General features: G+C 43.6%; 2 protein-coding genes across 2 annotated transcripts; both read left to right on the top strand.

The window, feature by feature from the left end:
- The first annotated feature begins 29,381 nt into the window (after window positions 1-29,381).
- LOC148049946 (ceramide synthase 4-like) lies at window positions 29,382-42,701 on the top strand. Its single transcript, XM_087705689.1, has 9 exons — window positions 29,382-30,202; window positions 30,997-31,114; window positions 31,563-31,681; window positions 36,798-36,855; window positions 37,572-37,622; window positions 39,066-39,158; window positions 40,973-41,101; window positions 42,149-42,255; window positions 42,449-42,701. Exons 1-9 carry the CDS (start codon window positions 30,033-30,035, stop codon window positions 42,699-42,701), a joined length of 1,098 nt encoding a protein of 365 aa, XP_087561815.1. The 5' UTR covers window positions 29,382-30,032.
- A 20,640-nt stretch (window positions 42,702-63,341) lies between these two features.
- On the top strand, window positions 63,342-70,382 carry LOC148049945 (vomeronasal type-2 receptor 26-like). Its single transcript, XM_087705688.1, has 4 exons — window positions 63,342-63,553; window positions 64,291-64,582; window positions 65,556-65,754; window positions 69,478-70,382. The coding sequence occupies exons 1-4, from the start codon at window positions 63,342-63,344 to the stop codon at window positions 70,380-70,382; spliced, it is 1,608 nt and encodes a 535-aa protein (XP_087561814.1).
- Window positions 70,383-71,916: the final 1,534 nt, after the last annotated feature.

The raw sequence follows: 71,916 nt of genomic DNA, 5'->3' as shown, positions 1-71,916 counted from the left end.
TTATTTTTAAAATCTTAAACAATGTCTTTACCTGCTTCCGCATATAAATTCTATACCTCCCATCCTGCCTTTACCCGTGTCCGCAAAAAATTTTTATCCTCATCCATTGCTCCTCTCGTATTTACTCCACCCTCGTGTAGACTCTCCAGATAATCTTTCTTAACCTTGTATTCAAATAACAATTTATACAAAAATCAGCTTACATTCTGGATCAAGATAATCTAATTGAACTTTCACTACCCTTCCATCTACCCCACGCACCCGACTCCATTCATCCCAAACCACAATCCAAGAAAACTATGATCTCCGCTCTCCTCGCCCCAAAGAATAGATCATGCGCAGTTTAAATTAAGATTCAAACAAGTCTTATATAAGTCCCATACAATATATGTCCAAATTCAGCACCGCTTCTTTCAGTCTCAATATCTCTTCATCGGTATACAGCTTTGTCATTTTATACCAGACAGGAGTCCTGAAATTTTATTCAAATTAAAAATTTAAGAAGTATTTTAAAGGCATAGCTGGATCTTTATTCTTTACTCTTCTGCCCTTCCGGAAAGGGAAAGCAACACCCTCCGCCTTGTAGCCACGTGTCCCGCTGCTTATCTTCTCCTTCTCCTTGTCTTTCTCCAAGTCCGGGTGAATCAGGAAGTCCCGCCTTCAGAGTTTTGTAGTAAAAATCTCGGGCTTCGCAAACAGAATTGAGACGATATTTTTGGTTCTCAAATGTTACTGTGATACCAGATGGCACTTCCCATTTATATTGTATCTGAGAATCTCTGAGTTTTTCAGTTAAGAAAGTGTAGTCACTCCTTGCTCTTAATATTTGAGATGGTATTTCTTTAAAAACAATCAAGTCCTGTCCATCGATTTGCAGCCTGTTATTGTAGAACTTCTGTATTATCGCATTTCTGGATTCTCTTGTGGTGAAATATATAATTATGTCCCTCGGAAGCAGTCATTGTTTTGCTACACACGAGTTCTGGCGATAAATTTTTTGAATCTGCCAATCAAAGTTAAATCCCGGACTTCCCACCGAACGTCTGAAAGCTTCAAAAAAGGTCTGTTTCAAATTCTCCTGTTCCTTTTCACGCAATCCTCTGACTCTTATTGCAAACGCAGTCTTATTGTAATTTATCATAACGAGTTGTTTTTGAGCATTTTCAACTTCCTGTTGTAACGTTTGAATTTTAGATGTCAAATTAGAATTAGTTTTTTCCAAAAGTTCCAATTTGTCCTCCATTTCAGAAACATAGCCTGTCATAACAGTCATAACTCTGATCGTATCTTCCCTTGTTTGAGCAATCTTGGCGTCCAGTTTATCATATAAGTTCGATAAAAGTTGTTTAATTTCCTGTCTGAACTCTTTAAGGGTTTCAAAAAGAAATTCTTGCATTAAGAGATCTCCAGTAGAGGGCGTGGGAGGCAAGGGCAGCGATTTTGTAACAATTTCTTGAGATGTATTATTAAGGAAACGCTTAGACTGCTTCGATTTGGGAGCCATTATAAAAAAACGCACAAACAAACAAAGTCTCTGCTCCCCTCGGTTTTAAATGGGATACTATTTATAGACTTTTAACAGTTAATAAGGAGAAGTCTTCAGGAGAATAGAACTGATTGAGTGTGTCATATATCAAACGCAGAAGCTATAAAATCACCATCTTGTAACGCAGCTGGATAAGAAAGCCTTTTACAAAATTGAAGCTGGTATTTTGAATAGTAATAAGAAAAAAATTTACAACTTCAAGTTACTATTTGGTTTTGAAGCCATTTCAAAATTTATCTGCCTGCAGTTAATAAAACTCTATTGCCTGAATATGCAGCTTTAAGTAAAGAGGCTGAGTTCCCCTTTTATTTTGAAGTTAAGGCTTGGCAAAACTTTCAGTGAGTAAACGTTGTAACAAGACCGTTCAGCAGATTCATCACCATTTAACTTCCAAATAAGCAAAGTTAATGAAGGAGTAACATTCTTGTAGAAATAAAGCTAATTAAAAAGCTTCTGCTGGCCTATTGTGAAACCAAAACATATGATAAGCAATCTCTTTTGTTTTGAATTCTTGTGAATTCTTGTGAGGATTAACACAAAAAGTGTTCATTATTACCGGAGAAACCAGCCTGCTCGGCGCCATTTTAAAAGCCTCTAAGTAAATAATTTTTCAGAGGAGAAAAAGAAAAGAAGTTAAAATGTTGATAAACAATTATTGTGCACGGAAATGGATTCAGCTCGTGATAAGATTAAATCAAACAAAACTTTGAACTGAGTGGGGGAGACCTACTTTGTCCTGCACAAGGCAGTTTGAAGTTCCCAGCACGGACAGCCGTTCTGCCTTGGGCTAGCCCCCCTTTCCCTGCAAGCACAAAAGCTGCAAAAATCGAAAAGCATTTGCCAGCAAAACAGTTTCTTCTTTCCTTCTTGCCTGAAGGATAAGAAAACCTGATAAGACGTCAGATGGAAGATCCTCTAAACAGGTACGTAGCCAGGAATTCGGAGGCAGCTGATTTTTTTGCTGCCACCACCAGCAGGCTCCTCCCAGGAAGTCCAGGAAAGAAAAACTCTTGACTCTGTTTGTAGAGTTGGGAATATGTTTACTAAAAGTCAAGTGGTTACAGCATAAGCAAAGCCAGATCTGAATATTCCCACATAAACCATGTAATTTTCCCTATTCCTGGGCCGTCCCCCATAGGTCATCTTGTTAGTGTCCAATGAGATTAAAATTAGTTATTTTGGTAACAGTTCTAAAGTTTGGTGCCTGTTGGGTGGTCCTTTGCATTCGGTTCCCATGCCTGTGTCCTTGTATCATTCAATCGTTGTCTCTGATTGCCTCTTCTCTTTCCTGTCATTCCCCCTTCCCTATCTCCCCCCTCTCATCCCTTATGGCAGATGTGACATAGAGCCTTACTGTCTGCAACTCCCATGGCCCCTGTCCCTCTTCACTGAGAGTGATTCTCATGTGGGAGGAGATGAAAAAAATAGGGAATGGGCAGTAGAGGAGGATGAGGTTGTTGCAGAGGGAAAGACCTTCTGGGAATGGTTTTTTGGTGGAGGGAACAGTTGAGACGAGTAGGGCTAATTGTCCCATATTACAAATCTGCCAGGGTAACTTGTACTGCAGTCAATCGGTCAGAGTGAGAGAGTGATTTGGGGGGGGGGGTGTGGCTGGAGATCAGTGGTTAGGGAGAATGAGTTGGGGGGGGAATTAATAGAAACACTGATATTGAGCACAATCATTTAATGCACTACCTTAAAATAAACTAAATAAAATAAGGATCAATATAAGAAAATTTCCTCCTTGAAATAATAAACATATCTTTTTTTCCAGTTTCACATTTTTATTAGGTTATAAGATAAAATATAAAATACAAAAGTAAGTAAGAAGAAAATGAAGAGAGAAAAGTGATGAGAAATTGGGGAAAAGAAAAGAAGAAACATTGACTTTTGACTCCCTCTCTTGAAGTAAAAATAAAGCATTAACATCAAACTACAACTTTTTGTTTTTCCCTAATATTGTTAGCTAGCCATTTCTATAAAAACATATAAATCTAATCGGTAAAACCCAAAATCAAATTTTCATTTTTTTCCCCACCTCAAGCACAAAGTTCAGAAATGGTCTCCATGTGGAAACAAAGGTACTTATATTCTTTCCTTTAACCAAAACGATCAATTTTGCCACTTCTGCCAACTCCATCAGCTTCTGTAGCCATTCATCCATAGTGGGAATCCAAGTCTCCTTCCATTTGTGGGTCTATAATAGTCTTGCTGCTGTCAATAAGATCAAAAATTTTCTCCAAATTTTTTCCATTAAACCCAAAAGAAAACTTTCTGGTTTCATTTTTATTTTAATTTGAAGAATATTCTGTATTATAATATGAATCTTACTCCAAAATGTCTTTGCTTTATCACATGTCCACCACAAATGGTAAAAGTTCCTTCCTTCTTTTACACTTCCAACAACATTCATTTGAAATATCTTTATACATTCTGGTAACTTATCCAATGTTAAATCCCAGTGATACATCTTATAAAATTTTTATTTTATAATTTAGTGTAAATTTTAAACCTTTCATCCACATATTTTCCCATTGTTCAAGCATCACATAATGTCAAAAATTCCTTGTCCATTGAATCATACAATGTTTATTTATTATGCCATAAATAACCATGTCATCCAAACCTTAATTTGTGACCCTCTAATTCAGGCAGCCTTTTATTCTGGAGGTTCACCAGCTCATTTAACCAGGCCAGACAACATGCCTCAAAATACAATTTCAACTCAGATAAACACAGCCCCCATAATTCCTTAGCATCTTGCAGTAGTTTGAATCTAATTTTGGGTTTTTTCCCCTTTACCATATAAACCTGAAAATATTGGAAATAATAAACATATCTTTAATAACAGGTTTTCCATCTGTACAGGGCATTGGACCTCATTAAGGTGCTTTGAAAACATGAAAAACCAAGAAGTGACCACAGGAATATTCTAAGCAGTTGCAGAACTTGATAATAAATTCTTTTATGGAGAAATTCCTCCTTCACGTCATCATTTATTAGCAATAGCAGTAGACTTATATACCGTAGACTTATCACATTCTAAACATGCTACAAAGACAAATATAAATGAGGAAACTCCTTGCATTAGTTAGAAATTTTTGTTTCTTACTATATTTTCTCTACAGTTCAGATCAGGCCTCACCAGAATAATGTAGCATTTTGGGGAAAAGATACAAGCCAAGAGAGCAGCTCCAGAGGCCAGAATGGAGAAGATCTCCACAGCCACCATGGACTTCCCTTTGGTGCTCAGGTACGTGGGGAGGAAGGAGATCCAAACACTGCAAAAGACCAACATGCTAAAAGTAATGAACTTGGCTTCATTAAAGCTGTCAGGCAATTTCCTAGCTAGAAATGCCACTGTGAAACTGACAAGGGCCAAAAGTCCTAGGTAAGAGAGGACACCATAAAACATTACAGCTGAGCCTTGCTTACATTCCAAGATGGTCTCTCCAAACAAGGAGTGGAAGTCCAAGTTAAGAAATGGGGGAGAGGTTCCCAGCCATGTGGCACAAAGAAGGGCTTGGACCAGAGGGCAGGCTATGACAATGGAGTTGGTCAGTGGTTTTCCTAAGAGCTTTCTTGTCTTGTTCCCTGGCTTGGTGGCCATGAAGGCCAGAACCACCATGACAGTCTTTGCCAAAACAGAAGAAACTGCAAGGGAAAAGAGAATGGCAAAGGCAGATTGTTGGAAGAGACAGGTGATCTTCACTGGCTGACCAATGAAGAGGAAAGAGCAAAGGAAGCAGAGCAAGAGGGAGACCAGGAGGATGTAAGTGAGATTTCGGTTGTTGGCCTTCACAATTGGTGTGTCATGATGCTTATAGAAAATCACCAGGACTGCAGAAGTGATCCCAGAGAGAAAAAGAGCAAGAAAAACTAAAATGCATCCCAAGGTATTTTCATAGGAAAGGAAGTGGATCTTCTTGGCAATGCATTGGTCCTTGTCTTTGTTGGGAAATTGGTCTTCTGTGCAAGCTTCACAGTGAGCTGCATCTGGAATCAAAAGTCTTTGTCTAAGGATTACTTCAGCAACTATCATACACATTATTCTTCCTGCATAAATCACATGAGTGATGCCTTTCGGTTGTTGACCTGGGTTACATACTGTGAATGTATATAGTTTTCACCAAGGTCCATTGCTACCAGCGGGAACACATTTGAATCTGGTTGGCCAAAGGCCCTGCTGGAGCCCTATAAAAGGATTGCTGCCGGACAAGACCTTCACTGGATTGTAAATAGCAATCAAGAGCTGTTTGTTACTGACCCTGAGTGTGCCTCATCCGTTCACTCAACCTGCAAAGGGATCAATGACATAATCCCCTGTGCTATTTATGGGACATCAACAAGAGAAAATCCTCATTCCTTTAGGATGATCCTGATTATCCAGTGATGAGGATTCGTTCAGTTCCAGCTAGCCATCCTATGTGCACTTCCATGAGTAATGTGGCTTTCAGTTTTATGTTGCTGCCTGTTTTTTCTCCTATTTTATAATGGGACCCTCAGAAGATTGATAGATTATTGGATGCTGAATGTTCCTGTTTTGTTTTTGAGTACATTATCCCTGCCTTAACCTCTCTGCTTTGTATCTCAAATCTGGTCATTCAGACATTTTTTGCTCCCTCCGTCTCCATCAAAGAGACATAAATAGGTGGATCTCCTCTTTCTCTGGCAGGTCTATTTCTTCAGAGGTTGAACTGCTGGAAGAAGCACACCTTAAATGATCAAATAAAAACATGGACCACATGCCCCACTTCCTCAGGAAAAGGCTGGAAGTTGGTTTCCCAGTTGGAGGTGAAAGTAGAAGCAGAAATGGAAGTTGGGGACTCATAAATTGTGCCCTCAAACTATCCTTGCTGAGAGTTAGGAAAGGTGACCTCTCTGCCCAGGGCAGTTTACATCTTTAAACTGAAAAGTTCTTTTGAAACATATGAGTACATGTCAATTTAAAAAAATGACACAATAACAAAAATATATTGATTTAATGAATGGCTGATTCTTGATCCTGGAATATTTAAATTTAATGTCTGCTCTACCTGTCTGATTAGAAATGGTCCCTTCTGGACAAGCATCACACTGGTAGCAGCAAACAGGATTTCCCTCTGGAACTCTTCTCCACTCTCCTGCCTGGCACCTCTTCCTGCCACACCTGGCAAAGGGAATGGTCTGAAAGATAAGTATTTGAAATTACTTAAGGAATGAACCTGCTGCATCCATTCTTTTCCCCATTCCTACTTCTATGTTCAGATTCTCTTCTAAAGAGATACATTGCCACCGTCTATCAGAAATATGGAAGACCTCCTGAGGGATTCAGGCCACTGGCATTCCTGAGACATCCATAGATGCTGGAGATTGGAACTGGGGTTTCCTCCTGCAGAGGAAGGCTTGTGACTGAACCACAGCATTTCTAAAAGAAATAACTGAGTCATGATGGTCCATGGAAATCACTGTTGCTTGCTGTACTTGCATTCTGCATTTCAAGCAGAAGTTGTTCTCAAGCCTTAGCTCTCTCTGTGTGTGTGTGTGTGTGTGTGTGTGTGTGTATACACACAACAAATACAACAAAAATGTAACAAAAAGGCAACAGTAAAAATATTGGGTTTCTGCCTGGATGGACGAGCCGAAGGACAGAGAATGGAAGTAGTGATCTTCCTCCCATATTTGGGCATACCGGGGGTTGTAAAAAAATCATATATATATATATATATATATATATATATATATATATATATATATATATATATATATATATATATATATATATATATATATATATATATATATATATATATATATATATATATATATATATATATATATATATATATATATATATATACACACACACACACATACATACATACATACATACATACACATACATACACACACATACACATATACATATATACACATACATACATATATGTGTGTGTGTGTAATAATATGTGTATAAAGTACATATACTTTATATGTGTATGTGTGTGTGTGCCTATACACAAACACATGACTTGAATTGAAGCTTTTGTTCTAGCTTATCTTATCTTTCCCAGCTGTTTTTGTGTCTAATGGCCTTTGAACGACCATGTACTCATCTCCTTGCTTTTTAGCAAGTTTCGGTATTTCGGTATTTATTGTACATTTATAGGCCGCCCTTTTCCCTGAGGGGACTCAGGGCGGCTTACATTAAAAAGTTCCCCTTTTTAAAAGCAGTTGTTTGTTTTCTGGCATCCATAAATACGATCGAAAGGCAGTGATGGTGCCGTCTAAAGCCTCTGATATTGGGGGTCTAATTTCAAATCCAGCATAAAAGTCCCAAACAGTTGCCAATCGGGCATTAACCACACCCATTAGGGAAGGCTATTTCTAATTCACGTGGCTCTCCCATCCCTCTGCTATAGCTCCCTGTCGCCAGTCAACTCTACAATTGATAGGATATTCAGTTAGGACAGGTACAGGAAAAAGGATGCTGCCCTAGGAGGAGACTCTATGGTGGGGGAACCAGATGTCCGGTTGGCAGAGGAAAAAGGATGCCACACTAGGAGGAGACTCTATGGTGGAGGAACCAGACGTCCAGTCAGCTCCAGAAATGAACGGGGGGGGGGGGGCTTCCGGTTAAGACCTTTGTGGCACTTTGAGTGTTTAAGGTTGTCAACCCCTGACCTGGTCTAATGTGAAGTAGTCTTGGCTAGGAAAGATTTTTGTGCCAATACTGGCACAAAATAACAAACTCCCTTGGTTTGTTAATTGTATTTCCATTTTAAGTGTTTATTTTTCAATTAAATAATTGTATTTATGAAAATATTTGGCATTCTTTTATATATACAGTGTAACATCTTTTTTTAAAGACTGTCACTTTCAAATCCACTTTCAGCTCAGTCTCAGTCTTGTCTGGTGAAACTTGTTCCTCTTCCGTAATATTTTTCAAACATTAACTAACTATAGTGTCAGACACTCTTCAAAGTAACTGAATATTACTGCTCTCCACTCCTCCTCACTCGCTTTCTTCGCTTGCCAGCCTTCACCAGCCGCTCCCTTAATTTTTGGTAAATTGCTCTGTCCAGGGACTGTGTGACTCCCGCCCTCCCACCCCTGCTGTGACAGGGAGAGCAATCCACCCATGGAACAGAAGTTGCCTTCAGACGTTGTGGGAGCTTCTTCAATGGAGGCTTTCAAGAAGAGACTGGACTTCCATTGGTCAGAAATGGTGTAGGGTCTCCTGCTTGGACGGGGCAGGGGTTGCACTAGATGACCTACAAGGTCCCTTTGTTCATCTCTTAAAATAAGGAAAGGGGAGGAAACTGGAGCTTATACAGGCTGACCTGGTGTCAGGACAACTGGGCCTTTACCACCTCTAGGACCCCCCCCCCCCCCTTCGGACAGAGTCCACTTAACAGGTGGAAATTGGTCCAGGGAAGAAAATCTGCCTGGATTATTTTAAAATAGCTGAAATTCAGAAATTTTTTCTCTTCCCAGATAAAGTGATTTATAGCTGGTCCTCGCATTTAGGAGGAGTCCTCACACCTATGACTGGTCCTCACATTTATAACAATCACAGCATTCTTAACAACCATGCCACTCATTTCACATACCTCACCCAGCCAGTCACATGACCACCTAGCCACACCCGTCCAGTCACATGACCACCTAGCCATGTCCACCCAGTTATTTGACCACATAGCAATAGCAGTTAGACTTATATACCACTTCATAGGGCTTTCAGCCCTCTCTAAGCGGTTTACAGAGTCAGCATATTGCCCCCAACAACAATCCGGGTCCTCATTTCACCCACCTCGGAAGGATGGAAGGCTGAGTCAACCCTGAGCTGGTGAGATGCCCCAGACATGCCCCAAAGCACGCCCACAGAACCGGTTGTTAAAACATTGAATCCCACCATTGTCTCAAAAGTGTTACAGGCAAAGCAGATTTTTGACTGCCATAATTTCTGAGTCAGTTGGTTATTTTTCAAGTTAGGAAGATGTTCTGCATCTCAGGAAGAGAATGAATCTTTCCCTGAACTTACAACATTTCCTTGCAGCTCACCTTTGTGGCCCAGATGATTCCATCAGAGTTAATGGTGAAATCTTGGCCTGGGGGAGCCTCAGGATTTACTTGCCCAACCTTCATGGGGACAAAAGATTGATTTGGGAGGAGAACCCAGTTGAGAAGATCATAGCGAGCAGATCCCAGTCCATCTTCTGAGAAGGAGACTTCCTCTCCAGCACTGTTGTTGAACTGCACATTGCTCAAATAGGGAAGAATCTGAAAGAAAGGAGACCTTCAGAAATTGGTGTATATTTGCTAGAGCTACAAATGAGACATCGTGGCTTCCATCATCACATGATGGCTATCTTGAGAAGATGGGTTTTTATTTGAGAATCTAGTTCCATCTCTTGGTGGCGATCTGAGGAATCAGGTGTATTTAACTCTAAAACTAAAAGTTTCCCCTTTATTTCCATCTCCAATTTCACCAAAACACAAGAATTTTACTTCCAAAATCTAAATTTAATCTTAGAAATTTCCTCTTGTGATACTTTGCTACATGAACTTTCAAATTGGCATGGTTTTGTTAACTGATACATGAATGTTTGAAATGAACAAATCATTTCTATCAGAACCAAGGAAAATTCCACTGGTTTTCTCTGGTTCATTGTGAAAGGCAGCAGAATGCAGGAATCAGGTTTGATCCACTGGGCCATGTGGGAGGAAGCATCTGACCTGATTGCTCACTTCATTAATTCAGAGAGACCCAAAATTTTAACCTATGATGCAGGAAATTCTGATGAATCTCAGACCAGGAACCCATTAGGACCACTTTGAATCTTGTTCTGGGTGGTGGTTGTTAGAGAAACAGAATCACAGTATTGGAAGGAACCGTTTTAGACAAGTGGCTACCCTGTTTCTTCTTAAATGACTCCAGCAATGGGGCACCCACGAATTCTAATGGTGAACCGTTCGTTATGAAATTTCTCCTTAGTTCTAGGTTGCTTCTCTCCTTGATTGGTTTCATTCCTTATTAATCAGAAGCTGTTTTCACACAGCAAGCTGAGTAGCACAACAAACGCTAAACTAAAAAATAGGGCAGGGTCTCAGATAAATTGGCATGGCAGTATGCATACATTTAATCAAGAACTGAAGAAATTCATAAGGGGAGCTTCCGATCTAAGCCTCTGTGGACTGAGTCAAAAGTCCCAGGAATTACCTGCCATGACTGGACATCTGAGATCCTCTTTTCAAGTCTCATCATGGTCGGTCGAGCTCCAAATCCATACATTGCATGTAAAGCGTGTGCCAGAGCATAAATGGCATTGTAGATATTGTAACTTTCTCCTGTCATTCTCTTTTCCATAGTGTAATTGGGCAGATTCTGCAGATTCTCCTTTCCTGTACATTGCTTTACATTGCTGTACATTGGAGGGAATATTCCTGATTCCTGGATCTTGCAGCCAAAGACAAATGCCCACCATAGAGGGAGAAAGACATCTCCTTGGGGGTTCAAGAGGTCTAAAGACAGGATGAAATGGCTGAAGTCTGAGACATCCCCAGAGTGGTCCCTAAAATGCAAGACCCCATGGTAAGCCTTTATAACTTCCAATATTCCTTCAGATTTTCCAAGGCCAATTTTCCAATGGGAAGTGAAGATACAAACTTTCCTCAATGATGCTGTTCTGTCTATTATCCCTATTACGTACCAAGTAAAAGTTGGGTGTGCAAACAGAATAAGCACTTCTATTTTAGACAAGGTGAGGAAATTAAGAATTTTTTTTTCCAAGTGATTTGATCGTCCAATTTCAGCATTAGAGTGAAGGCCAGGCAAATCACCTTCTCCTGGAGCATTGGCATCAGAGTTGAGATGAAATGTTCTCCCCTGTCATCTTCAGGGGCCAAAAGCTCAACCCAGTTCCACTGGAAATACAGGAGCAGCTGGACTAAACCCACATACTGAGGAGATTCCTTGGGATTAATCCGGAAGAAGGAAGGATAAACTCTTCTCTCTCCCTGAGAGAACTCAAAGCCAACACCGAGCTGGAGAAAAAGAGATTCTTTTTCAAAGACAAAGTAAAAGTTGTATGCTGAATTTAATAGTGACCATTGTGTGGTCGATGGCCCTCTTAGTCAGGCTGACTCACTTTGACTGTCAACTTAAATCTTCTTCCCTTCTTAGCCATTTTCATTGGTTGTGATTTGTCAGAAGACAAGAACCAACAACCTGATACAGAGAATAAATGACACTAAAATTATGGCTACCCTTTAATGAAGAATAAATCAAGAGTCACAAGCTCATTATATTCCCTGCTTTAAAAATCTACTTTTACTTTCATCTTTTGATATTTGTCTATTCCACTCTGCATCCAAGAGAGCTCTCTAACCTGTGGGACCTTAAAGATGCTGAAGATGGAGGCCATCTGCCTTGAGAATTTGGCATTGAGATCACCAATGACGGACAGCAGAGAGTCCTTCCGGTGACATTTGTAACCTGGAACCACTTGGGCTCCTGAGGAGAGCATGGAGAGGCTGTTTAAGGAAATGTACATCTCCCTCTGGTAATGGCGATAGATGTGGAAGCCAAGGGTGATGTTGGGGAGGAGAAGAAAATCCTTATTGACCTCAGAGACAGCAAACATCAATGCTAGGAAGTGCTGGTAGTTACTGGTGATGATTCTGTTTGCGAGAAGAACATTGGAGAACATTACAGGAAAGCTTGTGCACGGCTGCAGAATTTGCTTCACTGTTTAGGGGAACTTTCTTGGGCAGAAACTCCCAAATTTTATTCAGTTGGTGTTTTTTCCCCAAAGGATTTCCCTTGGCTAAACTTGAATGACTTTGTGAGAAAGGAGAGAAGCCTTTGCATAGATACCATGAATTGTTTTATACTCTCTATGATCCCTGCCAACTGTTCCCCTTTCACCTTCATTATTTAAGGTCTCCTTTGGAGCAGCTTCTTCAGTGAGGTAAAGACTGCTGAGCACAAGACTACAGTGGGAATCACAGATTTACTGAAGGCTTTTATTCATCAGCAAAGCTGTTTCCAAAACTGAGAGGCATGTTTGTAACTCCTAAACACTTGAAGAGCATTGAGCTTTTTTAAAAAAAAATTCTACCAGAAGTTACTGTTCAGATTAATATTATAATTTGATTTCCTCACTAGACCAGCACAGCTTCACCCTTCATTCTTGTTGTTTATTGACTGAGAATCCCAGCCTATTTTAAGAATTTGCTTATTTATTGAGAAAAGAACAAAATGTGTGCACTGCACCAGGACAGTTCAATACACTAGATGAAGTTTTTTTTTCTGAAAAGGGTCCCAGAATTTAAAGCAAAGAAATGATTTATCTGCTGGTTTCTCCTTCAGCTGAAACTTACCCATTCTGTAGAGGAACTTCCAGTGTATTAAAGTCTCGGACATTAGAATCTAAAATGGCTCCAAAGGGCAAAATCCCACCAATAATGAGATCACCAGGTCTATAGTAGCTTTCATCTAAATGGATATAATCCCTAAACACACAAATTGTTTGCAGCCTCTTCGCTATAGTTGGAGCCAGGAGCCAGAAGAGCATCAGCATCAGAAGCAGCATGACTCCTGTCTTATCATCTTCTCTCCTAGAACAGAAATCAAAGTTTATGCAGAAACTGATTTGAAGGTTGCTCCTGAAATCTCACTGGACCTTTAGCAGATCAGACTCCACCTGTGCAAATCTGGAGGGCACCACGACAATTTTATATCAACCATGCTTCCTCTTACCTGTGTTTGGGCTGTGACCATGGAGAGAACAAAGGAATGTGACTCTCTTCCAACCCAGGAGTGAGCTCTTTGCAAGACAGCCAAAGGTGACACGTTCTGTCCCCCCAGCTGGTGAACTCAGAGATTTTTTTTTAAAGCAACTTTCATCTTGGAAGATCTTTGTGTCTAGAAATCCACAGGGGATCCATGAAGAATAACTGTTCCTCTGATAATTGCAAGGAAAAGCCATTGTCCCATCCCCTTGGCAACAGCCTCTCTTCATACAGCAGGATGGAAAACATGTTTGTGTCTCTTCTTGTAATTCACAGAGCAGATGGAGTCATGGGGAAGCTGTCTAGTTGACCTACATGAAAGTGATCCCTTCACACAAGATGGATTTTGGCTTGTGCCCTCGTTTGCTCAGATAATAGGAGTGCTACTTGGGAATAGAGGCACAAGGCAGAAATGAAATTTCAGGAAGAATCTCAGGTTATTAATTGCATTTTTAGCAAGAGTTGCAAATTTCTGTTGCTCTAGTCTAAGGGTAGCAATTGTCATCCGGGTGTCTCTTTTGGTCTTTTGCAGTGTTCCTCTCCAAATTGCCAGGTTTGAAATTATTTTTTTGAAGATTCATTGACAGGACAATTTGAGATCCTTACTACTATACCAACCTTCCTACTGCACAGCAACCTCCGTGTCTGAGACTATGGAGAGCATTTCACAGTTGACTGTGGGGTTCCCCCGACTTCTGGTCTTGAGAGAGGTCCATTTGCCATCCCCAGGGCTGGCCTTAGAAGAATTTCAAGATGGCCACCATCATTCTTGGCTCAACTCAAAACAGACCATTTCCAACATGATCTGAGGAGGAGCTATCCTTGTCCCCTTTGCCCTGACCAGATCATGGCCTGATGGCTTTGAGATTCTTTTATGCTGTCCCTCTCTGCAGGGAGGCTGGATCTATTTGACCAGTTCACTTTGGGGTTTCAAATGGAACTGAGGTTATACCTGAGGCTCTCCTGCATGGTCCTTCTGAGGCCTTGGCCACTATCTGGAATAGGAAAGCTTCTGAGGCCTTGGAGGGGATCACTCGCATGCAACCTCTCTTGGTCCAAAGTTCCCAACATGCCCCATGATTCAGTTGAGGGAGCTGAAAAGGATCAAGAGACATCCAGAGCTCTGCTGAAGGAACAAGAGGGAGGAATCTGACTCAACATCAGCTAGAGCAGGGGTGTCAAACTCCATTTCATTGAGGGCCAGATCAGGATTGTTGTTTCCCTTAGGGGAGCCGGGGGAGGGAGGCATGGCTGTGTGGTTGTAGGTGTCTGGGTGGTTGTGGCCTGCTTGATGTCCCTCATATCTTGGGATGGGACCAAACCTATCCACCAGAGGACCCTCACTGACCCTTTCAGGCCACACAGGGGGTCCACAGATGGCAGCATGAGCCACCTGGGGCCCTGGGAATCAGGCACCTGACCCTTGAGCTCCAAGGGCAGCAGGACTCCACAACCCAACCCCACTTCCCTGAGGGGATGCTAGGCCGTCTTGACTCTTGCTCCAGGCTGCTGCTGCTGTGGTCACTCTTTTTGCTCAGTCTGGGCTTCCTGGATCGTGCGGGGGGGATTGATGGACAGTGGGGCTCGGCGAAGGGGTCTGCTACTGCTGGTGCCATTGCTTGAAGGTGAGGCAGGGGGTAAGGAGGGGATGGCCTGCCTGCGAAGTCCAAATGTACACTGGTGTAGGGCATGTAGGTCAGCTCTGGGGATGAGCTCAGGAAAGGCTAAGGAGGGAGGGGAATCCCAGCTGCCTCTTGGGGATGGGTCTCCCATCCCTTCCCATAAACTGGGGCCACTGCGTGTGGTGTGGTGTGCAGGAGATTCATTCCACGTCTGATGGAGCTGGAGGAAGAGGTTTGGGTAGCACAGGCTGAGCCCCGTGGTGGCAGCAACAGCAGCAGGTGGAAGCAGATGCATGGAGGAAGGCGTGAGATTTGGTCTCCAAGGTGGCCACGCAGCCACTTGCCCTGTCCCAGCTGGGATGGCCATGGGCAAGCACAAACAAATGGTGGGACAGAGTGGCTGAATGAGTGGACAGCCACCCAGTGCATTCAGTAGGCCTGATCATGTGCCTCCCCCCCATACCTCTGCCTCTGCCTGCTGCCAGACAATGTTGGTCCCTTTCTGCTCACCCCTTCCTCTGTGTGCAATGGGGTGGAATGTGCCTTGTGTTTGACCTATCTGAGCTAGAGCTTCTATTAAGACCTACTTCAAGGCAGTACAAGCTGAAAAATGTCAACGTTTCTCCATTCTTATTGCACTTCTTATAGCACTGACACCCTATGGACTTTTTAAAGATTATCCGGAACCTTCTGGGTAAGGGTCACATGTAGGTTTTCTTTCAGGCCTCACAGAGGAATTATCTGTGCATCTGGTTGATAAAATTGCTTGGATCTGTTCCCTGTTGGTGGCCAAGCATGGGGTAGATCCTATGGAGATGGCTGGGGAAAGGACTTGCCCAGTTATCTAGGAATAATTTGATCCTGTTGAATCCAAGGAAGTCAACAGAGTCCTTGGGATGTAGATGGGACCCCCTGTGAACTAGATCCATGCCCCCCTTGGCTGGTCAAGGCCACCTGGAAGGTGACATGTGCGTTGGATCCCAATGATGGTTAATTCATCTTTGAGGAAGAGGGTCTTCCCAGAATCCTTTAAAGAGATGCTGTTATGGCTCAAGAAACCTTTGCTAGACCCCACCATGCTGATTATTTCATCCAGTCTCCCACCTCCTCTTTTAAGAGAAGGGGATTGAGAAAGTGGTAGGGCTGCACCTTGAGAGGATCCTGGATTAAGTGGATTATCTAGACTCCATCTGGTCAGGTTTCAGGCCTGAAATGGGACAGAAACACCATTAGTGATGCTTTTGTATGCTCTCTGGTGGAAGCAGGATGAACGTCATGAATCCATTCCTTTTATTGTGGTCTTTTCTGTCGCTTGATATGATTGACCATATATACTTTTGGGTTGGTTTCAGGATTTAAGGGAGTGGAATAGAATTTTGTGCTGGTTCATCTTCCTCCATGACCAGTCCAAATTGATGTCAAAAGGGAGTGAGAAGTCTACCATGAAGCCCCTGCTTTATGGGATGCCACAGAATGTGGTACTCTGTTCCTTTTTAACATGCTACCATTAAATGTGATATATCTATATGCAGGTGATACCCTGTGTCCCAGATGAACTAACAGGCACCATGGATGCTGTGGGAATGTGGATGGGAAACCACAGCCTTCAACTGAACTTTCATGGGACAGAGTGGTTGTGGTTGGGTGGGGAACTCCTCTATCTGAGTGTTTATCATCTTGATATTTTAAAGGGTTGTGGTGCCTCAGACTGAGATGGAGTATAATCTGAGGGCCTCCTTGTGTCACAACTCTTCCTTGAGGAACAGGTGACAATTGTGACTAGGCAGTACTTTGCATATCTTCTTGTAGTGTGCCAAACGAACTTTTTTTTCTGGATGATGAGTCCCCGTGCTCCATCACTCATGGTCATCTCATTTGAATTAATGCAACGTGCTCTACTGTCAAGGCTCCGACTAAGGATGAGCAAATGAGAACTCAGAGACTTGGCTCCTTCTCAAAGGTCTTCTTTAATGAGAACCTCTTCATAGATTCAATGGAAAACCAAATCTAAATCTTTCCCATGGTGTCAGTCGTGCCTCCTTCAAAATCCAAGAAAGGAAACCCCCAACTCCATGGTTTTAGAGAAAAGGTACTTTTACTGGATATGAACTGAAAGCAATGGATATAAAGCAAGATCTAAGGCTAAAGGTGCAAAATTGTACATATCTAAAGTTTACCCAAAATTCTCCCCCCAACCCAAGCTGAATGTCCAATCTCCAGACTCCAAGGGGCCGGGCATCCACCACATGAATGTGCGCAGCATGCACACACATACACACGTGCACAGCAGACACATGCGTACTTACCACCCGTGACGCTCTAGCTGCTTGGTGGAGCGTCCCACAGGAACCGTACGCTCCGTGCGCGTACGTGGAAGGAGAGCGGGCAGGCGGGTGGGCCCTCCGGAGCACCATACCGTAACGATACCTGGTGCTCCCAGCAGGCACCGGTATGCCCGTATATGGGCATATTGCCTGCAACCCACCACTGTCTCTCTATTGGTTTCTTCAACGTGATTGCTGGAATGTGACATCCGTCCTCATCCTGAGACATCTCCTCCAGCACGATTCCCCTCCCAAATACCAAAACTCCCTCCCCCTGTTACTATGGCAGCCGACAGCAAGCAAGCGATATAGAGGCCGATACATGGTTTCAGTATAATGAAACTAGGAAGTATCCCCATTCCCCCAATGACACAAGTCACGTTGGCCAATTGGGTTAATTAGCAGGCTCTTCAGGCACTCCTTCCCCAACTTTATCTGCTGCCAGTGTAGATGACCTTGGCTCTCAGGAGAAAGCTCTTTGTTGTGCCTAGTCATGCATTCCAACTTCCTTCCCACTTTCCCCATCTGTGTGGCAACTGAGGAACAGAAAGATTGCTGTGGCCTGGTTCAGTTCAAAGCTGACAGCTCCCTTTGGAAGCTACAGCTGGCACTGAATGGAGCAGGGTGGACAATGTTATCTACACATGTAAAAGTCTGTTATGCAACCCTCTCCCTTTAAATTGAAGAAGTCCTCCTTGCACAAGAACAAGCCATGGGGGCCCTCTAGAGATTGCTGGAGGATCAATGACCCTGATGGCACCTGCAATCCAGCAAGTGGGGAGGGGGGAAACTTTGGAAAAAGTGCAGAGAAGAGCAACTCAGATGATTCAGGGCCTGGAGACAAAAACACAGGAAGAACGGTGGCAGGAATGAGGGATGGCCAGTCTAGAGAAAAGAGGGACCAGGGGTGACATGATAGACGTCTCCCAATATTTGAGGGGCTGCTGCAAAGAAGGGGAGGACAACTCATTTCCCAAAGCACCAGAAGGCAGGATAGGAAATAATGGATGGAAACTAATCAAAGAGAGAAGCGACCTGGAATGAAGGAGAAACTTCCTAATGAAAGAATTAACCAGTGGAACAGTTTGTCTTTAGAGGTTGTGGGTGCTTCATCACTGGAGGTTTTTAGGAAGAGACTGGACTACCATTTGCCTGGAAAGGTTTAGGGCAAAGGTGTCAAACTCTAGTCCCACGGGGCCAGCCTGGAAATATCAAAGGACCAGTTTGCAGTACCTCTGCGCCTGAAAACCAAGCAGAGCCGAGGTGGCGCAGTGGTTAGGGTGCAATACTGCAGTACTACTTCAGCTGACTGTTATCTGCAGTTCAGCGGTTCTAATCTTACCGGCTTAAGGTTGACTCAGCCTTCCATCCTTCCGAGGTGGGTAAAATGAGGACCCAGACTGTGGGGGCGATATGCTGACTCTGTAAACTGCTTATAGAGGGATGAAAGCCCTATGAAGCGGTATATAAGTCTAACTGCTATTGCTATTGCTATAAATGAGCAAAAAATGGGCCAAGAAATGGGCTCCAAAATGGGTGAAAAACAGGCAGAAAAAAGGCAAAAGATGAGCCTAAAACAGGTTAAAAAACAGGTAAAAATGGGCCTGAAAACAGGCCATTTGCAGCCTCCACGTCCTCCAGCAAAACAGGCTGCACTGGGGCCTAGGGAGGCCCATTTTTGGCTGGTAGAGTGCTGCAGGAGCCCATGGAGGGTGGAAACGAGGTGCACTGCGGCTCCTATGCCCCATTTTGGCTAGTATAGTGTGGCAGGAGGCGTCCATCCTATCCTCCTCCACACTCCCCACCACACGCCCACGCGCTGGCCTGTGGAGGAGAAGTGTAAAGGTGATCTGGCCCTCGAACAAATCCTCTTTGACACCACTGATCAGGGCCGGATTTTCCTATAGGCTAACTAGGCTTCAGCCTAGGGCCTCAAGATCAAGAGGGGCCTACATTCAAATTGTTAGCAAAATTAAAATTACATTATTCTAAAAACAGTGAACACTAAAACACTGAACCGAAAATAAGGAGAAATTCTACGCATATGACTAGATTAGATTTTAGATTAGATTTTATTAACATTTGTAGGCCGCCCTTTTCCCTGAGGGGACTCAGGGCGGCTCACATAAAATCAGGGAGGGGGAACACAAACAATGACATAGACACATATAATAAAAGTAATAAGCAACATACATTCATCATTCGGGAGGGGCGGCTATCCTTGTCCCCAGGCCTGACGGGCTAGCCAGTTCTTAAGGGCTGTGCGGAAGGCCTGGACGGTGGAGAGGGTACGAATCTCCACGGGGAGCTCGTTCCAAAGGGTCGGGGCTACTACTGAGAAGGCCCTCCTCCTTGTAGTTGCCAGCCGGCACTGGCTGGCCGATGGAATACGGAGGAGGCCCAATCTATGAGATCGAATTGGTCGCAGGGAGGTAATTGGCAGAAGGCGGTCTCTCAAGTAATAAATAAATAAACAAACATAAAAATGTATTGGTTAAGATCGTTCCAGTGCCGCGGCAGTTGGGGAACCCACCCACGTCCCCGGCACCGGCAGTCGGACAAGAGGCGCGGCCACTCCCAGTAGCTGCCCCGTTGACGTGGAGCCCACCAGCGGTCAGGCAGGTGAGGATGAGGGGGCTGAGCCGGGCAGCTGAGCGCAGCAGGGGAGGCGGCTGGCCTCGCTGCCTTTGCCGCAGAGCAGAGCCACCCTCCGTCGGGAGGCCAGCTATATATATTGATATATATTGATACATATCACAGTAATGATGTATCTTATTGTCTCTCATGTAGTTTATAAACTTAAAATGGGAGGTGAAAGGGCCTCATAAGTGGAATAGCCTAGGGCCTCTTTTCATCTAAATCCAGCACTGCCCCTGATATAGAGTTTCCTGCCTTAGCAGGAGGCTGGACTAGAAGACTTCAGAGATCCCTTCTAGCTCTATTCAGATTGAAGTTCTGGACTTGCCATCCCAAAGAAAAAACATGCAAGATAGCCGGGGGCTTCGAGGGCGCCATTTTGCTTGCTGCATTTTCTAGAACAGCATTTCGAAGAGGTGTGGTGGTTCAGTGGTTAGAATGCAGTATTGCAGGGCTAACTCACGGCTCACTGCCAGGAGTTCGACCCTGACCGGCTGAAGGTTGACTCAGCCTTCCATCCTTCCGAGGTCGGTAAAATGAGGACTCAGATAGTCTGACTCTGTAAACCACTTAGAGAAGGCTGCAAAGCCCTGTGAAGTGGTCTATAAGCCTAAGAGCTATTGCTGTTTACAACCTTGGCAACACGAAGAGGCGTCACTGGGGAATTCTGGGAATTGAAGCCCTAAAATTGAGGAAACAAAACTAGCTGGTGTTGAAGACTAGTGTTCTTCCAGCTAAGTGCATTGTGCAAGGCTTGTGCAATGAATGAGTTTGTGGGCGAGTGTCTTGTGCAAATCTGGAACACAGGTTAATATTGTAGTCCATCCAACCTATTTCACACTGGGCCCTTTCTAACACAATGAAATTTAGTGTAGAAAAAAAAAAGCAAGGTTTTACACTTAGGCAAGTGTAAACTGGACAGGCACAGACTAGATGAATTTGGCTCAACAGCAGAAACTGTGCGGGGATCTTTGGAGTCTTAGTGAACAATCAAATAAATTGGAGCCAGCACTGTGGTGCAGCACCCAAAGGCCAATACAATCCTAGGCTGCATTGACAGAGGGATGGAATCAAGATCACCAAAGTGATGCTACCGCTTTATAATGCCTTAGTAAGACCCTACTTGGAATACTGCGTCCAATTTTGGCCACCCCAATGTAAAAAAAAAAAAAAAAAAAAAGATTGTAAGAGTGCAGAGAAGAGTGACAAAGATGATTGCGGGGGGGGGGGGCATTTGGAGGCTAAAACATATGAAGAATGGTTAGAGCAGGGGTGTCAAACTCAAGGTTCTTTTTCTCATTCTCTCTCTCTTTCATTCTCTCTGTGTCATTCTTTCAATTTTTCCCTCTCATTCCCTCTCCCTCTCTTTCTCATATTGTCCCCATCTCTCTTTTTCATTCTCTCTCTCTGCCTCATTCTCTCTCTCATTCTCTCTCTCTTTCTCTCTCTTTCTCATTCTCTCTCATTCTCTCTGTGTCCTTCTTTCATTCTCTCTCTCATTCCCTCTCCCTCTCTTTCTCATATTGTCTCCATCTCTCTTTCTTATTCTCTCTCTCTCTCTGCCTCATTCTCTCTCTCATTCTCACTCATTCTCTCTCTCATTCTCTTTCTCTTTCTCTCTCTTTCTCATTCTCTCTCATTCTCCCTTCCTCCCTCTCTCATATTGTCCCTTTCTCTCTCTCTCATTCTCTCTCATTCTCTCTATCTCATTCTTTCATGCTCTCTCTCATTCCCTCTCCCTCTCTTTCTCATATTGTTCCCCTGTCTCTTTTTCATTCTCTCTCTGCCTTATTCTCTCTCATTCTCTTTCTCATTCTCTCTCTTTCTCATTCTCTCTCATTCTCCCTTCCTCCCTCTCTCTCATATTGGCCCTTTCTCTCTCTCTCATTCTCTCTGTCTCATTCCTTCATTCTCTCTCTCATTCTCTTCCTCCAATGTCTTTACAATCGCCAGAATTACTCCAGGGCGGCGTGAGAGATGGGAAGATCCTCTACCAGTTCCAGACCTTGCGCCAGGCGAAGCTTCTTTATCTTTTGCCCACATTCCAGGGAGGCGTCCACGCTGAACTCCGCTCATCCAAGCACGCCCGTCTTCTCTCTGCCAGATCGAAGCTGGCCGAAGAGCAGCCTGAGTCCCCAGCGGCAGCGACGACAACGGCGGCAGGTCTGGCGTTGAGACGGAGAAGACCGGGCCGGGGGGGGGGGGGGGGGGGCTTTAGGAACCCTGGAGAGCATCAGTCCGGGCACTCAAAAGGGGGTTGGAGTAAGCGCTGGGAGGGGGACATAAACGCTGTTTATGGGAGAGGTGGGCGGGGGAGGGAGAAGAGACCCCCGTCCTGTGTTCGCCCAACCAGCCCGAGCAGAAGCGGATGCGAGATGGAGGGGACGCCGCTGTCCGGGCTGAGTTTCCTTTCTCTTTCCCGAGTGGGGCTCCCGCGGTAGAGCCTGTTGCGGGGTCGCTCCGGATGGGTTTCCTTCATGCCCTGGGTTCCCGTGTGAATCCAGAGAAAGAGCGGAAAACCCGGGTTCTCTCTCCTGTCCAGAAATTCCCTTCCAGAGCATCCGCCGCCAGACCAAAGATTGTAGGAAAAGAACAACTTTCGGACCGTTTCTCAAAATTTCCTCCTCCTCCTCCTCCTCCTCCTCCTCCTCCTCCTCCTCCTGCTGCTGCTGCTGCTGCTGCTGCTACTACTACTGCTACTGCTACTACTACTACTACTACTACTACTACTACTACTACTACTACTACTACTGCTAATATTAGTAATAACCCATTTGGTTCAATGGGGCAGCCAAATTGAATGTCTCACATGGGGAGCTGGTTGGAAAGGCGCTTTCTCCAGAGGCAACTGAAGCTTCTTGGATGAGAAGCAAAACCTCTTCAGAGAAAAACCAGGAAGTCCAGTTGCCTCTGGGAAAAAAGCCCCTTTGGGACAACCGGGACCAGGAGGACTGAGGATCCCCATTGACATGGGGATTGGGGTCTTCCTGGATATGTAGGGGGGAAACAGGGCAGGTGACAAGCAAGCTTTGCCCACCTGTTGCAACCCACGCTCTGTCCCTTCGGTGTCCTGATGTTGCTGGCATCTCAAGAAGGAAGGCATTGCTTTTCTCCTGATTCTGAGTGAAAGATATTCTGTCAGTCAACCAGAAGTTCTCTGGATACAACTCTGGAGTTGCAACTCCTAATACTCTGCAGACCAGGTAGCCCTTCATATGGGGAGGAGAGCTGGGGGTTGATGGCAGCCTGCCAACTGCCAGGTCTGCTCTCTGTGGGGCCCCCAGTGACTGGGGAAGGGGAAGAGGAGAAGAGCAGCTGTTGGACTCAGCTGAAGCTGCTTTTATAGGACACCTTTTGCCAGATGGGCTCCAGGCCATGTAGGGATTTTCTTCTAAGCTTCATTGGGTGGGAATGTCCCCCTATGAGGTCTGTCTGAAGGTTAGAGAAATACAGGCGATCCTCGATTTACCACCACAATTGAGTCCATGTTGTTAAGTGAGACATTTGTCAAGTGAGTTTTGCCCCATTTTACGATATTTCTTGCCACCGTCATTAAATGAATCACTACATTTGTTAAATTAGTAAAGTGGCTAAGTGAATCTGGCTTCCTTATTGACTTTGCTTGTCCAGAAGGTCAAAAAAGCTGATCTATGACCCAACATGACCACAGGATTTTGCAACCATCATCAATATGAGCCAGTTGCCAAGGATCAGAATTTTTATCATGTGGCACACGTGTGTGTGTGTGTGTGTGTGTCTGTCTGTCTGTCTGTCTGTCTGCCTGCCTGCCTGCCTCCCTGCCTGCCTGCCTGCCTGCCTCCCTGCCTGCAATGGCTGTAAGTGTTTTTTTCAATGCCATTGTAACTTCAAATGGTCACTAAATGAACTGTTGTAAGTCGAGGACTACCTGTAAGCTGGATATTATAGAGCAAGATCGGGTTCATCGTTGTGAAGTAATCAAGTTGTGGCTAATTTAATGCTTGGGAAATGCTCCACACCCAGTTTAAAAAAAAAACCACTTTTCACACCGAACTCTTTTTACTTTTACTAAGGCTGTGAGATGGGCAGTGTGTGTGTGTGTGTGTGTGCGCGCGCGCGTGCACACACACACACACACACACACACACGCTTCAGAGCTGCTGTCTTAGGTGAAAAAGGTTGAGGATGAGCACATTGAGGGACACCAAATGGGGTCTGAGCCCTGGTGGACTTTCTTGAACGTCACAGGTTTTGTGACCGGCCACTGTTCTCGGGAGAAGCTGCATTGCGAGGTCTCTTTTGCATTGCTTGGAGTCAGCCTGGGAGATTGGGTGGAACACGTCTCCCCATCGCTTGCTTGACAAAGACTGCAAGGACTGGCTTTCCTGGGTTTGAAGCCTCAGCCCTGAAGGATCCCTTTGCTGCTGCAGATGATTCTTCAAATCAATGGAGATCCTCAGTCCTCCAGGCCATGGTTGTCCCAAAGGTGCTTTTTCAAGTATCATCTGGACTTTCTGGTTTTCCTTTGAAGAGGTTTCGCTCCACCTCCAAGAAGCTTCTTCAGCTCTAACTGGACTGGTGGTGGAATGGAAGGATTTATACTCCTTGCAGACAGCTGGCCATACATAGAATGTGCAGTGGATTGCAGTGGGCCATGTGCAAATCTGTACATTAGGGAAACGAAACAACCACTTCACAAACACATGGCACAACATAGGCAAATAAACACATCAGGACGAGATTCAGCAATCCATCTGCATTCAAAAAGCAAAGTCGCTCTCTTGAAGACAGCAAAATCCACATTGTGGACAGAGGAGACCGCTGGTTTGAAGAGGGGTCAAAGAGGCCATCTATGTTAAAATTGAACAGCTTCTCTCAACAGAGTGGGAGGGATATACTGTCTTTTTCAGAGTATAAGACACACCAGAGTATAAGATGCACCAAGGTTTTGAAGAGACAAATTTAAAAAAAAAGTTTTTGCACTCTGCAGGACTACCCAAACAGCCTGTTTTTCGTGAAAACGGGCCCATTTTTCCTTTCAAAAGGCATGAATAGCCTTTAGGAGGCTTGTAGAGTGCTCCTGGGGGGTGGGGGGCAAAAACGAGCAAAAAACACCCCATTTTTCGCTCATGCCTGCCCTCCCCAGCCCCCAGGAGCACTCTGAAAGCCTCCTACAGGCTCTGCATGGCCATTTTGGTGAAGAGGGGGGGGTTGGAGGAGGCATGAAATGCTGTATTCAGTGTATAAGATGCACCCAGATTTTCAGCCTCTTTTTTGAGGGAAAAAGGTGCGTCTTATACTCTAAAAATACAGTAGAATAGAATGGAATAACAGAGTTGGAAGGGATCTTGAAGTCTTCTGGTCTAGATATGACATCATCTATTATCTCCAGTCTACAACAGTCCTTTCACCAATTCCAAGAAGCCTCCACACCCATTTAGACTACTCCAGTGACCCTGAGGACAGAGATAAACCTCCAGGTGGCCCAGTGATGGGTTGCAGGCGGTACACCCCAGTACAGGAGTACTGGTGCCTGCTGGGAGCACTGGATACCATTCCAGTACGGTGCTTTGGAGGCCCCACCCACCATCCTTACCTGTATTTGAGCTCTTCAGTGCTTCCACACATGCGCACGTAAAATACAGAGCCTGGGCAACGCTCCGCCGAGCAGCTGGAACATTGCAGAGACATTGCAGGAGGTAAGGACACATATGTGTGCAGCAGTGGTGGGATTCAGCCTGTTTGCACCTATTCTGGAGAACTGGTTGCTAACTTTCTAAGCAGTTCGGAGAAGAAGTTGTTAAAAGAAATCTTATTTTGTTTTTCCCCACTTTACAGAGCTAATCCTTTAAGGAAGACAGGAAGGAAACATTCTGGTGTTGTTTCTAATCTTTATTGTCCTGCTTACAGAAACTGCCTCTCCAATTAACCCTGATTACACTGTAACAGCTACGGCGAAGCGCCCATCTATGTGAGTGACATTGAGTTGGCCACATCCACCTAATCACATGACCACCGAGCCATGCCTACCCAATTGGTCATTAGAGCAGAGAACCGGTTCTTAAATTATTTGAATCCCACCACTGGTGTTCACTGAACGTGTGTGCACAAGTGCTACGCATGTTCATGTGGTGGATGCCAGGCCCCATTGCACTACACCAGTTGCAATGGGATCTGGAACCCACCACTGAGGTGGCCTCAACGACTTGCTAAAAGGATGCAAATGACCAGCTGTCTGCAAGGTGTATAAATCCTTCCATTCCACCACCAGTCCAGTCAGAGCTGAAGAAGCTTCTGGGATGAGAAGCGAAACGTCTTCAAAGAAAAAACCAGAAAGTCCAGTGGCTTCTTGAAAATGATTCTTCAAGCTGAACCTGCTCCAGGTTCCAGAATTGTTGGCCTCCATAATTGTTGGATCTCAGTTCCTACAGAGTCCTCAAGCAGAAAGAGATCTTTAGGCCAACCAGAGCAGTGGTCAGCAAATGGTGGTCTGTAGACCACTGGTGGTCCATGAGAAAATTTTAGTGGTCTGAAGAAAAATTATTTGCATTTTTTATACTGCGCTAAATCAGGGGTCCTCCAACTATGGGCCCTGGGCTGGATGCATGCAGTAAACACTTGTGTTTCTGCAGAGAGTCTCCCCCTTCGGGGTCTTTTTGTGTGGGTTGGAGGGGGCAGAAATTCTGACTTGGGGTCTGCTTCAGCCTCCTGGTGGGGGGCTTTGGGTGAAGGCTGGAGGGAAGCATTCCTGATGGCGAAGAGCCTTGTTCCAGTGGGACTGTATCATGGCCTGGAACTGGCTGACCATTTCAGCCCACTGAACCTCCAGATACTGGTACCTGGCCTTGCACTCCCACAGGTCTTCCCTCTGCCCATGCTCATAGTCCTCAGTGAGGTGCTTCTCCTGAGCCTCCTCGGTCAGATCCAGTTTGAACTGAGCCAGCTATTCTGCCAACTTTTTCTCATGATGGCTCCTTAGCTCCAATAATTGCTTCCTATTGGGGCCCTAAGGAGCCTGGGTGGGTTAGGGTTAGGGAGGAGTGGCTGGGAGGGGAGAGGCCAGTGAAATGCCCCTCAATGTGAGTGACATCAAGTTGCCCACCTCCACCCAGTCACATGACCACCTAGCCATGCCCACCCAGCCAGTCATTAGGCAGATCATATTAGTGTTCCCCGGGATTTAAAATTATGAATTTAGAAGTCCCTGAAGTCCAAAAAGTTGGGGACCCCTGATCCAGAGCAACATTTGTGTCCAAATTTAAGCATCCAGGAAAGGAAAATCCACCAGTGTCCTTTTCCAAATATGGCTTCATTGGTGTAGTACAGAGTGCTACCATCATGTTCTCCCATGTTCTGTGATCTTGATGACATCCCTCTGTTAAATGGCTTTTTTGCAGGGGTGGGGGAATTGGAGCACGCTGGTGACTCACACTTAAGATACCTAGATCCTTCCAACTGGCAAGACCTCTGAGCCAGTTACTGCCTATTATCTATATCTGCATCATCTGCATCATGTGTTTTTTTCCTGCCCAGTTGCAGGACTGAACTTGTCTCACCATTGAACCGCATTAGACTGGATTAGTGCCCAATGTTCAAATCTGTCAAGAGCCTTCTGACTATTGAGTTTATATTCCAAAGTCTTAGCCGTTCCGTCCAAGTGAGTGGTCTAAAAGAGGGCTCAAAGAGGCCACCTCCGTTAAGAGTGAACAGCCCTCCTTCAACCAAGAATGAGGGATACGAGAGCACCTGTTTCCTCTTTAGAATGTAGCCCACCACTGTTTACAAAAGATGACTCTGAGGAAGACTCTGAGGATAGAGATAAAAAACCCTTCAGGTGGCCTGAACAACTCACAGAGAGCTACCCCCTGTCTCTAAGAGTGCTAACAACCAGATGACTGTAAATAATATAAATGCTTCTATTCCCCTCCAGTCAATTAGAACTGAAGAAGCTTCTGGATAAGAAGTGAAATGTTTTCAAAGAAATAACCCGAGAAAATCTAGATGCCTTTCAGGGAAAAAGCACCTTTTAGACAACTTTCTGAATACTAAGTCTATATTCCAAAGCAATTCCCCCCAGCTTAGGGTCATTGGTGAATTTGGTGGGTGCGCCTTCAATTCCCTTATCTGGGTCATTTATGAAGATGGTGAAGAACACTGGATCTAAGACAGAATCTTGAGGTACCCAAGTGCATACGTCAACTACAGGTTGATGTAGTTCTATTGAGAACTGCACTGTCACTGGTCATCCAACTGCAAATCACTCTGATGGTGGTACTATGCCATATTGTTCTATCTTACCAAACAGATGGCTACACTCTACTTTACCAAATGCCTTTCTGGAGTCTAAGTATACCATATCCTTAGCATTTCCTTACTCCACTGATTTTGTCAATCAAAGAAAGCAATCAGGTTTGTTTGGATGACCTATCCTATTTTTGGAGTATAAGATGCACCTTCCCCCCCTAAAAGAGGGTGAAAATTTGAGTGCATCTTATACACCAAATGTAGACCTGCCCACCCGCCCACCCTTTGGCCTCTGCCTCCCAGCAATTTACCTGCTTGCAGCAAACAGAGAAAATGGGGCTTGCAAAGGCGGCATTTGGGAGACCGAGGGAAATTGCTGGGAGGCAGAGGCAGATTTTTTTTTTCTTTTAATCAGGCTAAACTAAAACAGGCTGTTTGCTCTTTGCTGAAAGGTGGTAAGTCAATAACTATAAATGCCTATAGAATGTTCAAATTATTAGACCTATTTTTTAAAGACTGGTTTATTATTGTTCTAGGCAACTTAAAATGAAGAAGCTTTTTAAAATAAATGCTTGATCTGAAGTGGCTCAGTGCTGTTTTATCTTCTTTTAAATAGCAGAGAATAATGTACACTTCCACATCAATTTTACCAGCATCAGTACAAGTATAGTCTGAAATGTAACATCACAAACAGTCTGCTGTTTGCTGCAAGGAGGCAAATTGCTGGGAGGCAGAGGCAGATATCCCCCCCTCTTTTTTCTGCCCCAAAAGCTAGGTACATCTTATACTTTGGTGTTCCGACTCCCCACTTCTCTGTTCAGGAATGAAAGCCAAAACAGACGTATGAATGTTTTAATCAGTCCAAGCTCTCGTTGGCTGTGAGCCCAAAATAGACAAAGATAAATGCTCTGGTAAAAGTCCTATATCTCATGCAGCACTGCAAACAGACTTCTTTCATCAAGCCACTTATCCAAGTTGGTTTCTCTTGATTTGTGAACGAGAATGTGAACGTTGACACCTGCAACCAGGGCATGGCACAAACAGTCCGTTTATACTCAGGAGATGATCTTAATCAGCAACAGCTGCTCATAATCATCTCCTGTAAGTACTCAGTTGTTCCTTCCATGTGTAACCCTTCGACAGGGTGCATCCTGCAACAACTCGCGAGTGTTTCCCTGAACACTCCCTCTAATCCAAGGTTCCACCGCCACCTGGTGGCCAACCAGTATCACCACACCTTGTCCAGGGTCCTCCATCTCCTCCAAGGCCGACTCATAAGCCCCCTCGCTGTCGGAGTCTGGCGACAGTTCTAACGGCTCCTGACGGACCACAACACTTTGGAGTGTCTTATACTCCAAAAATATATGGTACTTTCAACAAACCCATGATGGCTTCCAGTATTCATCTTATTCATTTCTATGTGCTCTTGTAGAAATCTGTTGCTTGTTGACTTTTTCCTGGATTTTCCCACGTAGTGATGTCAAGATGATTGGTCCGTAATTTCTTGAATCAATTTTTTCAATTTTTTGAAAATTGGAACCCCATCAGCTCTTTTCCAATCCTCTGGTGGGTCCCCTGTCCTCCAGGAGCAATAAAAGACAACTTCCACTCCTTGCCCATTTCATTCCTATTATTAAGAATTAAATCTACCATAGCTCAACCTACTTCTCTCTGCCACTTTTGGGGATGGCAAAGTTGTAAGCCAGGGATGTGATACATGATCACAGAAGTGTTTCAATCATCCTTGAATTATCTGTTTCCTGACTTGACCTAACGACACACATAGCAGGAAGGGAAGGAGATGGAGTAGTGTTGCTGGAGTAGGAAGGGCTGAGAGGAGACCCTTCTTCTGAAAACATCAGTGTCCCATCTCACCCCCTGCCTTTCTTCTCTCTTCCCAGGGAGATGGCTCAGCTCACACAGTGGCTTTGGAGACAGGAATACTGGCTACCTCCAGGGTTCACCTGGGAGGACATGCAGAAGACAGAGGACATCCGCTATCCCCATCCCCGTCACCTCCTGCTCTGCTTCCCCATTGCTCTCCTGCTGGTCGCCCTCCGGTTCTTCTTCGAAAGGCAAGCTATTGCCTTGACTTCTTTCAGTCAAAACCAAGGAGTAGTGGAAGGAAAAGACACACACCCCCGCGCACCTATTTGTAGAGACCTTTCCTTCCCTCCCCACACAAATGCTTGAAACAGTGGAATGTACCTTTTAGAAACCATTTTGGAGGAACTGAATTTGTAAGGTTGACAAATATGAGAGGAAGGGAAGTTGAACATGGCATTATTATGCCTGACATTGCTTTGTTGTTTGCATTAGCTTCCTGTTCTGACCTAGGCTTTCTCAGCAGTACGAAGCCGAGTCCTTGTCTCTATAAACCCATTTTATTTAATGTACAGTTAATTCCTCTCCAGGAAAGTCTTTCCTCTCTCGCGGTCTTTCAAGATAGTTCCCAATTACCAAGCTTTATCAGGCTTGGAGAGTGGCCAGGCCGATATCTTTCAGATGCTGCAATACTTGACAAGAATTCAGGAATGGACTAATTGTCTCCTGCAACCTCCAGTCCCCTTTCGCTCCTCTTTTATTCCCTATGGGAGGGGCCATTCACTGTCCACCTGTGGCCTTACGCAATATTCCAATTGTGGTCTTACTAAGGCTTTGTAAGGTGAATTTTTTGGCTTTGGCCGCATACTGTTGGCTCATGTTTAAGTAATTGTGCACTAGGATTCCAAAACCCCTCCCACATTTACCGGCATTAAGCCACATTTCACCTAGCCTGTACCTAGAAATGAGGTTTTCCTTGCCCAAGTGTAGACCCTTACTTTTAGCCAGTTTTCATTTGCCTGACTGAAGCTGTTGCTTTTTCCAGGAAAATTGCCATCCCTTTGGGCAAAAAACTAGGTTTGCAAGAAAAGGTGAGGTGGAAACCTCCTCCAAACCCCATCCTGGAAGCTTTTTATACAAAGCAGAGGAAAAATCCCCAAAAGGTGAGTTCCTTCTACACAGATTTGCACACAAATACCACCCATTTCACTCTCACAGGGACAATGGGCAGTTTACAGATCAAAGGATAAACATCATTCAGAAATAAAATATGTCAATATAATTGGAGCCTAATACAAACAATGATAGAGGAAGGTAAAAATGAAAAGCTGAGTTGAGTGGCCTTCAGGTGTTAATCACTCTCAGGTTTACATGCCACACTGCAAGCCCCATACAATTTGGCAGAGGCAAGTCTTCACGTTTTTCTGTAAGGCCAGGAGTGTGGAGGCCCACCACTCTGTCTCCACCTCCCCCTGTATCTCTGATGTGTATCCATAGCACAGAGAAATTGAGGAAAAATTAAAAACTGTCACCTGCTGCATTCCCCAGCAATGTGGTTTTGGGACTTGGCTGTGCAGCTTTTCTCACGTGGTTCTGTGTCCTACCTTCCAGGAAGAAGTCAGAGGTTTAGCCAAGCAGTGCGACTGCCAACCGAGGCAGGTAGAGAGATGGTTCCGATACCGGCTGAATCAGGACCGGCACAGTGTGACCAAAAAATTCTGTGAAGCCAGGTGAGTGGAAACTCTTGGAAAAGGGCAATCCCTGTGCACTCCATGTGGACCAGAGCATCTGTTAGTGCCCAACAGGATCTTTGTCCCTGCTGATTTTACAAGAAGATTCCAAATAATTTAAGAAGGGTGTTTGTGTTGGATGTCTAGTAGGAATATGCCTGTTTGAAGAGTCTTTATCAATTGATCAAGGATGCTTCTCCCAAAGCTTCTATACTTAAAGTAGGTTTCTAAGCTTGAAGAAAGTTCACTGGGAAAAGGAAAGTCTTTGAAATCAATTCAAAATCAAAATCAAACCCTGAGTAGTTGGATTCTGTCAGAAAACTTTGGAGCATAGGGAAGAAGAGACCGGCTGAGTCATCAGTTGGGATGGGACAATGGGAGAAGATGGCAAGGAAGTGAATGGCAGTAGGTACAGCGTGGAACTACTTAATTCATTATTTACATCAGCCTACATGCGAAAGAAAAAAGAATACCTCAACCTACCAAAAGTAGAAGCATAAAAACAGACTGTCCAAATAGGCAAGAAATACCTCTCTACCCTAGATGAGTTCAAATCACCAGAACCAGATGGTTTACATCCCAGAATTCTGAAGGATCTAGCAGATATGATCTCAGAATCACTGAACTATATCTTTAAAGATCCTGGAGTATTGGGGAACTACTACAGGACTGGAAAAGAGTTCCCATCTTTAAAAGGGGGGGGGGAATGGATCCAGGAAATTACAGACCAATCAGCTTGCCATCAATACCTGTGAATGCCATCAATACCTGGCCTTTCAGCTCCAGCGGTCCTTGGAGGAAGCCAGTTATCTCGATCCATTCCAGTCAGGCTTCAGACCTGGCTGCAGCACAGAAACCGCTTTGGTTGCGTTGACCAATGATCTCTGGAGAGCCAGGGATGGAAGCCATGCCTCCATCCTGGTGCTCCTTGACCTCTCGGCGGCTTTCGATACCATCGAACATGGTATCCTTCTGCGACGACTGCGGGAGGTGGGGGTGGGAGGCGCTGTTTTACAGTGGTTCTCCTCTTACCTCTCGGACAGGTCGCAGTCGGTGTTAGTCGGGGGGCAGAGATTGACCCTAGGCCCCTAACATATGGGGTGCCACAGGGTTCGGTCCTGCCCCCCTTCTTTTTAACATCTACATGAAACCGCTGGGTGAGATCATTCGACGGCACGGGATAAAATACCACCAGTATGCGGACGATACACAGTTGTATCTGTCTGCCCCGTGCCAACTCAACGAAGAGATGGATGTGATGAGCCAGGGTCTTGAGGCTGTTAAAGACTGAATGGGGGTCAACAAACTTGTGCTCAATCCAGAAAAGACCGAGTGGCTGCTGTGTTTCCCTCCCGCAAATTGGCCAAGTGTTCCATCTCTCAGGCTGGGGGGTCAAATTGTACGCCCCTCAGATAGGGTTCGCAACTTGGGAGTCCTCCTGGACCCACAGCTGACTTTCGAACATCATTTGTCAGCTGTGACCAGGAGGGCATTTGCCCAGGTTTGCCTGGTGCACCAGTTGCGTCCCTACCTGAACCGGGAGGCCCTCACAACAGTCACTCGTGCCCTTGTGACCTCTAGGCTGGAATACTGCAATGTGCTCTACATGGGGCTGCCCTTGAAGAGCATTCGGCAACTTCAGGTGGTCCAGAATGCGGCTGCGCGAGCGATCGTGGGTGAACCTCGGTTCACCCACGTAACACCTATCCTCCACAAGCTGCACTGGCTGCCTGTTGATCTCCGGGTGCGATTCAAGGTGCTTCTTACTACCTACAAAGCCCTTCATGGTATTGGACCTGGGTACTTGAGAGACCGCCTACTGCCAATTACCTCCACTAGACTGATATGATCGCATAGATTAGGCCTCCTCCGAATTCCATCATCTAGCCAGTGTAGACTGGCAACTACCCGGAGGAGAGCCTTCTCGGTGGCTGCTCCGACCCTCTGGAACGAACTCCCTGTGGAGATTCGGACCCTCACCACCCTCCAGTCCTTCCGCGCCGCCCTAAAGATCTGGCTGTCCCGGCTGGCCAGGGGTTAAGACTCTAACCCCACTCGAATTGTGTGGCTGTTGTGTTTTTTTTAAATATGTTGTATTGTCTGTATGTTGGAAATTGTTTGTCCTTCCCCCCCGCCTTTTTTTTTGAACTGTGAGCCACCCTGAGTCCCCCCAGGGAAAAGGGCGGCGTACAAATAAAGGGAAAATGAAAAATGAAAATGAAAAGATCCTGGAAAAGATTATCGAGCAACAAATCATCAACACCTAGATGCAAGCAAAGTTATAACTACATTCCAAAACATATTATTGCATTCTTTGATAAAATGATAAAATTAGTGGACCAGCAAAATGCTGTGGGCATAGTATGCTAGGATATCTCAGTAAAGCATTTGACAAAGTAGACCACAACCTACTACTTGATAAGAGAGGAAAATGTGGAATAGAGATTATCATCATCATTTGGATTCATAACTGACAGATACACTACAATCAACATTTAGTCCTCAATGGAACTACATCAGAGGGAAGTAAGCAGTTGGGTAACCCACTTTCTTGGGTCCAGTACTCTTTGACATTGTCATCAATGATTTAGATGAGGGAATAGCAACAGCCCTTGGACTTATATACCGCTTCATAGTGCTTTTTACAGCCCTCTCTAAGCAGTTCACAGAGTCAGCCTATTTCTCCCAACAATCTGGCTCCTCATTTTACCCACCTCGGATGGACGGAAGGCTGGGTCAACCTTGAGCCTGATGAGATTTGAACTGCCGAACTGCAGCTAGCAGTAAGCTGAAGTAGCCTGCAGTGCTGCACTCTAACCACTGTGCCACCTGGGCTCCTTGGTATAAATGGGGAACACATCAAATTTGCAGATGACAATAAGCTAGTGGGAATAGTTAACACTTTAGAAAATAGGCTCAAAATCCAGAAGGATCTTGAGAGACTTGAACACCAGGACTATCCCCCCCTCTCCAAAAACAAGGCAAGACAAACCTTTCTTTTTTCCTTTCCCTTCACCATTTTCCCACAATTTTCATTTTCATTTTATATTTTGATACATTTCTTAAAATTATATTTTAAAAGAAGGAGGGCATTTGTGGGATGCAAAGGAAAGCATATAAATAAATGAGGACAGTAAGACAAGAATGGTAGGCAGACTGGTGCGCTTATGCACGCCCCCTTTATGGACCTCTTAGGAATGGGGTGAGGTCCAAGGTAGAGATTGAAGCTGTGAGGAGTCAAGGCTGTAACATCAGAGTCAGGTAGATCATTCCAGGCATTGACCACTCTTGCCGAAGTTGTCTTTTCTGCAATCACGTTTGAAGAGGTTGACCTTCAGTTTGTATCAATTGTTTGCCCATGTATTATTGTGGTTGAAGCAGAAGAAGTTGCTGACAGGCAAAATGTTGTAGCAGACAACATCCAGATTGTCCAAGCCCAACATTTCAAGCCTGGTGGTATAAGGAATTCTATTGTGATAGAGGAGTGGGGGACTTTTCTTGTGAAATATTTCTGAACCTGTCAATCATGTTAATGTCTGATATGATAGATTGAAAGATATATATATATATGTGTGTGTGTGTGTGTGTGTGTGTCTGTGTGTGTGTGTATGTATATATATATATATGTGTGTGTGTGTGTGTGTGTGTGTGTGTGTGTGTCACAACCCCTGGTAAGCCCCAATTATGGGAGGAAGCTAGGCAGAGATCTTAGCCATTAGGCCAGCTAGTGTGCCTAGTATGCCATATAGCCCAGGTTCAAATCCCAGTAAGGGTATGGCTAGCTGATGAGAGCTAAATAGCTTGAAATAGATCTATACTAGTCTCCCTTTATTTATTTATCAGCATAAATATAACAAATGTAACAAAAAGGCAACAGTAAAAAATATTGGGTTTCTGTCTGGATGGTCTCTTGTGACGAGCCGAAGACAGAGTGGAAGTGTGACCTTCCTCCCATATTTGGGCATACCAGGGGTTGTGACTTTAAATATATATATATATATATATATATATATATATATATATATATATGTATGTATGTATGTATGTATGTATGTATGTATGTATGTATGTATGTATGTATGTATGTATATATATATATATATATATATATATATATATATATATATATATATATATATATATATATATATATGTATATGTATATATGTATATATATATATATATGTATATATATATATATGTATATATATATATATATATGTATATATATATATATATATATATATATATATATATATATATGTATGTATGTATGTATGTATGTATGTATGTATGTATGTATGTTTATTTTTTCATTTTTCATTTCCATACACTCACATGTATACACCATACAGTATTAAACAATAATTGCATCAATTCCTCTTGTCAACAATGCCCCAGAAAATAAAAGCCCAATATACCTCTTCCATTCTCCATACACCTCTTTCTTCCACCACCCTCCAACTTTCTATCTTCCATCCTTCTTCTTTCCTACTCCTCCTCCCCTTGGTGTATTTCCAGTATATGTTAATGTACTTGGTTTATCCTATTTTTAAAGAAAAATTAAAGAAAAACAGTATACATGTGAAGTCACATTGGATTGAGATCAGACACATTGTGTCTAGCCTAATATATGTCCCTCCCGACCCCCACCGACCCCCCGACCCCCACCTCCGACCCTCCCCCCCGACTTCCCAGAACACGTACACGGTATAGATTTTTAACAAACACAGTCTAAAATCTAATATTTCTGAACCTGCTCAATCATGTTAATGTCTGATATGATAGATTGAAAGATCTTTATAGAAATGGCTTGTTCGCTTATTATGGAAAAGCAAAAAGCTGTGATTTGATGTTAACTCCTTCTACTGCAACAGAGAGAGTTGAAAGTCAATGCTTTTTTCTCTTTTCCTTACTTCTCTCTCTCCTTTCTCCTACTATCTCACTGCATTTTATATTACTTTATAGCCTAATTGCTTCAGAAGTGAGGGCTGTTGGAGCAGTCTCAATCCTCTGTCAGCTCGACTTTATATTCCCTTCTAGCACTAGAAGCTCTGGAGCCCCCGTCCTGTTGTCCAATTCTACCCTGATGCTTTTTTTTCTGGTTGTTTTCCAGCTTCAGAGCCGTGTATGCCATCATTTTCTTCTTCATGGCATTGGCCATCCTTTACGATGTGAGTGACAACTTTCCCTACTTCTGTTGGTCATTGTCAAAAAACAAACAAACTGGTCATATGTAATGCAGGTATTGGACTTCTCTGCCTCCCACCTCCTAACATTTAATGATAATGTCAGCGTTCCAAGTATCATGTAGAATTAAATCAGAATCAAAGGCAAAACAATCCTTAAAGTTCCAATTTAATAAAGCAGACATTTTAGGCACATCTGTGTTAATCCTAATACTGGAAATGACATCAGAATTCCACCCGATTAAAAGTTCATGATTTTGTCCCCACACCCATAATCCATCACATGGTCCAATCTTCTTCTTCCATGCTGGCATCCACACCCAGCTTCTTCCAGTCAGGTGTACTGGTGCGGAGAAAAAGTATGACCTTGGCTTCTAATAAAGAATGAAAACAATACATTCCACAATCTCACTCCTGTCTATTCCCCCCTCCCATCAACTATACAAAAGAAACAGCATAATGAAATAAGAGAAAATGTGGCAGGCCAAAATTCTAAAGGGAATATAATTGCAGGCCTCACAAATACATTTCTGATTAGCAAAAAGGCTCCCTTTTTTAGCCCTTTCCAATATCTTAATGACTACAGTTGCTTTGTGGTCTCCTTTCCCTTCCATCGTCCCCTTCATGTCAGATCTAAAGATCTAAAGAAGTGTTGGTGGGCTGGTATGATGTCATTCCTAATGAACGGTGCCTTCTTGCAGAAACCCTGGTTCTGGGATGTCCGCGAATGTTTGGACGGGTACCCACAGCAGGTAAGGCATTGGTTGACATGTGAATGAATATTTCAGTGGAAAAATATCATATGAGGCCAAGTGTAAGAAAATCACCAACATTTACCTCCCACAGACCAATTAGATCACATAGATTAGGCCTCCTCAGGATTCCATCGGCCGGCCAATGTCGGCTGGCGACTCCCCCGGAGGAGGGCCTTCTCTGTAGCTGCTCTGGCCCTCTGGAATGATCTCCCCATTGAGATCCGGACCCTTACTACCCTCCCGGCCTTCTGTAAAGCGATGAAGACCTGGCTGTTCCGGCAGGCCTGGGGCTGTTGAATTGTCCAGCCCCATTCTAAGTTGTGAATGTTGTTGTATTTTAAACTGTTGTTTTATTTTTTTTTATATCCCTCTTCCCTTTTTATTGTAAGCTCCCCTGAGTCTTCCAAGAGTGGGCGGCATACAAAACTAATAAATAATAATAATAAATAGTGGACAAAGGAAATGCTGTGGATATAGTATACTTAGACTCCAGCAAGGCATTTGATAAAGTAGCCCAGAACCTCCTTCTTGGTAAGGTAGAACAATGTGGGATAGACAGCATCACCATCCAATGGATTTGCAGTTGGTTGATCAATCACACTCAGCAAGTGGTCCTCAATGGAACAATGTCTACATCCTAATGCAGCAACCCTTTAATACAGTTCCCCATGTTGTGGTGACCCCCAACCATACAATTATTTTACCTTTTCCATATTTTTTTTGAAAAGATGTGTTTTCCGATGGTCTTAGGCGACCCCTGTGAAAGGGTCATTCAACCCCCAAAGAGGTCCCGACCCACAGGTTGAGAACCTCTGGTCTAGATAGAAACATGCAGTGGGAGTACCTCAAAATATTGTCTTGGTCCCAGTGCTCTTCAACTACTTCAGAAACAACCTAGATGAAGAGATGGAAGGGATGCTCAAGGATGCTTTTCCCAAAGGTGGGGAGGGTTGCTAACATTTGGAATACCATGTCTGATTCTGGTTACCATGATGCCAAAAAGATGCTGAGGCCCTAGAAAAAGTGAGAGCAGAGCAACAAAGATGATATGGAGTCCAGAGGATAAATTGCATGATGAATGACTAATGGAACTACTGGATGTATGTTTAGGCTAATGAAGAGAAGACTGATGGGACATTTGTTAACTGTCTATGAGGACTAGAAGGACCATCACGGGGTAGATTTATTCTCTACAGAACCTGAGGGCAGGACAAAGAGAAATGGGCCTGGATAGCTCCTTCTCAGGCATGGAATATTAAGAGAAGCCCCAAGCACATGAGGACTCTCTAGGATAGCATTTCCCAAACTTGACAACTTTAAGACATGTGGACTTCACATTCCTAGAATTCTCCATCCACCATGAACACAACACTGGGATATTGTCTTTGGAAGCTGACAATTGGGACTACATGACACCATTTGTCCATTTATGCATTGCAGCCTACCCAGGCGAGCCTTTTGGGCTACTACCTCATGCAGAACTCCTACTATTGGTCCCTGGTCATTACAGTGTCTTTTGACGTCAAACAGAAGGTGAGTGAGCCCTGGCAGAAGAGATGTGGTCCTGCTGGTTAGGAAACCCCATTCAGATTCCAGAAGGAAATGTGTGTCTTCCTTTTGGTGCACGACCAGCATTTATGCTTTTCAGTCAATTTATGTGGCAGCCTGTCTGGCCAACACAGATCAGGTAGTTCATTTGAAAACTCCACAATCCATCAGATAAAGAGAAGTGAAACAAAACAAAGTAAGGGAGCTAGTTTGGTGCAACTTAAGGTGCAAAATTATATACTACAAAAATTGTGGGCATGACCTTGAAGGGCTCATAGGGCAGTGTTGGCTAATCTTTTCAGTGGGCCAAAATGGCACAGTGCACAAATGTGTCCATGCATGCATGCCACAAAAAGATAGGGCAGCTGCCTGGTGTGCATGCACGCATGAGCACACCAAGAAGATGATCTTGCAGTTTCCAGTGCACAAATGTGCACTGGCCAGCTGGTCTTCCTGCACACATGCATGCCAGAAACCAGAAGACCAGGCCATTGTGCATGCGCGCCAGTGTTGGGTTTCAAAATGTTTTAGAACCTCTTCTGTAGGTGTGGCCTGCTTTGTGGGAGTGGTTTGCCAGCCAAGGGACAGGGTGCGAGTGGCCAATTTGTAAAATGTTGCTTAGCAGCCAAAATGTTGGCTCAGAAACTCTGGCATTTTAAGCACACAAGTCTTAAAGCTGTCCAGTTCCATGAACTTTGCACCGCTAACCCTTTAGAAAAAAAACCCATGGGTGTTCAAACTTGACAGCTTTAAGACTTGTGGACTTCAACTCCCAAAATTCCTCTTCCAGTCATGTTGTATCAGGAAGTCTGGCATTGAAGTGTGCAAGTCTTAATGCTGTCAAGTTACAAGACCTTTGCACCCCTAACCCTTTAGAAAAAACCCCAGCGGTGTTCAAACTTGACAGCTTTAAGACTTGTGGACTTCAACTCCCAGAATTCCTCCTCTCGCTCTTCATCTTGATGATGTGTGAATGGGCAGGGGGAGGGAGCTGGAACCAGTTCTAAACGGCATGGTAGATTTGTGGAACCTCTTCTATAGAAGAGATTAGAACTGGCAGGAACCCACCCCTGATGCGCACACCAGAAACTGCAATATCATCTTCCCACCTCATGCATGCGTACCAGCCAGCTGCTATTTCTGTTTCCAATGTTCCACACACGTGAAGACTACCTGGCTGGTGCGCCAGAACCCAGAAGAGCAACAACGTGCAACAGCTTGAGAATGATGGCTCTGCATGCAACTTCCAGCACATGTGCGATTGGTTCACCATCACGGTCATAGGGCAACAGTTTTTGAAGCAATGTACCTCATGTGGGCTAACATATGAAATGCACCCAAAATCTGTCATTGATGAAGTTGTGCTTTCTTCAGGGCTCCTGGCTGCTGCTGCACTGCTGTGCTGATAAATGAGATTATATGATCTTCAATTTTCTGTGACAGTTTCCCAGCCAGTCTCAGAATCCCTTGCTACCTTCCTCCACCCAGCAGCAGCCAGATACCTGTTTGCTGGGAAGGGGAAGGGGGAAAGGAAGGGAAAGGGAAAGGAAAGAAGGAAGGAAGGAGGGAGGAGGGAAGAAAAGAAAGAAAGACAGGAAGAAAGAAGGCAGGACAGAAGAGGGAGTATTTTCAATACTCTTCACAAGTTTCCCAAAGGTAAGGAAATATCTCTGAAACAATGACTCAACAAAGCACAGTTGTCTATTTCCGCTCAAAACCCCTTCCCCATAACTGGACATATGACCCCTCCCCCGGAGGAGCTACAAAATCAATAGCTCAGTTGTCTCCTTTTCCTGCAGGACATTAATATGATGTTTATCCACCATGTGGTTGCCGTCCTCCTCACTAGCTTCTCCTATGGCGTCAATTTCATCCGTATCGGTTCATTTGTCATGTTCCTACACGATGCTTCCGATGTTCTGCTGTATGTAAGTTAACGCTCAAGAACAATTTCCTCTACCCTAAAAATTTTTAAAAAAGAATATTCTTCATATTCTGCAAGCTACAATTCCCAGGATCTCACAGGAGCTGCAGCAGCTTAAACCCACAGAAATTTGCCATCATACTATGGAAATCGAGCGTTCTCACAACATGAGCCTCAGCCACTCAACAATTTCTTCCCCAGACATGCTTTTTCAAGAAGCAACTGGAGTTTCTGGTTTTTCGTTGAAGATGTTTCGCCTCTCATCCAAGAAGCTTCTTCAGCTCTGACTGGATGGAGGGGAATGGAAGGATTTACACTGCTTGCTGGCAGCTGATCATTTCCATCCTTTTAGTGAATCGTTAAGCCCACCTAAAAGTTTCTCTCTGCCCTCAGTGTCACCTGAATGATTTGAATGAGTATGGAGCAGTGGTGGGATTCAAATAATGTAACAACTGGTTCTCTTCCCTAATGGCTGGGTAGGCGTGGCCATGGTGGGCGTGGCCAGGGGGTGTGACAGGTAGCACTCGGCCTCCTGCACACACACACACCCGGGAGCAAAAACAGGCTGCATGGGGAAGCTCTGTCACCCCCACATGCCATTTTGGGCCTAATAGGCCTCTCTTCAGCCTCCTGAGAGCCAAAACAGGGTGCATGGAGACCTCTGGAAGGGGCAGGAAAGGAAGGAGAGGGGCTAGTCAGCATATTAACAATCAGTTCACCTGAACTGGCCCAAACTGGCTGTATCCCACTCACCACTGCTGTGGAGCCTCCTTGCCTGCAGCGAAATGGCACAACCTCCAAGTGGCCTCAACAACTCACTAAAAGGATGCAAATGACCAGCTGTCTGCAAGGAGTATAAATCTTTCCATTCCCCACCATCCAGTCAGAGATAAAGAAGCTCCTTGGATGAGAAGTGAAACAGCCTCATAGAAAACCTAGGAAGTCCAGTTGCCTCTTGAAAAAGCACCTTTGAGACAACCGGGACCTGAATGACTGAGAATCTCCATAAACATCAACAACAATTTCTGCTTCTTTTTCTCTTTTTCCTCAGAGTGCAAAGACGTTTAACTACCTGAAATGGCAGAAAACCTGCGACACACTCTTTGTCCTTTTCGCCCTGGTGTTCCTCTTTACTCGTGGCATCTTTTTCCCTTACAAGTACGTTTTGGGAATGCATGGAGAAAGGGCAGGAATTTGACAACACAATTGCAGTGGCATCTCTTTTTTTTTTTACATTTCCCCTCACATCTTGAGACGTCTTTTTTATATTGTGGTGACCAGAACTGAATGGAAAATACGGAGGAGATAACCATTTTCCTTTTTCTTTTTCCATCCCCTCTCCCTCCTCAAGGATTCTCTACAACACGTATTACTATTTGGCGGAGCTCCACCAGCCTTATTTTGGCTACTACTTCTTCAACGCCTTTCTGATGGTCGTGTATCTTCTCGATGTTTTCTGGTCCTGCCTGATCCTCCTCATGATTTATAGGTTCCTGACCCATGGCAAGGTAAGGGCAGAAACTGGGCACTCAGTACTCAAGAAGGTGGGAACCATATGCACATATTGGGGAGACAAGGAGAAGGCCGCCAATTACTCTAGTTGAACCCTGCTCCAATTTCATTTTCATTCCGTGTTGAGTCCGATGCAAGATTCCTTGGTCCTGCTGATACTCGCTCCTGTCTCTCATTTCCCCCAGTTTGAATTGTAGATTACAAGCTCTGCAGGGCGCTTGAACTTCGGCCCCATCTAACAAAATGACATTCAATGTAGAGAAAAGTAAAGTATTACACGTAGGCAAGAAAAACCAAGAGGACACATACAGACTGGGTGAAATCAGGCTTAATAGCAGTAGTAACCATGGGAGGGATCTTGGAGTCTTGGTGAACAACCAGTTAAATATCAGTGTGCAGCAGCAGTAGCCAAAAAAGCCAGTTCTCTATTTCTCTGTTGCAGTTGGGAAAGGATGTGCAAAGCGACTCAGAGAGCAGCGAGGAGGAAGGCATGGATGAAGCGGACCAGAAGGCAGAACAAAAGCAAAAACAAAACAGCACCATTGTCAAGGAATTGCACAGCAGGTGTCCAAATGAAGCCATAGACACGAATACGAACTTGTAGTTTTGCATAAATAAATATGTTTGGGATTAGTATCTACAGCAGATGGGACTGAAACAGAGAGGTGGGGGCTATTTTCCAAGTTCACCTGAAGGCCAGACAAGGAAGGATGGATGGAAACTGACCAAGGAGAGAGATTCAACCTAGAAATAAGGAGAAATTTCCTGACAGTGAGATCAATCAACCCATGGAACGGAAGTTTGTTTTTGGAAGCTTCATCACTGGAGGCTTTCGAGAAGAGATTGGACTGCCATCTGTCAGAAATGGTGTTGGGTCTGGACCAGATGACCTATGACCTATGAAGTCCCTTTCAACTGTTATTCTAATTCTACTTCTATTCTATTTTCCATTTCTATTTCTTATTTCTATTCCTATTATTCCTATCTCTATTCTGTTGTCAGGCAACATTGTGAGGTAAATCAAACAACCCGCAGCCCTCACAGAAGATAAAGGCGGGAAAAAGGGGAAACTCCCCCTTTACACCCACAGCAACCAATCATAGCACAGATTGCCTCATGCAGGAGCCAGAACTCTCTGCAATGGAGCTGCTTGCATGTGGGTGCTTGCCAGCCATTTGCACGAACCACCCCCTCTTCTTCCCCCTCACCTGTTTTCAAAGGCGGCAACGTTGGGGAACTCTGCCCTAGAATATAAAATGAGAACGAACTGCCTCCTCCTAGCACTGATGAGGTCACCTAGTTTGGTCATGAAATGTCTGCCAGAGAACAAGCAAATTGTTTGGGTCCCATAGATCTCTCTTGGGAGGCTACCATTCTGGTGGGAGGGGGAGGCTTGGGGAAATTCTTTTGCTTGGGGTTTTCCTTTGTTCCTTTCCTGGCTTCAGTGTAGTTTTGGGGAATTGGGAGTGGGGGGGGGAAGAATGGGCCTCTGGAGAAATGAGATCATGGCACCCGGGAACTGCCTCTTATCACCTTCTCCGCCTGAAGTTCTCACCACATCTTCACCCCTTGGGATTGGCTGGAAGTTGAACTGGACATTGGGAGGGGCCTCGGGGAAAGCGGCTTAACCTAACGCTTTGGTGTGGGAAATTCAGATCCTGCCTACACTCTCTGCTATCACTGTCCTCCAATAAAAGTTCCTTTAGAAATGCTTTTCATTTCAAGAGTTCTGCTTTTCTGAGAAAGACGGTGAGGCAGGACCTTACACAATGTCAGAGATCACCAAGAACCTCTCACTTCAACCCTGAGCCAACATAACATACAGTTTGGCTAGTCTAGAGAAAAGAAGGACTAGGGGGGATGATAGAAATATTCCTATATTTGAGGGGCTTCTACAAAGTAGAGGGGGAGAACTTATTCACCTTTTCATCATAGGTGGTGATTATATACAAAAGCCAAGGATTTCTGGCATCAGATAAAGACATGGTTGGAAGAGATGTTAGATCAAAAGATAGATTTAAAACCAGAACTACTCCTATTAGGAATAATAAAAGAAAAATATAGTAAAGAAGTGAACGTATTTAATGCTGCATATGATAACCGCAGCAAGATTAGTATATGTGCAAAATTGGAAAAGCAGAGATGTCCCCACCGAAGAAGAGATAATAAAGAAAATTTTAGATTTGTGCAGAAATGGACAGACTGACACTAGAAATCAAAAATAGAGACAAGACAGAATATTATGAAATCTGGAACAAAATGGATCAATGGTTGGAAATGAGGAAGAGGAGCAGTGGTGGGTTTAAAAAATTGTTCGAACCTACTAGATTTGATGAACCGGTTCTACTGAATAGGTGCGAACTGGTAGGAACCCACCTCTGAAGAGGAGTCAGAACAGAACATTTGGGAGGATTGTAATATTGGAGCTGGATCATCCATAGATACCTATATAAAGGAGGATAAGGGATGTGTTAATAAGATTAATGTAGCTATATACGATAAGTAGAAACTGTACTTGTTCTTATGTTAAAATATGTATGGAAATGACAAAGCCAGAAAGATCGCCCTATGTCCAATGCTTGTAATGTTTATTCAATATTTTTTTTAAGTGTTAGGAGGGAGTGGGGTTTGCAGTGGAGGAGGAGGAGGAGGGAATGGTGGGGAGGAGGAGGAGGAAGAGGAAGAGGAGGAGAATTGGGGGTCCTTGGTGATCTCTGAGCTTGCTTGTTGTCTTGTAGACCCTTCATTACCCATACTAGGTAACATCATCAGTGCTAGTAAGAAACAAGCAAACTCAGAGAGCATCAAGGACCCCTCCTGTCAACCGAGCCGAGGTGGCACAGTGGTTAGGGTGCAGTACTGCAGGCCACTTCAGCTGACTGTTATCTGCAGTTCAGCAGTTCTAATCTCACCGGCTCAAGGTTGACTCAGCCTTCCATCCTTCCGAGGTGGGTGAAATGAGGACCCAGACTGTGGGGGCGATATGCTGACTCTGCAGACCGCTTAGAGAGGGCTGAAAGCCCTATGAAGCGGTATATAAGTCTAACTGCTAACTGCTAACCCTGAGCTACAAATATTCTTCTTTATTAGGATTTACGTGTATCTGGTCATTAGCACTTTTTCTGAGAGTCATTGAGGCCACTTTTTTTGGGGGGGGGGCGTTACCTGTACCTTCAGGGTCACCTGAACCAGAGTGCAAATGTGTGTGGAATAGTTCTGGACAGAGAGGACCATTGGATAGAAAGAGGGGTCAACATGGCCATCTGTATTAAAATTGACCAGCCCTCTGTCAACAGCCAGGAAGGGATTCAACCCTTCCTGTCTACCAGACAATCCTTTCAGCAATCTTCAAGAAGGTTCCACACCCATTTGTTCTCTGACTTAGGCGACCCTCAGGGCACAGATAATAACTCTAATTAGGTTAATGAATTAAGAAGTTCTGTAAACAGGGAACACTCTGTGCTTTCTATCTCTATTAAGAGCTTGTTTGGCAGAGGTTCAAAAAAGAAACTTGGGTGTGAAAGTTGTTTAAAGGAGAAGAAGGAGCTGGGTGTGGAATATTTCTCACTGGCTCAAGGTAGACTCAGCCTTCCAAGGTAGGTAAAAGGAGTACTGTGATTGTTGGGGATAAAATGCGGACTTTGTAAACCACTTAGAGATGGCTGCCTGAAATGTTCTCTCTAGCACTGATGACCTCGGAAGAGCCGAGGTGGCGCAGTGGTTAAATGCAGCACTGCAGGCTACTTCAGCTGACTGCAGTTCTGCAGTTCGGCTGTTCAAATCTCACCGGCTCAGGGTTGACTCAGCCTTCCATCCTTCCGAGGTGGGTAAAATGAGGACCCGGATTGTTGTTGGGGGCAATATGCTGACTCTGTAAACCGCTTAGAGAGGGCTGAAAGCCCTATGAAGCGGTATATAAGTCTAACTGCTATTGCTATTGCTATGTTACCTAGCTGGGTAATGAAATGTCTGCAAGCTCAGAGAGCACCAAGGACCCCCACACTCCTCCTCTTCCTACTCCTTCCCCTCCACTCTGCAAATCTTACTCCCTTCTGGCACTGATGATCTTATCTAGTTGGGTAATGAAACGTCTGCAAGGAAACAAGTTCAGAGAGCACCACGTACTTCTCATTTCAACCCCGATCTACAAATATTCTCTTTTATTAGTACAGTTCTCAGACCTTGGAAGGATGGAAGGCTGAGTCAATCTTCAGTCGGTCAGGATCGAACTCCTGGCAGTGAGCAGTGAGTTAGCCCTGCAGTACTGCCTTCTAAGCACTGCCCCACCACGGCAGTGGAGGTGTAGAGAATGCAGCAAGCAAAAACGGCACCTCTCTAGCCCCCAGTGAGCCTCTCAGCGACCTTGCATATTTTTTCTTTGGGGTGCCAGGTCCACAACTTCAATCAGAATAGAGTTGGAAGGGACCTTGGAGGTCCTCTAGTCCAACCCCCTGCTCAGGCAGGAAACCCTACACCTTTCCAGACAAATGACTGTCTAGTAGTCTCTTCTTAAAAGCCTCCACAACTTCTGGTGGCAAGCTGTTCCGCTGGTTAATTGTCCTCAATGTTAGGAAGTTTCTCCTTAATTCCAGTTTGCTCCTTTCCTTGATTAGTTTCCATCCATTGTTTCTTTTTTAAAAAAAATATTTTTATTTTCAAAACAAAACATACAAATCCTCCTTCTTTACATACTGTAGAAAGTGTATCAGTTGGTTACAAAAAGCTTTTGTGCATCCCTTCCACCGTCATCAAATATAGTTCATATTAACTCTAATATCTTAACTCGGATATTTATTATATTACCATCATCATACCTCCACTTTTATTTGACTATGATTATTTAAACGTCCTGCATCATAAAATATACCAAGATTTAATACATAACCACATACTGGCATTTCATTTACTTATTTATAAAATCCTCCATTAACATTAAATCCTCCTATCCTATTCTAGCTAAACATCCATAATATTTAATACCAAAATTTTCTAATCCTCCTTTCCAAATCCCTGTTTACCATTTACATCCAATTCCCTTACATTATACCCATACATGTATATAATGTATAATCATTATCCTTTCTTTATTTAACTATATCCTATATCATAACATTTTCCCCCTAATAATTAAAACTTAGCTGTGTCTAATTTTGTTCCTTTTTTATTGTTAGTATTATTAATAACCTTTATATATAGTCCAAAAGGATTTCTAGCCTTCCCTTCACGGGTAACATTCAATATTCATATCCGATTATTACTTATCATAACACTACACATTGTATACATTACATCCATCCATTGTTTCTTGTCCTGCCTTCTGGAGCTGGGAAAATAAGTTGTCCCCCTCTACTTTGTGGCAACCCCTTAAATATTAAAATATTGCTATCATCCCCCCCCCACCTTAATCCTTCCTTTCTCTACGCTCCCCAAACCTAAATCCTGCAACCGTTTTTCTATGTTTTAGTCTCCAGGCCTTTGATCATCTTAGTTGCTCTTCTTTGCACTGTTTCCAAAGTCTCAACATCTTCTTGGTAATGTGATGCCCAAAACTGGGTGCAGGATTCCAGGTGCGGCCTTACTAAGGTTCAGGGTGGATTTGATTTAAATCAAGTCAATTTACGTCATTTACAATCACTTGCATAATTCCAATCACTAGTAAGGAGGCTTTATTTAAGACAACTCAATTTAAATCCTAATTTTTAAAGAAGAACTGTTATCTCTTTCCTCCTCTGATCCGCTGTTGACTCACTGATAGTCCCAATATTGCAGAATATACAGCCTCAAGTTACATAACTAAGCTCCACTCCACGCTGAATAAATTAAAGTATTAATGTATTTTCAATGGAAAATTATTCTTAGATATATTTTTACTCCAAAAGCATTTCATTGAAATAAATTTGAAAACTAATTTTTTTTAAAAATCCAATTTAAATTGTAAAAAAATCCATTTTAAAAAAATCATCAATTTCTATCCAGGCTGCTAAAGCTTATAAAGGGGTACTAAGACTTCATGTGATTTTGATTCTATGCCTCTGTTTATACAACCCAGGATTGCGTTAGCTTTTTCGGCTGCTGCTGCTCAGGGCTGGCTCATATTTAACCTATCATCCACTAGGCCTCCATCATACTCCCAAGTTGAGGCTGGGCTGACCTTGGGTGTTGATGGTGGATCTTAAAAGGCTTTGCGACTTTTCTCACCTCATTTCTTCTATTTAAAGTTTTTATTTCTTTTAAGGCAAACATTTCATCATTCCTCAATCAGTAAGACATCGAAGTACAATTTTTTGTATGTCAAAATAATTCTAGTTTACCACCAAATTCTTGTCTAGCCTAACATATACCCCTCCCTCCCTCCGCCCTCTCCCCCAACCCCCCTCCACCTTCCCCCCCCCCAGACTTCCCAGAACCCGTACACGGTATGGATTTCTAACAAACACAGTCTAAAATTTGTTGAGAAAAATAAAAAATAAAAAAAATTAATAACATTTTACATTGACCTTAGCTTCTTCTTGCTGAACCAACTTTAAACAATTTAAATCATTTCTGATCTTAAGCATAGGCTAACTGGAATTTCTTGGTCCTGTATTTATTTTGTATATAGTCAATCCATTTTTCCCAGTCTCGTTTATATCTCTCATTTGAGTGATCTTTAAGATATGCCGATATTTTAGCCATCTCGGCTAAGTTTGTAACTTTCAATGTCCATTCTTGAGTTGTAGGCAAGTCTTCCTTCTTCCAGTATTGCGCCACCAACAGTCTTGCTGCCGTTATTAGATGCAGAATCAAGTTAGTCTCTACCACTGTAAAGTCAGTACATATACCTAGTAAAAATAGCTGAGGAGTAAACTTTATCCTTCTTTTAAAGATATTTTGCATAATCCACCATATTTTTATCCAAAATGCCTTAACCTTTTGGCAGGTCCACCATATTTGAAAATATATAGCATCGAGAGAGCCACATCTCCAACGTTTAGGCTGTAAGTTCGATCTCACCTCATTTCTTAATCCCAGTCTTTCTCTGCGTGGTTTGACTTTTCGTTTTACTACAGCCTGCAGATCCTGTGCATATTTGGCTGTGGGCATGATGACATCAGCGTAATACTGGTGGTTGATGCTTGTTCCTAAATCCAGGCTCACCTTCTTACAGTATATATTAATTCCCTCAAGATATATATACGCGGCATAGAAGTTGAATAAATACAGGGAGGAGATGTACTCTTGTGGTTTTCCTTTGCTAGCCCTGGGGCCAGCCTGTTCTGTACATTGTGTACTTCGCAATGTGTTAAAGAGGATTTTTGCATGTAGAAAATGAGGTCTTCTGAGATCTTATCTGTCTTAGCGCATTCCAAAATTGGATGCCATTCAAAATCAACAACAAAGGTCTGTGTTGGTGGTTGGTGACTCACTACTCAAAGGACCAAAGTCAACAATTTGCAGACCAGGCAGCTGCTTAAGAGAAGTTTATTGTCTCCTGGGTGTGAAGGTAAAGATGTGACAGAAAGGCTCACTAAAACAGTCAAGCCGACCTATGGTTATCCTTTTCTCTTCTTCCATGCAAGGAACCTTTCAGAACCTCTCTGCTACGACCTGTCCGTCTTGGGTGGCCCAGCATGGCACAGCTCGTAGCTTCATTGAGCTACACAAGCCCCATTGCCATGACAAGGCAGTAATCCATGAAGGGGAACGGCCGTATATATAAAAAGTTATATGCTGGAGCACGACACTCCCTGCCTGTTAGCAACCGATTCCACTCTTGAGTTCTGAGATGGTAGCATTGGATGAGCTGCCACTGCTTTTTTGCTGATATGGCTGTCAGTGAAGTGGTGAATTACTGCTGTTGGTCTGCAGGGGCCTCTCTTAGTGACGCAGGATAAGTGGCAGTTGGGCTGGGCGTTGATGGTGCCATTCTTCTATTCTGACTTCTGGCCCAACTCATCCCCATCCTTGTCCTTGCTGCCTTAACCACCTGTAGGAGAGAAACAGAGACTTCCCCTCCCTTCAATAGCTATAGCACTTAGACTTATATACCACTTCACAGTGCTTTACAGCCCTCTCTAAGTGGTTTACAGAGTCAGCCTGTCGCCCCAACAATCTGAGTCCTCATTTTACTCAGCTCGGAAGGATGGAAGGCTGAGTCCACAACAGCGAGGATGAAGAGAGACCCCGAATCGGGAAGAGAAAGGAAGCTCAGCCAGGGACAGTGAAGCCCCCTCCAGCTTGTGGTCGCTTCTGCTCGGGCTGGTTGGGCGAACACAGGGCAGGGATCTCCCCTCCCCCCCATCAATGCCTCCGAGGAAGGACGCAGAGCGCTTACTCCCACCCCTCCTTCCGGCGCCTGCACTGATGCTCTCTAGGGTCCCCAAATACCGCCCGCCCGCCTCCTCAGTTCCGACGCCCGCCTTGCTGCCGTGGCTGTCTCGGGTTGCCTTTTGACCGTTTCTGACCCGGGTGAGAGTCGGGTGGGTTGGGCGAAGGCAGGACGGGGAGTCTCTTCCCTCCAATAAGCCAAGGTGGCGCAGTGGTTAAATGCAGCACTGCAGGCTACTGCTAGATCAGCACTTCAGCGGTTCAAATCTCACCGGCTCAGGGTTGACTCAGCCTTCCATCCTTCCGAGGTGGGTAAAATGAGGACCCAGATTGTTGGGGACAATATGCTGACTCTCTGTAAACCGCTTAGAGAAGGCTGAAAGCCCTATGAAGCGGTATATAAGTCTACTGCTATTGCTAAAAAATAAGAAACAGCGTTGATGCCCCTTCACTCCAGGAAGAACTCCGAGGCTCACTCCAGTCCCCTTCCCCATCACTCCCAGCTGTTTCTCTGAGAAAGGGGGCGATGGTAGTTGGAGACGGGAGGAGGAGACTCACCTCTGCCCCCTAATCTCATTTCCCCGGTTGGCATCGCCGCTGCGCCCGAGCAAGTTAAGGATACGCGAAGGGTGAGGGGAGGTCTCCTATCTAACCCCCGAAGCAAGAACGCTCAGGGGCTTTTGTCTCTTTCTCTCCCCCTTGAACCCCGCTGACCTCTTGTCCCAAGTGGGACCCCCCAACTTCCCCAACAGGAAAAAGGGGGCGGCAGAATTCGGCGCCCGAACCGATGCTCTCTGGCCTCGCCCAGCTGCAGCCCGCCCGCCTGCCTTCTCCGTCCCCGACGCCAGACTTTCTCCATCCTTCGCACTGCTCCTGGAGCGGTTCTTCCGCCGGATCCGATCCTGCGGAACGGAGGAGAATGGGAGACAGCGGACGAGGGAAGCTCAGCGGGGGCGAGACCACCCAGACAAGCTAGCCTCTGAGCGTAGGCAAAGTGCCCAGGGGCCTCAAAGGGCAGGAGTGCCTATTGCAATTTAAGGAATCTGTGAACGGGACTTAGACAGTGCCGCCTCTGAGAGCGTGCAGAGGGCAAAACGGGAAAGAGAAGGTCTATGATTTTTCGGTTCCTGCCCTTACCCTTGGCCGACCGGGACCCCAAATCGGCTCGCTGCCAATGCTGGCATCCAGAAGCCAGGGTGCGATCATCGCAGGGGGCTGCGGGGGGGGGGGGCTTCTGGCTGAACTGTTTTTATTAGCTATAACATCAGAAAAACCCCATAAGCAAAGTATAGGTGTAATATTGCTCATCTTAACAGCAACGAGGATTATATTTTCACATTATTGGAAAATGTACAAACACCTGGAAACAAAGAGATACTTAGGAAGATATTAGATTGTGCAGAAATGGACGGATTTAGGTTGAAGATTAAACAGAAAGAAGACACCGAACATTATCAAACATGGACTTTATTCCACCAGTGGTTGGAAAAAAAGAGGTGGAGATTAAGAACATCATCTGTACTGTTAAGCAAATTAAATAACCCAGAATAGGTTATTTACATGCTGTCTTTAAACACTAACAAAATGTAAACAATAGAAAATCAATAAAATCTTTTTAAAAAAAGAAAGAGAAAATTGCATTCACCCGTTTAGAAGGTAAAAGGCAGTAACCCAGTTCACCTCCATGTTTAAATTGTCTGCAATTTCAAAGTTCTCCTTCCTCCCCTCGCCCCTCCCCCACTAACTCCTACAAAAGCCTTTTCTTAGTTAGAAGGGGAATTATCTACTTCCCAATCAAACAGGGCAGCATTTCCCAACATTTCTGGGTTGGCAGCCCAGTGTGTGGGGGGACAGGGATGGTGGGAAGAGGTGGAATGATTTTGTGCAAGGGACAGGGCACAACACGCACACGTGCATGCTTAGTTTCACTTGTGTGAACTGTGCACGCCGGCACCAGCCACTCGCACAAGTGGGGTTGTAAGCACCGGTAGCCACTACTCACATGACTGGGACTGCAAGTGACAGTGAGCCGGTTGCAAATAGCCCATGGCCTGCCCCGGTAGTGGGCCACAGGGCCACACGTTGGGGACCCTGAATATAGGACATAAGATATATTGGGGGAGATTGCAAGGGACAAAGAGGAAGGAGAAGGCGACTTTAATGCACAGGTATATGTGGTACCTTGCTCAATAGTGGGACTATGAGAGGGATCTTGTAGTCCTAGTGGACAACCATTTACCATATTTTTCAGAGTATAAGACGCACCCAGGTTTTGAAGAGGCAATTTTTTTTTAAAAAAAAGTAGGTAGATAGATAGAGGGATAGAGAGGGAGAGAAAGAGAGAATCCAGTAGGTAGGTAGGGGGAGAGAGAGAGTAGTTAGGTAGGTAGGTAGCAGGGGTGGGTTCCTGCCAGTTCTAACCTCTTTTATAGAAGAGGTTCCACAAATCTACCATGCCGTTTAGAACCGGTTCCAGCTCCCTCCCTCCCCGCCCATCCGCACATCATCAAGATGAAGAGCGAGAGGAGGAATTCTGGGAGTTGAAGTCCACAAGTCTTAAAGCTGTCAAGTTTGAACACCCCTGGGTTTTTTTTTTCTAAAGGGTTAGGAGTGCAAGGGTCTTGTAACTTGACAGCTTTAAGACTTGCATACTTCAAATGCCAGAGTTTCTAAGCTAAGCAAGAGCGTTGTTAAGTGAGTTTCACCACATTTTACAATTTGGCCATGCCCACCCAGTCACATGTCTGGCTAGCCACTCCCACCCGGTCACATGGCTGGTAAGCCATTCCCACAAAGCAGGCCACACCTACAGAAGAGGTTCTAAAAAATTTTGAAACCCACCACTGGTAGGTAAGTAGGCAGGTAAAGGGATAAAGAGAGAGAGAGAAATAGAGAGAGAGGGAGAAATACAGTAAGTAGGTAGGTAGGGAGACAGAGTGTGTAGATAGGTAAGTAAGTAGAGGGATAGAGAGAGAAAGAGAGAGAGAGAGAGAGAGAAATACATTAGGAAGAGAGAGAGAGAAGGTAGGTAGGTATATAGGTAGATAGAGGGGAGAGAGAGAAATACAATAGGTAGGTAGGGAGAGAGAGAGAATAGGTAGGTAGGTAGGTAGGTAGGTAGGTAGGTAGGTAGGTAGGTAGGTAGATGTTTCTAGGTGTATTTATCCATGTGCTGGAGAAGGAAATCGCTGACAACCTATAGCACCTAAAACTTTGTTACTGCTGGCACAGCACTTGATCAATGTAATTCTTATCAATCACTCTAAACAACTTTCCGAAAAGGAAAAAAAAGTTTTTAAACTCTGCAAACTCCCCAAATTGGCCCATTTTTCGCAAAAACGGGCCTGATTTTTTTCAAATAAAAGGCATGAATAGCCTTGGGGGGGGGGGCTTGCAGAGTGCTTGGAGGGGCAAAAACGAGCAAAAAATGGCCCATTTTTCACAAAAACAGACCATTTTTTGTCAAAAAAATTGCATGCATACTCTTATGGAGGCTTATAGATTGCTCCTGGGCATTGGGGGAGTGGGCAAAAAACAGCCTGTTTTATGCTTATTTCTGCCCTCCCCAGCCCCAGGAGCTCTCTGAAAGCCTCCATAAGGTTATGCACAGCCATTTTATAGAAGGGGCGGGGCTTCAGGAGGCAAAAAATACTGTATTCGGTGTATAAGACGCACCCAGATTTTCAGCCTCTTTTTAGAGGAAAAAAGGTGCATCTTATACTCTGAAAAATATGGTAAATATGAGCCAGCCATGTGCTGCAGCTGCCAGAAAACCCAACACAGTTCTAGGCTACATAAACAGAGGGATAGAATCAAGATCATGGTGGCGCAGTGGTTAGAGTGCAGTACTAAAGGCTACTTCTGCTGACTGCTGGTTGCCGGCAAGTTGGCAGTTCAAACCTCACCAGGCTCAAAGTTGACTGAGCCTTCCATCCTTCCAAGGTGGGTAAAACGAGGAGCCCAAATTGTTGGGGGCAATATGCTGACTCTGTAAAACCACTTAAAGGGGGCTGTAAAGCACTGCAGAGCAGTATGTAAGACTAAGTGCTATTGCTGTAATAGATTTGTCTATGGAGATTCTCAGTCACCCAAGTCATGGTGGTCCCAAAGGTGTTTTTTCAAGAGGTAACTGGGCTTTCTGTTTTTTTCTTTGAAGACGTTTCACTTCTCATCCAAGAAGCTTCTTCAGCTCTCATCCAAGAAGCAGCTTCTTCAGCTGAAGAAGCTTCTTGGATGAGAAGCACAATTGTCTTCATAAAAGACAGCCTTCAAAAAAGGCAGCATAAAAGAATCTCAAGATCATCAGGCCATCATCTGGCCAGGACAAAGTGGACAAGGATAACTCCTCCTCAGATCACATTGGAAGTGATCTGTTTTGATGAGCCAAGAATGATGGTGGCCATGTTGAAATGCCTCTAAGGCCTCCCCCAGGAATATTAAATGGACATCAATCAATACCAGAAGTCTGGGGAACCCCACAGCCAACTGTGAAACGCCCCCCAGAGGCTCAGAAATGGAGGTTGCTGTGCAGTAGGAAGGCTGCTACAGTAGTAAGGATCCCAACTGGTCCTGTGAATGAATCTTAAAGGAAAGAGTTTCAGATATGACAATTTGGGGAGCAGCACCACAAAAGACCAAAAGAGACACCCGGATGACAATTGCTACCCTCAGGCTACCACAACTGAAATTTGTAACTATTGCTAAAAACTTCTGTCCCACTCCCAACAACCACCTGGGGGGACGGATCGTTCCTCCAAATTCAGATCCGCCATCCGCTCCATCTCCAAGGGACACAAGGATGCAGCTGCCCCCATGTTGTCCTCCTGGTTGCTGCCTGAGCAGAACATTCTTTTGAAGGTTTCGGTTTTATTTACACTCCCCTCAGAAGGTGTTAGCTCCGGGATGAGTGCAAAAGTGAGATCTTGCTTAATGTCAAGCCAGCCTCCCTCAGCAACCAAGAAAGAAACCACTTAACTCCATTTTGCAGAATTAAGAGTACTTTTACTGGTTATGAAAAGATAGCAGCTAAGCAAAGCAAGATCTGAGGCAAAAGTGCACGAAATCATAGATATCAATATGTGACCCAACCCCCTCCCCCTGGTAACCCCATCCCTAGTCCAATCTGCAAATCCCTTAGGTGTCATGTGGGTTCCATCTTCAAGGAGCATCATCAGGTTGGTATGCAGGACGGTTGGCCTTGGTGGCTCCCATCACTATCTCCAGCATGAGCAGTAGATGGTGAGAATACAACTCCCTTTACACAATCCCTCCTGTAATTAAAACTTCCCTTCCCAAATACCAGGCCTCCCCGTCCCCGTTTCAATGGCAGCCAAAAGCAAGTAGCGAAACAGAGGCTGACATAAACCAAGTAATCCTTCCTAGGTGTGTGAACAACCCCACTTCTCAAGGATGAATTCAGGCTGAGTGCATTTGAACTGTAGGTTTGTTCCTAATAACTCCTGATTTTCTGCCTCCACTCTTCCCTTGCCTCTATCAGCTCTCTTGCTCTTGTAGACATTCAGAATCACAGCTCAATTTTGTTCTTTTGAAAAACTGAAGCTGTAAGAAGAGTGACCGAAATTGAGCATGGAGTCAATAGAGGAATCAGCCTAAACTCTCTATGTAGCCACAAATTGACTAAGACCTATCCCTCTTGAATTCCGCTGACCCTCATCTAACACCCAAATATATACTAACTATTAGTTTATTAGGTTCCTATGGATAGGCATGTCTAGTAATAAATCAGTCTAATTGGAACTTCACATTAGTCTTAATGAAACTAATAGGTAACAAAACTACCAGATTGCACAAGAGTCTTAAGAAGGACAGTGAACGGTCATGCAGAACCAAAGATGAAAAGTTTCACATCTGGGAGGACCGAGTGTCTACATCTGCCTGGTTTTAACACAATCTTGCACTTCTGAATATGCTTTTCTGTTCTTCATGTTAAAGCAGAATAACAGAGTTGGAAGGGACCTTGGAGGTTTTATAGTCCAACCCGCTGCTCAAGCAGGAGACTCCTGTTCTGACCCAGCCTTAGCAGATTCCTTGTCTCAAAAGCCCCCTGTAGTTATGTAGTTACTTTGAATTCATGGCATTCACACACAGAAAAGTCCAGGCAATAATCATTAACTGAAGTATCGACCTTATCAGTTCCTTGGATAATTGCCAGGCCAGAAGCTTCCAGCCACAAAGCTATACATTAAGCTCTCTCAAACAATCTCTGATACACGAATCATGATGAACAAATATTTCTAAAGAAATCCAAACAGCTGTCTCCTACAACACCACTCTCCTATTGCTTCTATTTATTCCCCAGCCAGAGAGGGGCATCCCCTTTCTTCCCGAGTTGGCCCATGGTCCTCATTTGTTCTTCTCTCCAGACAACTCTGCACATATGTGCATCTAGAACACGCCACAGCTGTTCCTCTTCCCCACTTATATTCAATTCTGAAGGTAGCTGGAGAATGTTGGACGGCCCTGGCTCTATCTCTGCTTCCGAAGCAAAGCGTCTATCAGAGCCTTCCCCATATTCCAGGACTGGCCCATGTTCCTCCCAGGCCTCCTCTTCATCTGAGTCTGCCACCAGTTCTGCTGGCAGCAGGTGGGCTACACAACCGCGTACCATTTTAGGTTGTCCAGTCCCTTCTTAAAAGCCTCTGGTGTTGCAGCACCTACAACTTCTGGAGGGCAACCCTTCCCCTGATAAATTGTCCTCGTTGTCAAGAAGTGTCTCCTTATTGCAGAAAATGACAGGCTTTAGACTTCTCAGGATACAGGAGAAGTTTATTTGGCAGCCAGGTTCAGAAAGCTAACCCATGGCTAGCATTGCAAGTTCTGAACAACCTTCATTATCGAAGCACGCATTCTTATAAATTCTCAAAAGCAGCGCAACACGAAAATACTTAACTCATTTCTGATTGATTATTTTGGGGGGAAAGCCTTTTAAGTAGATGGGGATCTTACTTCTCCTTTTGTCTTGGGACACAGGTATGGACTACCTGTCTTTAGCAAACTTTATTTGAACCTTGTGGTTTGGACTTTTGACATAGAGACATTGGTTAGAACATCTTGTGGTTAGAGGCTGATGACATTTCCTTGTCCCTTTAAGCAAGCTTCTAACTGTCCCTTTTGCCACGTCTTCATTCTTATATGTTTAATCCATATTTTATTCTACTTTATCCTTAGTTCTAGTTTGATCACTCCTTTATAAAGTTCCACCTTTGCTTCTTGTCCTGCCTTCAGGTGCTTTGGTGAATAGGTTGACCCCCTTTTCTCTGTGACAGTCCCTCGAATATTGGAAGACTGTTATCATGTCCATCTCTGTTAGACTAGGCATACACAGTTCCTGCAATCTAAATTACATTAAATTAGTCTGAATTAGTAGACCAGCAAAATACTGTCGACATAATATACTTAGACTTCAGCAAGGTATTCGACAAAGTAGACCACAACCTATTTCTTGTTAAGCTAGAAAAAAGTGGGATCGATAGCATCACCATCAGATGGATTTGTAACTGGCTGACAAACTGTACTCAATGAGTAATCCTTAATCGTAGTATATCTACATGGAGGGAAATAAGTAGTGGTTCCGTCTTAGACCTAGTACTGTTCAATATCTTCATAAACAACTTAGATGAGGGAATAGAAGGGGAACTTACCAAATGTGCAGATGCTACTTAGCTGGCAGGAATATCCACCACCCTAGATGATAGGCTCAAGATCCAGATGCATCTTGTGGAGGAGGAGCCAATGTCACGACGAGATGGTTGTGTGGTCTCAATGCTCTGAGACCACAGCCAATACTTTTGCCACTGGGTGGCCCCAACGGACCTAAACCATCCCGAAGAGACGGTGAACAGGAAGATTACGTCTTGCTGATCTCGGGGATATCGCAAAATCCTCGAAAGAAGCAAGGGAATATCTTCAAGCCGGTGACAAATATTAAGTTTTCTTCGTCTCTCTTTGTGACTCTCTGTAATTCACAGATTAAAGCTTTCCTCTTTATCCCTGTGGCTATATACAAAAAGAAACTCTTTAAGAGTGTTTACGCTCTTAAAAGCAGCAGAATACTCTTTAAATATTCAAAACGGAACGTTTCTTCCTTTCTTTTCTTTCACAGATTGCTAACTTGACACCCCAAGGCCTTGTTTTGGCTACACACTGATAAAAGAATGCACAGATGTCCCTTTGAAATTTGATCAGAGAGGAGAAATCTTTCAAGCTAAGGTTGCTGTGCTTGTCAAGAATGACACAATACCCAGAAAAAATAGAGGTCTTGACTTTGCATACTTTCAGAATTGCATAAAATATTAAATAAAGAAGAAAAACAATTCAAATACTTAGAACACATAACAAGAAAATAAGATGAAAAAATTGAAAATGTTCATCAAATGCAAAACGGTGTGATTGAAACTCAAAACACCGAAGTGGAAAATGAATATAAAGAGACTAAACCTGCTGATATCTATGGTAATTGGTTTGTTCCTGAAAATGGAAAGAATGAAATACAGAAAGAGGAATTAAACGGAGAGGAAATATACTTCAAGGGCCAACAGATAGAAGAAGATAAAATTATGGACCTAAAGAAAGAAATTCCACTAGCAAAAGTTTTGATAACACTGCTGACAATCAAAGACAAACTGAACAAGGAAACAGAAAGAGGGCATAAAGATTATATGAGAGATCTTACAAGCAAGGAGTTGCTAAGAGAAGACTATACAAAACTGATCAAGAAGATGACTAGAGGCTTGATACCATAAATGGCAGAAGATATGAGATTGTTTTGTTATTGGAAAGATACAGGTTGATAGATGGAAGAATATAACTTAAAACCAGTTAAATTTAGTGAAATTTAGTAATAATAGATATAATTAAACAAATAATCGATAATGATAATAATGTATACAATGTGTAGTGTTATGATAAGTAATAATTGGATATGAATATTGAATGGTACCCATGAAAGGAAGATTAGAAATCCTTCTGGATTATATACAAAGGTGAATAAAAAAACTAAGTTAGATACAGTTAAGTTTTGATTATTAGGGGGAAAATGTTATGATACAGGATATAGTCAAATAAAGGAGGGATAACGATGACAATCTATATACATATATATGAGTATAATATAAGGAAACTAGATGAAAATTGCCAACAGCGATTTGGAAAGGAGGATTAGAAAAGTCTGTTATTAAATATTATGGACGTTTAACTAGGACATAGGGATTCGGTGTTATTTGATTTTAGAAATATTAAATGAAATGCCATTATTTGGTTATGTATTAAATTTTGGTATATTTTATGATGAAGGATGTTTAAATAATTATAGCCAAATATAAATGGAGGTACAAGGGTAACATGTATAAATATATGAGTTAAAATACTTGAGTTAATATGAATTATGCCTGATGACTGTGGAAGAGATGTATGAAAACCTTTTGTAACCAACTGATACACTTTCTACAGTATGTAAGGAAGGAAGATTTTATGTCTTGTGTTTGTTTTGGAAAAAAATAAATATTAAAAAAAATATATCCAGATGCATCTTGAATACTTGAACACTATGCCCCATCTAACAAAATGAAATTCAATGTAGAGAAAAATAAATTCAATTCAATTCAATTTATTAGATTTATAGGCCACCCAATCCCGGAGGACTCCGGGCGTAAGTGTAAAGTCTTACACTTAGGCATGACAAACCAAAAATGCACATATAGACTGGGTGAAACCAGGATTAATAGCAGTAATTGTGAGAGGGATCTTGGAATCTTACTGGACAACCAATTAAATATGAGCCAACGGTGTGTGGGAGCAGCAAAAAAAGCCAATGCAATCCTAAATTGCATTAACAGAGGGGTGCAATCAAGTGAGGTACTAATAGCACTCTATAAAGTCTTTCGAAGGCCATACCTAGAATACTGCATCCAGTTTTGGTCACTACACTATAAAAAGATGTTGAGATTCTAGAAAGATTGCAGAAAAGAGCAACCAAGATTATTAGGCGACTGGAGGTTAAAACATACATTGCAGGAACTGGACGTGGCTAGTCTAGTGAAGAGAAGGAACAGGGGAGGCATGATAGCAGTCGTCCAATATTTGTGGGGCTGCCACAGAGAGGACAGGTCAAGTAATTTTTCAAAGCACCTAAAAGCCAGACAAGGAATAATAGATGGAAACTGAACAAGGAGAGATTCAACCTAGAAATAAGGAGGAATTTCCTGACAGTGAGAACAATCAACCCATGGAAGAGAAGTTGCTTTCAGAAGTAGTGGGAGCTTCATCACTAGAGGCTTTCTAGAAGAGACTGAACTGCCAATGGTCAGAAATGGTGTAGGGTCTCCTGCTTGGATGGGGGATTGGACTACATGACCTAAATGGTCCCTTCCAACTTTGTTAAGCTGTAATTTGTCTAAGGAGAGTCTCAGTCATCAAGGTCATGGTTGTACCAAACGTGGTTTTTCAAGAGACAGATGAACTTTCTGGTTTTTTCCTTTGAAGACATTTCCTTTCTCATCCAATAAGATTCTTCAACTCTGGATGGTGGAGAATGGAAGGTTCTATATCCTTGCATTGTATTCATATCTTTCCATTCCCTGCCATCCAGTCAGAGCTGAAGAAGCTTCTCAGATAAGAGAAGCCTCAAATGTCTTCAAAGAAAAACCCAGAAAGTCCAGTTGCCTCTTGAAATAACACCTTTAGGGCATGAGTTCCTGCATGTGTTCATCTTAGTTTTCAGCCTCCAGCCATCTGTGACCTCTAGGCTGGAGTACTGCAATGTGCTCTACATGGGGCTGCCCTTGAAGAGTATTCGGCGACTTCAGCTAGTCCAGAATGCGGCAGCGTGAGCGATTGTGGGTGCACCCCGCTTCACCCACATAACACCTATCCTCTGCGAGCTGCACTGGCTACCTGTCGATCTTCGGGTGCACTTCAAGGTGCTACTTGTCACCCATAAAGCCCTACATGGTAGTGGATCTGGGTAATTGAGAGACCGCCTACTGCCAATTACCTCCATGCGACCTATTAGATCTCATCGATTAGGCCTCCTCCGAGTTCCATCTGCCGGTCAATGCCGACTGGCAACTACGCGGAGAAGAGCCTTCTCGGTGGCAGCTCTGACCCTATGGAACGATCTCCCCGTGGAGATTCGTACCCTCACCACCCTCCAGACCTTCTGCACAGCCCTCAGAATCTGGCTATCCCGTCAGGCCTGGGGCTAAGACTGTAACCCGCCCAAATGGTATGAATGTTGTGTTTTTTAATTATGTATTGTCTTATATGTTAAAAGTTTGTCTTCCCCTCCCCTTTTGGTTGTGAGCCGCCCTGAGTCCCCCCAGGGAAAAGGGCGGCATACAAATAAACTTCAAATCAAATCAAATCTAATCTCTGCGCTCTTTCTAGAGCTCCAGTATCTCTTTTATGTGATAGCAAAGTTGGATGCAGTATTCCAAGTGTCTTCTTAACAAGGTATTATAAAGTGGCACTAATGCTTCGCATGGTCTTAATTCTATCCCTCTGTAAAAGCAGCCTTCGTCCATGAGGGCAAAACTGAACAACTGAATATCATCAGCCTAAGAAAGATACCTGATATCAACTGAGAAGGCCTTATTCATACACTCTGAAAGATGGTGGATTGGGCTCAATCTCTTCCCACCAACCAACACTGAATTGGTCCACCTTCGGATGAAGGAGAGAACCACATAACAGGATGCACAAATTCTCTGTTCCTCCCGCTTCTAATTTCGTCTGCTACTCTGCAGTGACAAATAAACTAGTTATTCCCAGTTACAAAAGTATAACTGATTCTCATGTGCCAACAAACCCCACATTAGCACTCATACTAGCTGACCAACTATGGCCCAAGCCAAACTCCATCTTGTATGCAGGAGGTCAGTTTCGTGGAGGTCAAATTCACCACTTCACCATGACTCCATCGGCTCTGTGCATTACAAGAAACACAAACATGCTGTTTTTTTTTTCATTCTGGTGTATGAGAAGCTATTGCTACTTGGGTAGAACAATTGCTTTCCCTTGCAATTATCAGAAGTACAGTAATTCTTCGGGTATTCCCTGTGGATTTCTTGACACACATTTATCTCTTCTAAGATAAAACCTGCTTTAAAATATATGTCTGAGTTCTCCAAGCGGGGCCAAAACATGTCACTTTAGCTGTCTTGGAATGAGCTCACTCCTGGGTCGAAGAGACTCACATGACTTTTTTTCCTCTATGGTCACAGCCCCAAACACAGCTAAGAAGAAGCATTGTTGATATAAATTTCTCTTGGTGCCATTCAGGTAGCACAGGTGGTGACTGCTCTGCTAAAGGTCCAGTGAGATTTCAGAAGCAACCTTCAAATCAGTTTCTGCATAAACCTTGATTTCTGTTCTAGGAGGGAAGGTGATAAGAATGACAGGCAGGAGTCATGCTGATGCTGATGCTGATGCTCTTCTGGCTCCTGGCTCCAACTACACTGAAAAGGCTACGCACCATATGTGTCTGCAGGAGTTTTATTGGCTTAGATAAAAGCTACTATAGGCCTGGTGATCTCATTATTGGTGGGAATTTGCCCTTGGGAACCATTTTAGAGACTCCTGTCAGAGACTTTAATAGACTGAATCTTCCTTTCAATACTAGGTAAGTTTCAGCTGGAGGGAAAACATGCATGATAATTATTCTCTTTGCTTTAAATTTAGGGACTTCTTTTCAGAAATACTTCTAATATTTGTACTGCCCTGGTTTAGTGCACATGTTCTGCTTTTCTCAATAAATTACCAAGCTCTTAAAATCGGTTGGAATTCTCAGTCTCTTCATCAGGAAGATGATAAACCACAAAAATGAAGAGGGGAGCTGTGCTGGCCTAGTGAAGAAGTCAAATTATAATATTAATCTGAAGAGTAACTTGTGGTAGAAAATTCAAATAAAAGCTCAGCACTCTTCAAGTTTTGGGGAGTTGCAAAAATCCCTCTCAGTTTGGAATCAGCCGTGCTGATGAATAAAAGCCTTCATTAAATCTATGAGGTGACCACCACCCCTCCCCCACTGTAGTCCTGTGCTCAGCAATCCTTATCCCACCTGGAGAAGCTGCTCCAAGAGAGCAGCTTAAATAATTACGGTGAAAGGGGGGCAATTGCAGCAATGTGAATATGGCAGGGATGATCGAGACTATAAAACAATCCATAATTTCCATATAAAGGCTTGTCTCCTTTCTCACAAAGTCATCCAACTTTAGCCAAAGGAAAAGCTTTGAAAAAATCCCCAACCAATAAAATTTGGGAGTTTCTTCCCCCAAAAGTCCCCCCAAACAGTGAAGCAAACTCTATAGCCATGCACAAGATTTCCTGTCATGTTCTCCAATGTTTTTCTCACTACAGAATCATCACCAGTTATTACCAGCAGTTCCTTGCATTGATGTTTGCTGTCTCCGAAGTCAATACGGATTTTCTTCTGCTCCCCAACATCACCCTTGGCTTCCACATCTATGGTTATTACCAGTGGGAGATATTTATTTCCTTAGACAGTCTCTCCATTCTCTCCTCAGGAGGCCAAGTGGTTCCAGGTTACAAATGTGATCATCCGGACATCCTGCTGTCGGTCATTGGTGGTCTCAGTGCCAAATCCTCACAACTGATGGACTACATCTTCAGCATTTTTAAGGTCCCACAGGTAAGAGAGCTCTCTTGGATACAGTATGGAATAGACAAAGATCAAAAGCACACAGAGAAGCCAAAGATGAAACTAAAGGTAGTTTTGGGGGGGTTGGGGAGCATATAATGAACTTTAGACTCTTAAAGGGTAGCCATCATTTTAGTGTCATTTATTTGATGTATCGGGTTGTTGGTTTCTTCTCTTGTCTTCCAATGTATCACAACCAATGAAAATAGCTAAGAAGGAGAGCCAAAAAGAAAGGAAAAAAGATTAACAAATCAATAGACCACTACAAAACTGGAAAATGTTTAAAAGATAGAAATATGAGATAGACTATACCAAATAAATATTATACAAAATGACTTAAATGTAGTAAAAATGGTCATATATAGAATATATAGATTATTATATATAGAATGAAAACAATGTATGAAATAATGTAAATGCACAAATATACAAAGCTATAGTTATAAAAGGTTTACTTGTATAGATAAAAAAATCACAACAGATACGTAAAAAATGTAATGTGTTGCAAAGATATGAAGTTTGTACAAACAAAATAAAATATTTTTTTAAAAAATAGCTAAGAAGGAAAGAAGATTAATTTTGCCAGTCAAAGTGAGTCAGTGTGACTGCGAGGGCCATCAACTACACAATGGTCACTACTAAAGTCAGCATACAACTTTGACTTTGTCTTTGAAAAAAAGAATCTCTTTTTCTCCAGCTAGGTGTTGGCTTTGAGTTCTCTCAGGGAGAGAGAAGAGTTTATCCTTCCTTCTTCCGGATTAACCCCAAGGAATCTCCTCAGTATGTGGGTTTAGTCCAGCTGCTCCTGCATTTCCAGTGGAACTGGGTTGGGCTTTTGGCCCCTGAAGATGACAATGGAGAACGTTTCATTTCAACTCTGATGCCAATGCTCCAGGAGAAGGAGATCTGCCTGGCCTTCACTCTAATGCTGAAATTGGATAGTATTCAAATCATTACGGAAAAGTTAGTTCTCAATTCCCATACCTGGTCTAAAGCAGAAGTGTTTATTGTGTTTGGAGACTTCACTATTACCATTACTGTAGCATTGATGGTACATTATTTTGGAAAACTCAGAAAAGTGTCCTTAATTAAAGTTTATATCTTCACTTCACATTGGAAAATTGGCGTGGAAGAAATTGAAGAAACATTGCAACTTATAAAGAGTTTGCATGGGGTCCTGCATTTTAGGGACCACTCTGGGGATATCTCTGAATTCAGCAAGTTCCTCCTGTCTTTAGACCCCTTGAACCCCCAAGGAGACGTCTTTCTCCCTCCATGGTGGGAATTTGTCTTTGGCTGCAAGATCCATAAATCAGGAAAGATCCCTCCAAAGGGGGAAAAACAATGTACAGGAAAGGAGAATCTGCAGAATCTGCCCAATTACACTTTGGAAACAAGAATGACAGGTGAAAGTTATAATATCTACAATGCTATTTATGCTGTGGCACACACTTTACATGCAATACATGGATCCAGAGTCCGACCAATGAGGCTTGGAAAGAGGATCTCAGACATCCAGTCATGGCAGGTAGTTTCTGTGGCTTTTGACTCAGTCCGCTTAGTTCGGAAGCTCCCCATATGAATTTCTTCTGCTCCTGATTAAATGTCTGTGTACTCCCATCCCAATGCATCTGAGATCCTGCCCTTTTTCTTAAGTTTACCATTTGTTGTGCTACTCAGCTTGCTGTGTGAAAATAGCTTCAGATTAACAATGGATGGAAATTAACCAAGGAGAGAAGCAACGTAGAACTAAGGGGAACTTTCTTAATGAACAGTTTACATTTAGAAGTTGTGGGTGCCCCATTGCTGGAATCATTGAAGAAGAGGCAGGATTGCCACTTGTCTAAAACTGTAGAGGGTCTGTTGCTTGAGCAGGGGGTTGGACTAGAAGACCTCCAATGTCCCTTCCAATACTGTGATTCTGTTTCTATGACAACCACAGCACAGAGCAAGATTCAAAGTGATCCTGATGGGTTCCTAGTCTGAAATTCATCAGAATTCCCTGCATAAAAGGCTAAAATGTTGGACCTCTCTGAATAGTAAAGTGACCAACCAGGTCAGATGCTTCCTTCCACAGGGCCCAGTGGATCAAACCTGGTTCCAGCTGGATCCTTATTGTCATTGCCTTTGACAATAAGCTGGAGAAAACCAGTGGAATTTTCCATGGTTCTAATAGAAATGATTTATTCATTTCAAACATTAATTCATCAGTTAACAAGACCTTGGGCCAAGTAACTATTTGAAAGTCTATGTGGCCATGCCTCACAAGGGGAAAAGCCTAAAATTAAATTTAGATTGTGGAACTAAATTTTTTTGTTTTTTGGTGAAATTGGAGATGGAAACCATGACAAAGGGGAAACTTTTAGTTTCAGAGTTACATACACCTAATTCCTCAGATCACCATCAAGAGATGGAACTAATTTATCAAATATAAACCCATGTTCTCAAGATGGCCGTCATGTTATGATAGAAGCCATGATGTCTCGTTTGTAGCTCTGTCTGGTGGTTGTCATAGAAACAGAATCACAGTATTGAAATAGACATTGGAGGTCATCTAGTCCAAATACTCCAATTTCTGAAAGTCTCCTTTCTTTCAGATTCTTGCCTATTTGAGGACCATCCAGTTCAACAACAGTGCTGGAGTTGAAGTCTCCTTCTCAGAAGATGGACTGGGATCTAGTATTTATGATCTTCTCAACTGGGTTCTCCTACCCAATCGATCTTTTGTCCCCATGAAGGTTGGGCAAGTAAATCCCGAGGTTCCCCATGGCCAGGATTTCACTATTAACTCTGGTGGAATCATCTGGGCCACCAAGGTGAGCTGAAAGGAAATGTTGTAAGTTCAGGGAAGGATTCATTCTCTTCCTGAGATGCAGAACATCTTCCTAACTTGAAAAATTATCAATTGAGTCAGAAATTATGGCAGTCGTTTGGTGAAAAATCTCCTATGCATGTAACACATTTAAGCTCTGATGAATGTCATTCCACAAAGGTTTAGGCTTGGGAACACAGTTTCCTTGAAACATAGGATTCAATTACAGCCAGCAACAATTATTTCCATGGACCATTGTTGTATCATCACAGTTCTTTCTTTTAGAAATCCTCTCATCCCATCACAAGCCTTCCTGTGCAGGCAGAGACTCCCCATCCAATCTCCCACATCTATGGGTGTGTCAGGAATGCCCCTGGCCTGGTTACCCCAGGACTGTTCCTGATTTCTGATAGACAGTGGCAATGTATTTCTTTAGAAAAGATTCTGATCATAGAAGTAGGAATAAGGAAGGGAAATAGGAATAGGAAAAGAATGGATGCAGCAGGTTCACGGCTTAGGTCATCTCAAGTATTTCTCTTTTCTCTTCCAGAAGGTGCCCTTTGCCAGGTGTGGCATGAAGAGGTGCCATGCAGGAGAGAGGAGAAGAGTTCCAGAGGGCCAGCCGGTTTGCTGCTACCAATGTGATGCTTGTCCAGAAGGGACCTTTTCTAATCAGACAGGTAGAGCAGACTTCAAATGTTCATCTTCCATAATCAAAGAAGCCATTCATTAAATCAATATATATATATATATATATATATATATTTATTGTATCATTTTTGATAAGATTGACAGGCACTCACACTTTTCAGTAGAACTTTCAGTTTAGAGATCTGTTCTGACCTGCTCCTCCATCCAGTAACGAATGCCGAGACAAGCATAACTGGAATGTACTTTAATAGCAAGAAACCAAAACCTTGGTGGCTGAAAGCCAAGCATAACAAACAGATAAGGACCTTGGCAGCAACTCAGACAAACCTTGGCAGCAATCCAGCCTGCCAAGCTAGTTACCAAAGTTCTCCAACTTTTAGTCAATGTGTTGACTTCTGCAAGAGGGGCGTGTGCCCCTCTTTTTATAGTCTGGAGAGGAGCCTAATGACCACCGGCCGGGTGCAATTACCTCCTGTACTTGCGCAACTGTTCCTGATGCCTATTAGCTCTTCGGTGCCGGGCACCCAGGAACAACTCACTGCTGGCATCCAGATAGATCTTCCTTGTCTCCTCCCCACTGGTCCAAGGCTCAGGCGCCTCCTGGTGGCCAACCAGCCTCTCTGCACCCTTCTCAGAATCACAACCCTGTCCAGGGTCCTCCACATCCTCCAGAGCCGACTCATAGGGCCCCTCACTGTCGTAGTCTGGTGGCAGCTCCAACAGCTCCTGCTGGGCCACAACAGAGATCTAAACTCCCCTGACCACAGAGACCACCTTTCCTGGCCCACCTTTCACATCCAATTGGGAAACCAACTTCCAATCTTTTCCTGAGGAAGTGGAGTGTATAGTCCACACTTTAATTTTTATTATTCAGAATATGCTCTTTCCTCAACACTACCAACCTCTGAGGAAATAGACCTGCCAGGGAAAGAGGACATTCGACAATCTATGTCCCTTTGATAGAGCAGGAGGGATCAAAAACATCTGAATGAACACATTTGAAGATTACAAATCTTCAGTTTACAAAGCAAAGAGGTTAAGGCAGGGGTAATGTACACATAAACAAAACAACAGCATTCCTGGATAATAGATTTGTTCTTTTTCTGTGAGTTCCATTATAAAGTGAGGGGAAAAAACAGGCAGTAATCTCAAACTAAAACCCACATTATTCATGGAAATGCAGTGGATGGATAGTTGGTACTGAAGAAATCCTTGTCTCTGGCTAATCTATCCCCAGGATCATCGTAAAGAAAGGATGGTTTTCTCTTTTTGATGCCCAATAAATTGCTCAGTGGATTCTTTCATCACTCCCTTTGTGGGTAGGTCATTAAGAGAAAGGCAACACTCATATCATTTATGCGGGGGGGGATAATGTGCATGGTAGTTGCTGAATAAATCCTTAGACAAAGATTTTTGATTTCAGATGCAGCTCACTGTGAAACCTGCCCAGAAGACCAATTTCCCAACAAGGACAAGGACCAATGCATTGCCAAGAAGGTCCACTTCCTTGCCTATCAAGACACCCTGGGATACATCTTAGTTTTTCTTGCTCTTTTTCTCTCAGTGATCACATCTGCAGTCCTGGTGATTTTCTATAAACACCATGACACACCAATTGTCAAGGCCAACAACCGAGACCTCACTTACATCCTCCTGGTCTCCCTATTGCTTTGCTTCCTCTGTTCCTTCCTCTTCATTGGTCAACCAGGGAAGGTCACCTGTCTCTTCCAACAATCTGCCTTTGCAATTCTCTTTTCCCTTGCAGTTTCCTCTGTGTTGGCAAAAACTGTCATGGTGGTTCTGGCTTTCATGGCCACCAAGCCAGGGAACAGGACAAGGAAACTCTTAGGAAAACCACTGACCAACTCCATTGTCTTAGCTTGTCCCCTGATTCAAGCAGTTCTTTGTGCCACCTGGCTGGGAACCTCTCCCCCTTTTCCTAACTTGGACTTCAACTCCCTATTTGGAGAAATCATCTTGGAATGCAAGGAAGGCTCAGCTTTAATGTTCTACATTGTCCTCGCCTACCTAGGTTTTTTGGCTTTCATCAGTTTCACAGTGGCATTTTTAGCTAGGAAATTGCCTGACAGTTTTAATGAAGCCAAATTCATTACTTTTAGCATGCTGGTCTTTTGCAGTGTTTGGATCACTTTCCTCCCCACCTACCTGAGCACCAAAGGGAAGTCCATGGTGGCTGTGGAGATCTTCTCCATTTTGGCATCTGGGGCTGCTCTCTTGGCTTGTATCTTTTTCCCAAAATGCTACATTATTCTGCTGAGGCCGGATCTAAATTGTAGAGAAAATATAGTAAGGAACAAGAATTTCTAACTAATGCAACAATTGGCCTCATTTATGTTTTTGAGGGATATTTAGAATGTGATAAAATTTCTAAAATATGATAACATGGAGGATGAATTTTTCCATTAAAAAGTTTCTATCAAGTGCTGTAATATAGCTGTGGTCAACAACAATCACTCAGCCTTTTTATTTTATACTTCCTTATTTTGTCTGGCCTCCAGAAAACCTCTTCCTTGTTTAACAATAAAGAAATCTCAAAAATATGATAGACTCAAAAAGAATCACTAGGCTGTGACTTTAAAAGAGTTTCTTTTAGCTAATAATAATTCCAGAAAGCGATTAAGAAATGAAAGTTTTGACTTAGTGTCCATTTGAAAAACAAATTCCAAAATGGCTGATTTTCCAACAATGAAGTGAGCGGCGCTCTGACTGCTTCAAAGCACAGCTCCCGAGGCTTCCTGCATACCTCTGCTGTATGGAAGGTCATGTGGGGTGATTCTAGCACTCTCCCTAATGCAGGAGAGTCATAATAAAAGGAAGGAATGCCTGTTCCTTTTGTTAGTAAGTTGAAAACACCATAATCCAGAGAAAAACCCCTCAGGGAACCTCCCTGATCTAGTCATCAGACAGCCATCTTCACCAAAAGTCCTGCTTTCCTAATGCCATCTGCACAGCTATGCAAAAAGCTCAGAAGCCCTGGAAAATCCTCAAAAGGTAAATGCACAAAGGGTGACGGAGGTAGGGAAGGGGCCCGACCCTTTTGGAAACTTAGGGAGCAATAAAAGTCCTGCAGGTACCTAGTATGGGGGGGAAAGACCCAGCAGACAAAGCAAGATCAAAAGATATGAGGGGGTTCCATGGAGGACAGGAAGCAGAGAACAGAGCGATTCGGAGTGAGGGAGGCCTGGAAATCTTAGTTTTCTCTTTATTTATTTTCAGTCCTGCCACTTCTCCATATTCTTCTATTTTTTTATTAATTGAGATGCTGTTTCTTGTGGATTTTCCAAAATAAAAACTAAGTCATCCTTGTTTGTGCCTTTCTTAATGCTAACCTTCTCAGTCATACTTCCATTTACCATCAACTTTGCAGTTTGCATGTAATATATCACCTTAATCATATCAATAAATGTTTCCCCAAAGTCCATGTTTTTTAATTGTGGTACATAAACTTGTGAAAAAGGAAACTAAAAGAGCAAAGCAGCCCACACCCAGATAACCATGGATTAGCACCAGACAAGCAAACAGAAAACAATATCCTAGTCAAGGAACTACCAAAGGGGGGTGGGGAAACCATATGCCCATCAACATTGACAAGAAAGCTACGGATACAAACAGGGAGCAATCCCCACCCTCACTAGCATTTGAAATGTCTGCAAGAAACAACCAAACTCATAGGACACCAAGGACTCCATAAATACATAGATAACAGAGTGAAAATTATATTTATTTATTTATTAAATTTATATGCCGCTCTCTCACTCTACCAAGCAACTAGGTGGCTACAATTAGAATCATAAATATGAAAACATTAAATATTGAGACGGGAAGCAAAATTTATCCAATG

Source organism: Thamnophis sirtalis, unplaced genomic scaffold, assembly GCF_051295495.1.
Source record: "Thamnophis sirtalis isolate CommonGarterSnake01/CBP01778 unplaced genomic scaffold, rThaSir2_p1.2 scaffold_1, whole genome shotgun sequence".
Classification (NCBI taxonomy): domain Eukaryota; kingdom Metazoa; phylum Chordata; class Lepidosauria; order Squamata; family Natricidae; genus Thamnophis; species Thamnophis sirtalis.
This window is presented reverse-complemented; position numbering and strand designations above follow the sequence as displayed.

What these genes read in the sequence shown, in the direction of transcription:
- LOC148049945 (XM_087705688.1), top strand. Translation starts at nt 63,342, where the DNA reads ATGCTGATGCTGATGCTGATGCTCTTCTGGCTCCTGGCTCCAACTACA. An exon ending in AATCTTCCTTTCAATACTAG is followed by an intron (nt 63,554 to 64,290) that starts GTAAGTTTCAGC and finishes TTCTCACTACAG; the next exon opens with AATCATCACCAGTTATTACC. An exon ending in AACATTGCAACTTATAAAGA is followed by an intron (nt 65,755 to 69,477) that starts GTTTGCATGGGG and finishes TTTTGATTTCAG; the next exon opens with ATGCAGCTCACTGTGAAACC.
- LOC148049946 (XM_087705689.1), top strand. Translation starts at nt 30,033, where the DNA reads ATGGCTCAGCTCACACAGTGGCTTTGGAGACAGGAATACTGGCTACCT. An exon ending in TGGACGGGTACCCACAGCAG is followed by an intron (nt 37,623 to 39,065) that starts GTAAGGCATTGG and finishes TATGCATTGCAG; the next exon opens with CCTACCCAGGCGAGCCTTTT. An exon ending in CTTCCGATGTTCTGCTGTAT is followed by an intron (nt 41,102 to 42,148) that starts GTAAGTTAACGC and finishes CTTTTTCCTCAG; the next exon opens with AGTGCAAAGACGTTTAACTA.